This window comes from Lygodium microphyllum, chromosome 16 (assembly GCF_053477565.2).
Source record: "Lygodium microphyllum isolate KBCC chromosome 16, Lygodium_microphyllum_v1.1.10, whole genome shotgun sequence".
Taxonomy (NCBI): Eukaryota; Viridiplantae; Streptophyta; class Polypodiopsida; order Schizaeales; family Lygodiaceae; genus Lygodium; species Lygodium microphyllum.
Window position 1 is genome coordinate 139,244,441 of NC_141150.1, and position 72,089 is coordinate 139,316,529.

The window sequence follows — 72,089 nt, forward strand, 5'->3', positions numbered from 1 at the left end:
ATCATCCTCTTGCCACCTCCATGACGCCATCGGGTCTCGCTAGGGGGTCACACCCACTAAGTTCCTTCCTAGTCATAGAAACAACCTTTACCCAAACTTCTCGAAGCAATTTGAGAAACATGGACAATACCCTTTTTGCATGCATGAAAGCTGGAGAGTTGTACGAAGCAGCCATTATCCATGACTCTAGAAACCCTGCCATGGTACAAAGCAAAAAGCTCTATCTCTTTAGGGGCACCCTTAAAGCCTCGATCTCCTCTCTCTCCAACTCATAATTTTTGTCATGGTTCCTATAATGATCTTTAGCAGCCCTATCATAACTGTCATGGTGGTCATGTTTCTAATAATTCCATTTGGTATTCCTATCCCCGTCCCTGTCCCTGTCCCTGTCCCTGTCCCTGTCCTTGTCTCTACCCCTGCCATGGAAGGGAAAGAATGGTGCTATCAATACCAAAGCATTGGCACTACCCCTATCTAGTTACTGACAACAATAGGATAACAACACTGCAATGATCGTTTTGAGTAACTCCTCTCCTGGATTAATTTTGCAGCCACCAGATCATGCTGCCTAGAAGCAAAGTCATCACCTCTTTGAGAATAAAATGACAGCCACCAAGTCACCTCTTTGGGAAATGGGTGTCATGACAAGGGAGTCTAAACCAAGCTTGGGATTGTAGACATTCTGTTTTGCAAATCCTGGGTCAACTACACAACAAATGCCATCAATTGTCAACAAGGCTTCAACAATGTTGATGGCTACTACCACTTTCCTTGTTGCCGGAGGAGCTGGCTCAAAAATTCCTTTCTGCAACTCACTGGGGAGGGCACTATAGACAAGGAGAATGATTAGCTCAGGAACGTCTGGGCCCATCCCTTTCATCCTTTCATATGGAATCTGGCAGGCTCTGTCAATCTCTTCCTGGCCAGATAAGAACAACAATATATCCCCATCTGGTTCAGTCAAATGAATCTGCAGGACTGTTGTAGCTGAAAAATTAACCTGAAAACTTTTCAGCATCCAGTGTTGCTGATGTAACAATTAGATGCAAGTCAGGTTGCCGACTAACCGACCATTTTAATAGCCCAAACAAGACATCAGTATGTATCATCCTTTCATGTGCCTCATCAAGCATGATCACAAAATAAGCTAAAAGATTTTCATCAACAAATACCTCTCTAAAGAGCATACCATCTGTCATGTACTCTATTACTGTCTCAAGTCCTATACAATCGTCAAACCTGATGGCATATCCTACCTCCTCCCCTAGTTTGCAACCAAACTCTTCAGCTACTCTCTTGGCAACTGACATTGCTGCAACTCTTTGAGGTTGGGTGCACCCAATTTTTCCTCTAGTTGTGTACCTTGCTTCCGCAAGGTACTGCATGACCTGTGTTGTCTTACCTGAACCTCTCTCCTCAGTCTCTGCTAGCATTTGATTGTCGTGAACTACTTTGATCAGTTCATCCTTTAACTTATATATGGGGAGACTCTGTCTCTGTTCTTGAATTGAAAGCTTTGATCTCTGACCAAAAGTGGGTGCCTTTCCAAACACATCCTTCTTCCACTCAAGGATATCGTAGGTAGAAAGGCCAACACCACAAAGCTCCTGTACCAAACACCTCTCCCCTGACTCTGGCATTGGATCCACCCAAGGTCAATTCAAATCTTTGGGGATGGAGTCCAGCATAGTCCTCTGTTGTTGCTCTCGAAGCTCTCTTCTCTCTTTTGCCAAGGCAGAGTGAGTCATCACAGCCCTTTGCAAAGAGCCATTTGGGATTTTCACAATCTTTTACAAGGGCCACATCAATAGAGTACCGGGTTTGTCCTCTCAAGAATGCGGGCTCATCCTCATTCAGCCGTATCTGAAGTTCCTCTTCAGCACCTTCATCTTGATAAAGCAAGCCGCCACCATCTCGGTCACAGTTAGGATAATCCCTCACATCCAAAACCCCAGGTGCGATGAGCTGTTTAGCCTCCCATCTCACATGCAGCTGATTGGGTCCTTGATATGGCATTGAACACTTGTATTTTGTATTTTGCTGTAAGTTTATTGGTTGGGCTCATGAATGACCAATGATGAAGCCGTTTGCTTGAAGAGTTATAAGGGAGGCTTTATCATCATCTCAGTGAAACGGAATGCAAAGACTAAACGTAAAGAGCCAAGTTTTGTTGAAGACTCTTCCATTATGTACATAGTTGAGCTAATTTTCTTGTGTTATGGCCGAGTTAGTTTTGTGAGAGTGTGCAATGGAAGAAAGAACACGAATACAGAGATAAAGAGAGAGAGAGAGAGAGAGAGAGAGAGAGAGAGAGAGAGAGAGAGAGAGAGAGAGCAAAAAATAAAGAAACAAATGTTGCACTGGAGATGAATACAATGATGTGGACTAGTTCCTGCACAGAACCCAAAGCGTCAGTGAGGGTACCAAATCGGGCTGAGATGAATGGCAACATCAATGTCTGAGAGGAGACAGAGACTGGGGTACTAAAATCTACAAGAAGTTTGTGGGAATAAGGAGAGGGGCTACTATATATAGCCCACATTAGCAAAAATTGACCAAAAGTGGCCTCAAAAAACAAGCCACTTTTGGCTTATGTGGGCTATATATATATATATATATATATATAGTAGCCGCCGGCCTCCAAAAACAAACCAACTGTCCAAAAAGTGGCCGCCAATATGACACCACCCCCAAAATAGCATGCCTCTGTAAAAATGACCAGGCAGCCTCAGTAAGAGCTCATCTTGAACAGCCGGAAGAGGAAGACCCAACCCTGCACAGTCCATGGAAAGAGCAACTTAAGTACAACAAGGGGTATAGCTCCAGTACTAGGGTCTACTATAACTTATATCTTGTTTTGATACTATCTATTGATGTAACAACTCTTGAGCTAGTATTTTGTAATAAACTTAGAATTAATTAGGTCTGCACAATTGTATTTAATTAGAATACGTAGCGGAATCATAGTGGGTCCTAACCGACAGGTCTTAGAACTTAAAACTAGTTGTTCTCGAGATGAGGACATCTCGATTTCTCTAAGGGGGAGTGGATGTAATGTACCTATCTTAGCACCTTAAAGGTCAAAAAAGAAAATTGATAAAATTAATAAAAAATGTTACATATTATATTACAAGAACCATCAGAGCTCCTTGTCTTCTTTGGGTAGAGCAAGGAGAATAGACATATGTATGGATGGAAGGAGAAGGAGAAACTTTAAAGGAAAAGGAAGAACAAGAATAAGGAAGAGGAAGATGAAGAGAAAGAGGTGGTGGGGGTGAGCTTGAGGCTTGAGCAACAGGTGCCCAAGGTTTGAAGCTTGAGGAGGAAAGCTTGAAGGTTGAGGGTGGAGATTGAGGTACAAGCGGGGCTGCTTTTATAGAGCCCCAGCCAAAAGAAAAGGGCTGGCCAGTAATTGTTGTCGCCTTGATAAAATGCAAACAACAATGCAGCCACCTTGCCCCAAAAGATGCCACGTGATCAAAATGCAAGCTCCACGCTGCCTCTAGATAATGCCGCCTAGGAAAGGCGCAAGGTGGGGACACTCCATATATGGCCATCTAAGCTCCAAAAGATTGTGTTTGCAGCAAATGCAAGTAGTGCTAGATGGTTGGGGTTCTCCTCTGATAAGACGTGCTCTCAGTTAGGCAATGCTACCATGTGAGAGTTCGCAACGCAAGAAAAAATACGAATACAGAAAGAGAAAGAAACAAGAAAGAAAGTTATATTAACATCTTCGAAAGGCCAAATCGGCCTATGAGACCAAAAAGATTTTTACATCTAGGGAGTTTGGGGATTTCCCAAGTCTCAATAAAGCTATCATCTAATGCTATGATAGGCTAAGTGGAAGAAAAACCAAAAAGGAGCACATAGCTAATAGGTACGAAAGTGATATACATGCCAGATACAGTTTGGAACCGCTCATGGAGCGTGATCATCCCAGAATATTTCTCACGAGTCTATCTAACATGGAGAGACTAAAGCGGTGGGGTATGGTCCCCTGGTGGCATTGTAGTATCCTTTGTATCCGCAACATGTGCCTCCTACAAGGGCGGGGGCCAGCTGGACGTGGGCGACGGATTCTACGTCTTGTGATGGCTATGTCAAGGGTGGGCCCCGGTGGTGGGGGAGGCTAGGTGGGCTGGTGGGGCCTCTATGGTGGAGAGGATAGTCGGTGCTTGGCAGAACTCTGTGATTGTGCGTTGGTGGGCGGCTCCTTGTCTCCGCTCCGAGGTCTGTAGGAGGTGATCTTTGTAGCGTTGTAGCTCCAGTAGGAAAAGCCCGCTGATTCTGGAAGTCCATCACCTTGGAAAGTGACCCAAATCCCTCTCTGAACAGGCAGTGGAATCGCCCTCTGATCTCATAGTACACGAGACATCTGCATATGTAGTGTTTCTCTATCTATGGTTCAAGCTGGCAGAGCTGGCAAATCCTGTCTTTTGGGGGGATGGGGTTTGTACTATACCTGCCTGTCTCGATCCGCAGCTAGTGTGAGGATGTGTGGATCTATCCAATGGTGCATCGTACCCCATGAGATATGTGTGCATCCATGTAGCTTAGGCAAATAATGAACCCGAATGAGGATATGCAAATAATGAACCCAAATGGGGAACCCGAATGTGTGCATCCCAGAGTCACTGCAGGAAGGTCACTATCTGGAAGAGAGCCTCTGTTACTATGGGCGGTGCCCCCATCTCTGCTCTAATGATCTCATGTGGCACGAAGGGCTTACTCTGAATCATATGTGATATCATAAGAACCAAGGGTCGCTCCATCTGCTCCCATCCCTTATAGACGGCCTCCCCCTTGGGCAATGGTTGGTCCTGTGTGCTCCTCCTTGTGTGGTAGAGACTCGATCCCCATATGGGAACCCCATACAAAAGTACTAGCATGACCAAGGTGTTGAAGAGCCATAGCTTCCGATGCTCCTGGAGCTGTATGCGGGCACACTGGCTCTCCATTGACCCTAGGACTGCATAGCCTCGTGTTAGTCTATCTTCTGTTGCTTTCCTCAGAGTAAAGCTCGGCCCTAAGAATGTTATCCCCAAATAGGCGTATCTCTGGACCACTTCTATTGTTTCTACGCCATATGTGAAAGGGGGTACTGATCGCCGGATCCATTGAGTAGAGGTGTTAAATATCATGACCTTGGTTTTCCCCAGGTTCGCTATAAGGTCCTTGTCGTGACAAAAGGCCTGTAGTGCATCCAGATGGCATTATAATACCTCGGGGGTACTGGAGATGAGGACTATGTGGTCTGCATATAATGTTAGAATATCAAGCTCTCTCATGTGTGTTTGACCGACATGAGCTGGACACAGCTAGTCTAGCTATCTTAGTCAGGTACATTAAATAAGTCGGTGCTACTCCTGGTGTGAATGGTCTTATGACCTTAGGTTGTACTTTCACTATACAGTGTTGAATGAATGATGAAGTGTGTGAGAGGAAGCATGCTGCTTCACTCTGGTTATGATATCTTTCTGTCTCCATGAATTTGAACATGGTATCAGAGCCATGAATCGGCAAAGACTGTGTGCCTGGGAGTGTGGCATTGGACTTTCAGGAGCTGAAGTCAGAGGAAAGGAGTCAACTGTCATCTGCAGTGGTGAAGAGATCTGTCCTGTGGCCGTGACAACCATAGCTGGAAGCATGAAGGACTTCTTTCTAGTCTTTGTCTAGAAAGGCTTCTCAAGTAAGGTTAGTGGTAAGTCTTGAAGCCTATGCAAATGAGTATCAACACTAAATACCAGCAGTCGTTTAAAACAAACGTGGCCTGGAAGAAAGCGCAGCATGACAGGGTTACGTCTGATGGAAGAAACGTGGATTTGGGGCAGCATTACTGTGCTAAATGAAGACCATCAAGCACTTTATGAATGCTAGTTATGTACTTGAAACAACATGGTTGGCTGAAGCAACATAGGTAGCTGAAGAAAAACGAAATTTCAAAGCTGCTGAACACGTGGTCTGCTGGAATGCGCCTGTCCTTCAGGAGTGGAACGACTGCAGAGGCAACATACTTAACCATTTGAGCCTTCTAGAGGGGATAATAATCAAGCATGAGAGCTTGATTTGAGTGAGCTTTAATGACCAGCCCTACTGCAGATGTAAAAACGAGTTGCTGACAGGTTGCGCCTGGTTCTTGATGCCCAAAATGGGGCTGCATTGACTACTGAAGTGGACAGATTTAATTCAGCACATACTTGGCATCTTGTGTGCTTGCTTGGGGGTCTCCAAATGCTCATTTGGTCATCTACAAGCTGAACTGTTTGTCTGGGCTGCACTTATCAACAGGCTGCCATTGTTGGCTGGGATTTAAGATGCAAAGCATGTGTCAAGTGGATTACAGGCTGGATGCATACCAAGGAAGGTTCTTACCTTGCTATTGCCCCTGTGGGAGCTCATGTGTGAGCTGACATACAGTTGCATAGGTCTGAATAGATCGGGTTGAACAGTCATTGAAAGTACAGGGACATTTTACACTTGTATGGTCTGAGATTTGGATGCTATTTGGCATGTACACTGAGCTTGAATGTAGCATGTGATGCTTGGCAGAAGACATGTCATTTTTCTTGGTAAATTTGGAGATTTTGGTGGCCTAATCTGAGAGTTTGTGACAGGCTGAAAACTGTCAAAAATTGCAGACATAAAGCACTCATTAGTTACTCTAGTTCTTACAAGAACTAGTTGATTTCATTAGCCATACAGGTACTTGAAGGCTTGGTTTGTGACTGACAAATGCTTGCGCATTGGAGACTGAAGTGATGCAAATGTCTTATGTTTCATTGGGACTGAAATGAATCCCTGTTGCCAGTGCATTGGCTATCTGGAACCTGGAATGTATTTACAACATTTGTATCTGTTGGTTATGTACTGTTGTGTGTTTTTATGCCTATGTATGGTTTGACACATGTACTAGCAGCCATCTATGAAGGTTTGGGACATGTATGACATGTATATTACTCAGTTTTGGGGTTGAAATCACTGCTGGTCACTCCCAGAATTACAGTTTTCAGACTGCATGTCTGTACCCTGGCAGTGAGGTTGAAAGAGTTTCAACTGAAGTAACTACATTGCATTTGTCTTGACTGTTTTGCTTACAGTGTATCCCACTTGTTGTGGACTATTCTTGGGCTGCTAAAGGGTCGAAATACCCTGTTTTTTTTCTACAATTAATTGCAGAAAATTGTCACATACAGTTGCGGGCTGAAGTTTGTCAAGTTGACTTACTGGTTTGCAGGTAGTCGGGCAGTGTCTATAAAATGGCAAATGCTGATAGAACGGACAACATAACCCAGATTGTGGGAGAGAAGCTTGATAGCAATAGCAACAATTATGCAATATGGAAGTTCCGCATGGAGAACTTTCTGATAGGCAAAGGCTACTGGGAGCTTGTCACTGGAGCTGAAGCTGAACCCAGGTTGCCTACTACAAAAGAAAGACCTGCAACACAAGAACAGCTGCGAGCTCATCGACTCTGGACAGAGAGAGCACGCAGGGTTTTGCATTGGCTGTCCTTGTGTATATCAGATGCCATGGTTATGCAGATTATGAATTGTCGCTCTCCAAAAGATGCATGGAACATCTTGGTCAGGTATTATGGCACTACTACAAGTGCAAGGAAGATCCAATTAAAGCAAAAGTTTAATAATATGGAGAGAAAGAACAGATCCATTCAGGAGTATGTAACTGAGATAAAGACTATTGCGGATCAGCTGGCATCTGTTGGTTCACAGGTTGAAGATGAAGATATGGTTGCAGTGACCTTAAATGGTTTAGGTCCTGAGTACAAGTCCTTTGACACTTCAGTGTCTGTGCGGGCTGAAATGCCTGACTTTAATGAGCTGGTTGCATTATTGATTCATGAAGAGGTGAAGCTTGGCTTAGCTACAGGATCAAGCGGTTCAAAGAATAAGGATGCAGTTTTTTACTCGAATCAGCGCGGTCGTGGCAGGGGTTATGGATCTGGCAAAGGAGGCCAGCAGAATGCATCCTATGGCAATCAAAATCAGCAGCCATCAAATGCAAGAGGTTGTGGAAATTTTCGAGGCAGGGGGAGATCTAACTCCCGTGGTGGCAGAGGCTCATGGCAGCAGCAGCGTCAATCAGACAATCCAAACAAAGACAAGGATTGTCATTATTGCGGCAAGTATGGGCATATTGCAAAGGATTGCTGGAAGAAGCACGGGAATCAGAAGGGTAAACAGCATGGACACTATGCTAGGTCCAGTCAGGCAGATGATTCTGGTGATCGATTGCTTGCCATGCAATATGTCAAAGATAAGATTGCTGAAAAATCATCTGATGATGCAGTGTGGTACATTGACTCAGGGGCATCAAATCACATGACCCCTCACGGTGATTGGTTCACAGATATGGTGGCTGAAAATCATGGCTATGTATGCACAGGTGATGACACGCAGCATAGCATTGAGCATAAAGGCAAAGTGCCTCTTGTGGTTCATGATGGCAGGAAGAAAAATCTGCATGATGTCTTGCATGTCCCTTCAATTACGAAAAACTTATTGTCTGTTGGTCAGATGACGGAGCAGAACTTGCAGGTTAGATTCAATAAGCATGGCTGCTTTATTGAAGAGTTTGGCAATGGCTGCAAGTTGATAGCTCATGGTCACAGGCACGGCAGAATGTTTACTCTTGATGCTTCTTTGCCAGAGCTGAATTCAGCTATGTTTGCCCATGGTTCTGGCACTGTTAGGGATTTGAAAATCTGGCACAAGAGAGTGGGGATTTGAACCAGATGCTTCTTTCTATGGGAGGTTCCAGATACTATGTATCTTTCATTGACGACTACAGTCGCTATACCTGGCTTTACATATTGAAAACAAAAGATGAGGTCTTTGCTGTTTTTCAGCAGTTCAAAGCATAGGTTGAGAAGGAATTTGAATGCTACATCTCTTGCTTGCGATCCGACAGTGGTGGGGAGTATGTATCAAATGAATTTGCTGATTTCTTGGCTGAAAATGGCATTCGTAGGCAGCTCACCTGCAGCTACACTCCGCAGCATACTATAACCTTGGTTTTCCCTAGATTCACGGTGAGGTCTTTGTCTTGGCAGAAGGCTTGTAGTGCATCCACTACCATGGGTGCTACATTTTCACGAGAGTGGTACAGTGTGTGGAATCTGGCAGGCTTTCATGCACGCAAAAAGGGTACTGTCCATGTTTCTCAAATTGCTTCGAGAATGATAGCTAATGCAAGACATGTGGTCAAACGAGATCAAGAAGTTTGGGTAAAGGTTGTTTCTATGACTAGGAAGGAACTTAGTGGGTGTGACCCCCTAGCGAGACCCGATGGCGTCATGGAGGTGGCAAGAGGATGATGGTGGAGTATGGCAGGGCGGGGGGCTGACGCACGCGATAGGGCCGAGGGGAGATGCCGGGCGGGGCCGAGGGCCGAGGGCAAGGGCCCAGGGCTGAAGGCAGGGGCCGAGGAAGATGGCAAGGCTGAGGGCCGAAGGGAGGGGCCGAGGGCTGAGGACACGGGGGCTGAAGGGCAGGGGCCGAGGGCCGAGGCTGACGAGACCAAGGGCCGAAAGGGAGGGCCGAGGGCCGAGAGGTGACGGGTCAATGCGTGTGGAGCAAGGCCAACGGTGACGGGTCGGAGGGGAAACGAATCGGCACGCGTCCCATGGCCGACCTGATCTACTGACTTGTCCGACCTGATCTGCCATGTGGCAGCTGACGTGGCACTGATGACGTGGTTGCTGACGTGGCACCTGCACAATCGCCTGCTGACGTGGCAACACATCTGCTTCGCACACTTTAACACTCTCGAATGGCTACCTGGCTGGAAAATACATATGTACACAGCCTGAATGAGGAAAATGCATGTCCAGGGGATGATCTCTAACAATAACCCAAGTGTCTACTGATCAAGTATTTCATCTAGATCCAAGAACCGTGTCATTTGGACACATACTTCTCAAGTTATGGCCAAAGGAGTGGTTATGGGACACTTGGATAGCAAGCTTGACAGGGAATTATTTGATGACCTTGTGCAAATGCGGAAAGGGATTGAACAATGCTCTCTTAAGGTTGACAAGTTTGTTGCTGAGGCTACTTCACTTTTTGAGAAGTTTTCTCTTACAACTTCCCATGATCCCAATTCAACATGGCAAGCGGATCAGCAAGTTCCAATGCAAACTCCTACTTATGGGCATCACAATTGGGACTCATCTTTTTATGGTTATCAACATGAAGACTATCATGGGCAGCTTGTGCAAGTGGACATGGACAGTCATCTTTTACAGTGCTGAGCTACCGAAGTACTTCATCAAGAGCTTGCTCACCACCATCCATGCTGTCCTCCTCCCAAAGAAAGCCAGCAAGGATGAGCTCTCAAGTATAATAATAACAGAGGAAGATAATAATGGTTCTTCTCGACGCTCATTAAAATGGATGAGCTCTCCAAAGAGATGGGAGGCCTTTTCAAGTAACAGAGTAGATGGGATGCAACTTTTACTAGCTTTTATATTTGGTGACATCTTAGCTATCTAAACTTTAGTGCAAGTTGATAAGAAACATAGAAAGTTAGGAACACAAGACATATATAATCAAAATAACAATAATACATTGCGAAAAATTCTATTATATTGTGATTTTAAAAAATATTTGGAATATCTGACTAGCTTTAATTTAAAAAAACCCATAGAAGTTTTAATTATCAAAGGTGGCCCCATAATCTCACATAAACATCCACTAAAAATAAGCAAAATAAAGAGAATATGTAATATGTATGTGCAATGTAATATATTATGTAATATGTATGCGCAATGTGCATATGCCATGCAGTCTTGTAGATTATATTGAATATTCTACCTATATACACCCATATGAACCTTTTTTTTAAAGGTATAGGTACATCATACATGCATACATATGTGTACATCAGGGAGGGGGAGAGCGAGACCTTGTCCATTGTCGAGACTTGGCGTGCTGCGCAGATGAAGTACCACAGGCTCGAAAAGGTCACCATGGTGAGACCTTTTTTGACGTGGCAGGCAAACTACAGTTCAACTAGGAGAGGCCCGATAACGGTGGGAAAATTCTGTGTTTCACCATTTCACAGTTCAACTGAGACACGTGGCACAAGCAAAGGATGCCTATTACAGAACAGACATGGAAAAAGAGATGCAATGGAGATGAGACGAGCTTACCTCATCGACGCCAGATTGGAAAATGGTGCACCCTTTCTAACTGTGCAGTTAAACTGGCTTCGCCTGCTTGGTACGTCATGTGCATGTGTAGAGGGTATGACGATGTTCACCACGAACAGCTCGTTTTTGGACTGTTACTCTTTTGGGCGCTTCTTTGTGGTCAAACCTCTTTCCCATTTTGGTCAAAGATATCTGAAATGATGTCACTGGGCCTGCGGCACCTCTCCATGTCACAGTGCAAGAAGTGTTACATCTCACTATGTTTTGAACCAGCTCTTGTTGCTGCTATTCAATTCTTAGGATAGCTCAAGAGTCCCTTGCAAGTGATCTCTTAGGCACTTTAGTCCACTCACCAAGCTAAAGATGGGTCATTTAGTATCTTTGAGTTTGCGAGGTTGCACATAGGTGCAAGATCTAGAGAGAGAGAGAGAGAGAGAGAGAGAGAGAGAGAGAGAGAGAGAGAGAGAGAGAGAACTATGGGAAATAAGATTGTTAACTCATTGGCTCTTTTATATATTTGTGTGGCATGCTAGGTTGTTTTGCTATTGGGTATTTGAGAAGAAGCCCTAGATTCAACATCATTTGGTTAGGCACCTCTTTCATGATATGCCCTTCCTTCCTTTTTTCTTAAAACTGCTGCAAATATCATAATAATTTGGGTACTACCCACGCAATGGTAAACCCCCCCGCCCACGCTCCCCCCCCCATAACGAGTCTATCATTTGTGTGTTTTGTCTTGGATTTTTAGCCCTATGATGTAAGATCATGGATGTATTTTACCTTGAGGTCTATGCCCTTGGGGTGTTTTAATAGAAAATGATAATCTTCTATGGTAAAAAAAACGGTCGCGTGCTTCTTCACAAAAAATACACATCTTGCATGCAAAGCAATGATGGCATCAACATTCCCTACAATATTCACAAAAGAGGGATAAAATATTTCCATCTACATTGTGCCAGACGTATGTGTGTGTGGGTATGCTACTCCCATTACAAATCCATAGACCGATACACACTACCATGCCAATGAAACACACTCCCACACATTTGTTCAAACTCCCATAGTAAATATCCCCATACTCTTTGCACGTGTACCTCACTTTTACATTACATTCCACTCTAAAACATACATGGACCACATGGATACCCTTGCTAAGTAGTCTTATCTCAAAACCATCTTCCATCATATATCCAAATTTTGAGCATAACTTTTTAGATATCTTGCATAATTTAAGCAACCTTTATTCCTAGCTCAAACACTCAAGCAAATTTGAGCTAGGCTCAAGTCAAGAATCCAAGCTTACATGGTTGTAAAACCAAAAAAATGGAGAGATTGCGATTTTGTGGCCATATTAAAAGTTACAATGGATAGATGGATGCACCTACTTTCGTTTAGTTGAAGGATTTCTTCAATTTCATCAACCTTGGGAGCATCTTCCATAGTAGGTCCAGCAAACTTTCCCACAAAAGGGCATTGCAAACTAGCACGAAACACATTACGTATCCTTCGATGGGTTCTTGGAAAGGAGTGGGGGAGGGGGTGTGCCATGTCGTGGGGTGGTGTGGGGTTTTTTAGGGTTGGGTGGAGCGGGCTTTTTGGGAAGGGAGAGAGGGTGTGTGCCATGTCATGGGGGAGTGGGTTTTTTGGGGTTGGGTGGAGCGAGGTCTTTGGGAAGAGAGGGAGAGGTGTGCCATGTCGTGGGAGAGCGAGGTTTTTTGGGGTCGAGCGAAGCGGAGTTTTTTGAGAGGGGGAAGGGAGATGACATGCCATGTTGTGGTGGGAGAGCGGGGTTTTTTGGGGTTGGATGCAATGGGGTTTTTTGAGGAGGGGGTGTGCCATATCATGGGGTGTTGAGGGGTTTTTTGGGATTAGGTGGAGCAGGATTTGGGAAGGGAGAGAGGGTGTATGTCCTCTCTTCACAAAAAGGTTAAACTCGTTTGTTAACCTTATTTTTCCTATCCCTTTCCTATTGCTTTTCCTCAATCACATTTGGATCATATGTGCTGCATCTACCCCACCAATTGGTGAACTACCTCCATTGACCTCAATGAAGAATTGTACATCCTTGGTCTTCTTATTTCCAACCATGATAAAGCTATGCAAGTGTAGGTGAAGGAGAGTAATCATATCTTTTTTGAACTTGCTAAAAGAAGGCATGCTTGATATTCCTATACATAATATCAACCTTCTCATCTGGTTTCATAATGGCATATATCAACCCATTTATGTGTGTCTCTAATGATCCAGACAGCTTCATCCCTTTCCCACCAAAGACAAGCCTTATCCATAGATCTAACAACCTAATAAGTTTACCTTTTGAAAGCTGGAGTCTTTCTTGAGTCACTAAAGTGGCCCTCAGTGTCTTCTCTTGAGTCTGAATTTCTGAAAGCGAGGTACCTCTCTCTCTCTCTCTCTCTCTCTCTCTCTCTCTGTCTCTCTCTCTGTGAATCTGAAAACGAGGCGCTCTACATCCGGGTGGTAGGGTGGAAGGAGGGAGACCAGCCCCCTGGCAGACGCCAAGAAGATTTGTGAAAATATGGGAGTAGATGACCCCAAAATAGTGGAGAATGCATGGCGCGTAGGGAAAGACCTCACCAAGGGACGGCCTCTCATCCTCAAATTCGCCAACCTGGACTCCCGACGAGCCTTCCTCTCTAGGAGGATATCTCAAAAAGGGGAAAAGGTCTATTTGGAGGATGACCTCACACCCGCACAGGTGGCACACCGTAGGGAATGCATGCCACAGATTCTAGAAGCCCGCAAAGCAGGTAAATGGGCAGTATACAGAGATGGTCGGGTCATCATCACAGATAAACACCAATGACGGGGCGCGGCCTATGAGACACACCTGAAGTTTGCAGTGCGGAACTGCAATGGAGCCATGAAGACAGATGCAGGGCTCTTCCAAGAGACCTTCACCGGCAAGGATATCATTCTACACACAAAGACCCACCAGAGCCCGGGCACTTACTTACCGGAGGTAAGGGGATATAGATGGGAGACGGCATGCCGCCCCAAAGCCCGGTCACGAGGATACTAAGTGCAATAAAAGAGTTAAGTCTAAGAATATGAGGATGTCATACACTACTCTAGCCTGGGGATTGTCATGCTGACTGGAGACTTCAATGCCCGCACAGCACAGAGACAGACTCCCTTCTTCGAGAGCGAAGACCACATGTATAGAGAGATAGCACCAGAGGAGATAGGGCTCAACCGAGCATCATAGGACACAGCTGAATCCATCGAATACGGCGACCACATACTAACACTAGGGGGGGCACACAGACTAGCTATCCTCAACGTCCTGGACAGATGGCCCAGATCGGACGCCCTCACATGCTTCCCACATAAGCATGCATCTAACTGCAATGGACGAGGGGCATCATGAGCACCTACACAGAAACTGGGAGCAAGCACGGTGGACTATATACTTGGGCCCCCGTCCCTCATCACTGGCATCCAGTCCTTTAGAATATCACCCCGCCCACTCGCAGTGGCCGCCAACCATGCCTATCTACAGTTTGACATTGCATGCAGATATGACCCAACACCCCCAGTGGGAACCCACCAAGATTTTCCAAATACCACTTTACCATACTAACTGTAAGTGCCTACTCTGACCATCTGTATTGGATCCTGCAGGAAATGGCCCCCTAGGCACCCCTAGAGCAGGTCATAGCACAGCTTGCAGGAACACACTCCACACCTCAGCTGCCATGTACTTCCGACATTGGTGCTGCCTGTTCCCACTTTGACATTGGTGCTGCCATCATTTCCAGCCTGATCTGGTGCCCTCACTGACGCTCTGGGCTGCGTGCAGGTACTGATCAGTCCACAGCTTTGTATTCAGCATTCATTTCAGTCAGTGCAGTATTTCTTCCTACTCAATTAGCTCAACATAGCATAGATGTTAGCTTCACTGGGACTTATGAAATCTCCCAGATATTTTGTATGCAACATTTTGGTCTCATAGGCCAACTTGGCCTGTTGTAGACGTTAATATAACTCTCTCTCTCTCTCTCTCTCTCTCTCTCTCGCTCTCTCTTCTGGAAGCCCGCAAAGCGGGAAAATGGGCAGTATACAGAGATGGTCGTGTCATCATCACAGATAAGCGCCAATGACGGGGCGGGGCCTATGAGACCCACCTGAGGTTCGTAGTATGGAACTACAACGAAGCTATGAAAACAGATGCAGGCCTATTCCAAGAGACCTTCACCGGCAAGGACATCATCCTCTACACAGAAACCCACCAAAGCCCAGGTACCTACTTACCAAACGTGAGGGGATATAGGTGGGAGACGGCATGCCGCCCTAGAGCCCGAACAAAAGGAGGAACCCGAGGGTCGGGAGGGGTGGCCGTGCTGTACCGGGAGGAGCTACAACCCATGGTGCAAGTGTTGCGGAAAGATGAGGAAGCCCAGTTCATGTGGATTCGGATACACATAGACCGCCCTCGAGACATATACATGGCAGTGTGCTACTTCCCACCAGCACACTCCCCATACGCATCACCGAAGGGCGAGTCACCATACCTACCGCTGTATGAGGACATCATGCACTACTCCAGCCTGGGGGATGTCATGCTGGCCAAGACTTTAACGCACGTACAGCACAAAGACAGACTCCCTTCTTCGAGAGCGAGGACCACATGTACAAAGAGATAGCACCAGAGGAGATAGGACTCAATCGGGCATCACAGGACACAGCTGAATGCACAGAATATGGTGAACACCTACTGGCATTAGGGGGGGCACACGGACTAGCCATCCCCAACGGTCTTGACAGATGGCCCGGGTCGGACGCCCTCACATGCTTCCCACACAAGCACGCGGCCAATTGCATCGGGCGGGGGGCACATGGAGCACCAACACAGAAACTGGGAGCAAGCACAGTGGATTATATACTCGGGCCCCTATCACTTATCCCTGACATCCAGTCCTTGAGGATATCACCCCGCCCACTTGCAGTGGCTGCCGACCATGCCTACCTGCAATTTGACATAACATGTAGGTATGACCTAACCACCGCGAGCAACCCCCAAAGATTCCCCAGGTACCACTTTACCAGGCTAACTGCGAGCGCCTACTCCGACCACCTCTATTGGAGCCTACAGGAAATGGACCCCCACGCACCCCTGGAGGAGGTCACAACACAGCCTGCGGGCACACTACACACCTCGGCTATCGAACACTTCCCCTACACATCCCCCCATTCCACCCCTCCGAACAAGAATGTCCCACAGAATAGCTGGTACGATGCAGAGTGCAGGGAAACTTGGCTTCGTCTTCAACAGGACGAAGCACGGGGAGTACACACACACAAACAGGCACGCTGGATCTTCCGTCGTCTAGTGCGACGTCAGTAACTAGACAGGGGTAGTGCCAACGCTTTGGTGTTGATAGCAGCATTCTCTCCCTTCTATGGCAGGGGTAGAGACAAGGACAGGGACAGGGACAGGGACAAGGACGGGGATAGGAATACCAAATGGAATGATTAGAAACATGACCACCATGACAGTTATGATAGGGCTGCTAAAGATCATTATAGGAACCATGACAAAAATGATGAGTTGGAGAGAGAGGAGATCGAGGCTTTAAGGGTGCCCCTAAAGAGGTAGAGCTTTTTGCTTTGTACCATGGCAAGGTTTCTAGAGTCATGGATAATGGCTACTTCGTACAACTCTCCGACTTTCAACACGCAAAAAGGGTATTGTCCATGTTTCTCAAATTGCTTCGAGAATGATAGCTGATGCAAGAGATGTGGTCAAACGAGATCAAGAAGTTTGGGTAAAGGTTGTTTCTATGACTAGGAAGGAACTTAGTGGGTGTGACCCCCTAGCGAGACCCGATGGAGTCATGGAGGTGGCAAGAGGATGATGGTGGAGTATGGCAGGGCTGGGAGCTAGCGCACGCGACAGGGCTGAGGGGAGATGTCGGGCAGGGCCGAGGGCCGAGCGCAAGGGCCCAGGGCTGAAGGCAGGGGCCGAGGAAGATGGGAGGGCCGAGGGTCCAGGGCCGAGAGGTCGCGGGGCTCGGACGGGCCGAGAGGTGACGGGTCAACGCCTGTGGAGCGGGGCCGACGGTGACGGGTCGGAGGGGAAACGAATCGGCACGTGGACGCGTGAGGCAGGAGATGTGAAGGGCGTAGGCGCGACTCGGGTCAACGCCGACGGGCCGGCAAGCAAGACCTGCGGGGGACCGATAGACGTGACCTGTAGGGGAGGAAGGGCGCAACCTGCAGGGGATGGTGTGACCTAGCGGGAGACCTGGCGTGGTGGGCATCACCTGGCGATGGTGGGCATGACCGGCTATACCCAACGTGACCTACGAGACCTGGCGATGGTGATGGCGTGACCTACCTGGTGATAGCGCGAGAAAGAAATAAAGAAAGAAAGTTATATTAACGTCTTCAACAGGCCAAATTGGCCTATGAGACCAAAATGTTACATACAAAATGTCTGGGGGATTCCAAAATTCCCAGTGAAGCTAATATTTATGCTATGTTGAACTAAATTGAGTAAGTACAAAATGATATCTAGACTGGTTACAATCTAGAGGTACTCCCAGTGCGTTGTGGAACTGCGCCTGGAGTGTTCATCCGAGGATGTCCCTCATGGGTCGGTCTAACATGGAGAGACTAAAACGGCGGGGCAGGGCCCTCCGATGGCGGCGGAGTATCCCTTGTATCTTTGACATGTGTCTCTTGCAGGGACGGGGGCCGGCGGGGTGTGGGCGCCTGGCTTTGCCTCTTGCTGTGGCTATTTCTAAGGTGGTCCCCCGGGGTCGGGAGGCCGGTTGGGCTGGCGGGGGCTCGATGGCGGGGAGGGTAGCTGGTATTTGGTAGAATTCATTGAGTGTGCGTTGGTTGGTGGCTCCTTGTCTTTGCTCCGTGGTTCGTAGGAGGTGGTCTCTGTGGCATCGTATTTCTAGTAGAAAGAGCCCCAGGCATCTCTGGTCCTTGAATTCCATCACCTTGGAGAGTGGTCCGAATCCTTCGTTGAATAGGCAGTGGAAGCGCCCCCGGATTTCTAGTACACTGGGCATCTACAGATATAGGGTTCCTCTATCTCTGGCTCGATATGGCAGAGCTGACAAATTCGGTCTTCTGGGGGGAGGGGGTTGGCCCCGTATCTACCCGTTTTGACCTGGAGTTGGTGTGTGTGTGTGTGTGTGTGTGTGTGTGAGAGAGAGAGAGAGAGAGAGAGAGAGAGAGAGAGAGAGAGAGAGAATAGAACAAGAAGACCTGTTGTATGAAGTATGCTGAATACAAAGGAATGCAAATATGTACACGGACGCAGTGCATATGTCTGGGTATCTCCACCTCAATGATGTCACTTGCTGTCCACCTCGAAGTCTATGTTACATGAGAATAACAAAGAATCACTTTCAAGAATCCTCTCTTGCTCGTAGATACACCTCCCAAGAGGTATATGTAATATGAAGAGAGACGAGATACACTATAGTAACCTCTCAAGGCTCAATACTATCACTATCACTTCGGTCTTCACTTTGAGTCTTCAAAAGCTACTTTCTTTGCTTCTTCAAACTCTTTTGAGCTGATATTATTCCATTTTCAAGATTAGAGAACACCCCCAATCCATCAAATAGAACACTCAAAGGAGCATACAGAAGATAACAAAAGATCCACAGAAGCTCAACATGAAGTACCAAAAACTAATCATCTCAATCCAAGCCATAAAAAACCATCCAACTCACTCCCAAACATTCTCCAAACCACTAATTCACAATCATAACTTCTCAAAAGTAAAGCTAAAACAGCCCCATCAAAACCAAACAAACACACCACAAAACCAAATAGCACATCATAATTCAATGAAAAACCATCATGAGCTTCTCAGACCTACTCAACCCATTCCAACATACTCCAAAACATTTCCAAACTATCCAAAAACCAATGAATCAACCAGAATATTAAACAAAAATCACCTAAAATCCAACAAAAATATATATAAATACAATCATTTTAGCACTCAACAAAAGCTCTACTTCTCTACTTTGTCATGACTCCTACTCCTTCTAAGGTGAAACGTATTCCAAACAAATGAAATAATAATTGAACATATAGGACCTTGAAAAATAAAATCTAAAAATTATAAATGGATGACAATGAGATATTATTTTTAAAAATAGAAAAAGAAACCATGATAAAAAATACATCATTGAAGAAAGTAAGTCCCCACCTTTCATTTCAGGCATACTACATCTATAATAGATAACATACATGAAATTGTGTAAAAGGTGCAATAAAAATGCAAAATTACCTAAGAATAAAGGGCTCCCAAACTTTCTACAAAGGGATGCAAGTTCAAATCTTCAAGTGGCTTTACTCCACTTCAAGGATGATCAACTAGGATTTGTAGGTAATCTTAACTTTATGGGTGTCCTACACACTTCCAAGCTACATGTTGTAGTCCATCGCCTATAAGTTTAACAATTGATAATGATTGAGGATTTCATGCAAGATGTCACAATGGATAGATTTGCTTCTCACTCAGCATTAAAGGAGTCATGACTACACTTCTGTTAGTGTGTGGTTTAACAAAAACACACAATCTTCTTTAGAGATTGCATAACTACAAGTTCCAATTGTTGGCGATTGTTGGTGGTTAGAAGTTCTAGTTTTCTTATTTATGATAGCTCCTCCTCACAATAAGGTGACATGTATTCCAAATTAGTTTAACTCATAGATTATTTTGAATGATATGTGCTTTGGCTTTGGAATGATAATTACACATTTAGAGCTTTGAAAAATAAAACCTAAAGATGATGCGCAAATGATCTCTCATTTTAAAAGTAGAAAACACAACTACAATTTTAATAATCTAATGTTTATAAGATAAAAATACATCACACAACAACCTGAATCGCCATTTTTTATTACATGTGTACTATGGACATGAAATTTTATAAATGGTTAAGTGTGTTGAGGTTGTAATGAAAATGTAAAATAATATGAGAAGATAGAGCTCTCAACTTACTATAGAGGGATGCAAGTTCAAATCTTCAAGTGGCAATCTCTCTCTCTCTCTCTCTCTCTCTCTCTCTCTCTCTCTCTCTCTCTCTCTCTCTCTCTCTCTCTCTCTCTCGTGTGCATGGTGACATACATACAAACACATGGGCTAGAAGTCCATACCGTATATTGTTAACTCTATATACAACATATACTTGGGGACATTCTATATATATTACAACAAAAGGTGATCAATAACCAAAGCAATGACGATCGAACAAAAATAGAAGTATGAGTCATAATGGTATGCTTTTTCTCTACTTAGTTATTCATCATCTCAAAATTTTAACCTGAATAAAATAAACTTGAATAGATAAGGATAACTAGAGTAGAGTGAATATATGAATATAAATATGTATTTATACAATGTCAACATGTAGAAAATACAATGTACATATTCTAAAAGAAAGTTGTATGCATACAATATCAACAAAAGTTGTTGAGGGGGGCTAGCTATTGTCATCATCATTGTCGCCATTACCATGTTGCAGTGTACGATTATTACAAGGTGGCTCTGCTGTGAGGATGCAACACAAGCTCATCGTCTATCCACCTACCGTACTCCTCCTCCCTAGCAACCACCTCTAGATCTCTCTTACCTGAATCTCATGCATTAATAAGATTGAAGTTTGATTACTCGATTATTAAAAAGTACTTAAGAAATCATTCTAGCTTGAAAATATATCTAAACATTACAAATGATACTCACAAAAGGGTGTGTTGATGGAAGTGTCCAACACTACAAGGTTCTCTATCCTCAATATTTGGTCATCTAGATCTCTACTAGAGTGGGGTACAATTGGAGTCTCTGCTCTATACAAGAATAGATCCAAAGTTTTTTTTTTTCATTTTGTCCAGTCTATATGCAGTATCTCTATTCTGTGAGAACTTAATAAGCATATACTTACAAGAGTGGCTATGAAGCCATGAAGTTAGCTCCCTAATGTTGAATGTCTTTTACCATGCCCTTGATGTAGATTAATGATTAGTGCATCCTTATCTTTAGTCTTATAGTTCTTGAATAGTTATTGACTTGCTATTTCAATATCCTTGCCTTGAGCATACCACTGATCACCTACTTTTCTTGCATTCACTTGATAAAACATGAGAGCACATGGAGTTAAGTTCAAGAGTTGAGATTTTGGAAAATAAAAAATTAACCTCAGCTTTTTGTCCCTTATTGGTATAGCAGTTTGTTAGCCTAGTGGTTAATTATTGCTCCCTCCCCACACAAAAGATATTGCAATGTTTCCTAGCATTATAGGGATACTGATCTTGTGGCATGCATGACTTTTTAAGAAAATATTTTAATATCTTCTACCATATACAACAATTATAATGATGCGCATTAGGAGAAATATGGACTCTCTTTTTTGCCCCTTAAGGGGTTTCTCTCACCTCTCTCTCTCTAAAAAGAGATTCCAAAATAATATTATAAAAAGAGATCTTCTACAATCAAGCAAATCTCGTTTTTGTGTTCTCAATAGATTTCACCTATTATTTTATTCCCAAACTGCACAATAAGGTCACTTTTTCTCAAAATCCTCATAAGTAAAAAAATACAATTCTATTTTTTCTAAAAACGTAGCCAATCATTCTTTAATGCCCTCATGACTTTTCAATCATTCTCATTCTCGCTTCTTAAAAGGGCGGAAGTTAAAAAACGATATAAAATGACGTACACATCATATTTTAAGATTATTTTTTACCCAGAGACACCTTTTTGACTCGAGAGTTTCCTTGTAAATTTTCATCTTTTTTGGACAAGTATATACCTATTTCTGGGCATTTTTTCATTCCCTCAGAAAGCTCTAGTTTTGTCCCAAATTTTGTGCATTCTTCTCTTTCCCTCTAGAATATGGTTTCTCGCATACGAGTTCTTCTGAAGCAGCATTGAGGAGTAGTTTTGATACCATTTGTTGAAATCAAATAATCTCTATCTACAACACACTCTACCCTGCTACAAGCCATCGTCCTCTTCAGAAATATGCAGTAAGAAATCTCCGTCTTCAACAATCTATACTACAAGCAATCCAGTGATAATGGAGGTATCTTTATTTTTTTAATCTTTGTGATGTTATTATTCTTCACAGTTGTTGTTCAGTCCTTAAGCATCAATTCATAGAGAGAGAGAGGGGGGGGACAGAGAGAGAGAGAGGAGGGGAGAAGGGGGGGACAGAGAGGACTGTGTGAGATGAACAAAGAAAATAAGTGATAGAGTGACAGATAGTAAATTAGGGCAGAAGATAAGATGATGTTATTGTTTTCCACTAGCCAAGCTTTAGTATGAATGTGTTTAGGGTTTCCTTGATAAATTTTTATAGAGAGAGAGAGAGAGAGAGAGAGAGAGAGAGAATATTTTGGATAGAACAGAAGATAAGATTTGATGCTAATTAGAGGTAGATTAAAAGCCAAGATTACAGGCTGATTAGGGGTTGATTAGGGTCTATCAAGACTGAAAGCAAGAGAAAGAGACAAGAACCAACTGGGTTTTAAAAAAAACACAGATATAGTGAATCAAAGGGGTGTATTTCTACGATTGTTGATCCACGTGGAACTTGAGTGTTAGCCAATTGACAGAAAGCAACCCGATTATTTATCGAATGTACAAATATCAGCCGAATGGTATCCACCTCTATTTGCTCTTTAAAGAAATGAAAGGGACATCCACATACTTGTCCCTAGATAACACGATGGCATTAGCAACTAGTACCATGGCAGTCTAGTTATCGATGTGAATAACAATCGATAAATCCATGGAAAATTATATGTCTACTAGGAAGGAACTTGCGAAGATAGATTGCTCAATATAGCATCAAATCTTCGCTCTAAAGTCAACCACAAACTCTGGCCTCTTGCTAATGCAAGAGAAGAGACACCGTGCCATGATATGGCACACCCCCCCTTCCCAAAAACCCCTCTCCCATACCGTGCCATGTCGTATGAGAGTGGGTTTCTTGGGGTTGGGTGGAGTGGGGTTTTTGAGAAAAGGGAGTTGGGAGGAGAGAGGGATGTGTATGTGTGTGTGCCATGTCGTGGCGGAGTGGAGGTTGGGTGTACGGGTTGTCTCGCGGTTTTTGGAAGAGACGGTGTGTGTGCCATATCGTGGGGGAGTGGGTTTTTTTGGGGTTTGACAAAGCGGGGCTTTTTGAGGAGGAGCGAGGGGAACGACGTGCCATGTTGTGGTGGGGGAGCGGGGTTCTTGAGAAGAAGGGCGGGGAAGGGGGTGTGCCATATCGTGGGGGAGTGTGGGGTTTTTTGGGGTTGGGTGGAGCGGGGTTTGTGGGAAGGAAGAGAGGGTGTGTGCATGTCATAGGAGAGTGGAGTTTTTGGGGTTAGGTAGAGCGGGGTCTTTGGAAAGAGGGGAGATGTGCCATGTTGTGGGAGAGCAAGTTCTTTTAGGGTGGCAAAGCGGGGTTTTTTGAGGAGGGGGGATGACGTGCCATGTTGTGGTGGGAGAGTAGGGGTTTTTGGGATTGGATGGAACGGGGCTTTTGGGAAGGAGGGGGAAAGGGTGTGCCATGTCGTGGGTCATTGTGGAGTTTTTTGGGATTGGGTGGAGTAGGGTTTTTGGGAAGGGAGAGAGGGTGTGTGCCATGTCATGGGGAGTGGGTTTTTTGGGGTTGGGTGGAGCGAGATTTTTTAAAAATAAGAGTTGGGGGAGAGAGGGTGTGTGTGATATCGTGGCGGAGAGGTTGTTGGAGGTTGGGTGTAGGGGTTGTGTTGCGATTTTTGGAAGAGGATGTGTATGCCATATCGTGGGGGAGTGGGGTTTTTTGGGGTTGGGCGAAGCGAGGTTTTTTGAAAGGTGGTTGGGGGGGAAACAGCGTGCCATGTTGTGGTGGGGGAGTGGGGTTTTTTCTGGTTGGGTGGAGCGGGATTTTTGGGAAGGAGGAGGGGGTGGTGTGCCATATTGTGGTACGGTGTGGGGTCGGGTGAGCTTGGTTTTTGACCCTGGTGGTAGGAAGGATATGAACATTTGGGGGATGAAATTGAGATGAAAGATGAGGATGAAAGCTCTAAACCTACAGATGATTGAGACTCTACCACATAACGAAGGATGTGTAGGTTCGGTAGGGGTGGATGTTAGAGGATTATGCATCTACAAAGTGAAATGACATGAAGAGGGGCCTCTTAGTGACCTACAGGATCTATCTTTGTCCAACTATATAGCAAGTATTTCATGTATTTGACTAGGTACATTGTTTGGAGTCAAAAGAGAGATAAGTTGTGTAAGTTTTCAAGCTTGGTAAGTATTTGAATTAGATGACATGGATTAGTGACTTAGATAGTCACTAAGTGACTAGTGGAGAGGACTTGTGATGGAGCTAGATGAGAGTGAGAGTTGTGAAGACCAAAGGAGCTGCCTGCATGAAAATCAACGCTGTCAGAAGACGATTGTTGATCCACGTGGAACTTGAGTGTTAGCCAATTGACTGAAAGCAACCTGATTATTTGTCGAATGTACAAATATCAGTCGAATGGTATCCATCTCTATTTGCTCTTTAAAGAAATGAAAGGGACATCCACATACTTTTCCCTAGATAACACGATGGCATTAGCAACTAGTACAATGGCAGTCTAGTTATCGATGTGAATAACAATCGATAAATCCATGGAAAATTATATGTCTACTAGGAAGGAACCTGCGAAGATAGATTGCTCAATATAGCATCAAATCTTCGCTCTAAAGTCAACCACAAACTCCGGCCTCTTGCTAATGCAAGAGAAGAGACACCGTGCCATGATATGGCACACCCCCCTCCTTCCCAAAAACCCCACTCCCATACCACAATATGGCACGTCATCCCCCACCTCTTCAAAGGACTTCGCTTTTTCCATACCCAAAAAACCCCACTCCCCCACAATATGGCACACACACCCTTTCTCAAAAACCAGGGCACAACCCCTACACCCAACCTCCACTCCGCCATGACATCATATATACACGCACATACACACATATCCCTCTCTCCCTCTAACTCTCGTTTCTCAAAAATCTCGCTCCACCTAACCCTAGAAAACCCTAGTCCACCATGACATGGCACACGCACTCTCTCTCTTTCCAAAAACCCCGCTCCACTCAATCCCAAAAAACCCCACAAAACCCCACGACATTGCACACCCTCCCCTTCTCCTTTCCAAAAACCTCACTCCATCTGACCCCAAAAAACCCACACTCCCACCACAACATAGCATGTCGTCCCCCTCTCAAAAAACCCCGCTTGGCCTAACCCCAAAAAACCTTGCTCTCCCACAACATGGCACACCTCCCCTCGTCTTTCCAAACACCCGGATCCAACCAATCCCAAAAAACCAACTCCCCCATGACATGGCACATACCCTCTCCCCCTTCCCAAAAACCCCGCTTCAACCAACCCTAAAAAGCCCGATACTGCAACATGGTATGTCATCCCTAAAAAACCCCACTCTCTCACCACAACATGGCATGTCATACCGCCTCTCAAAAAATCCCGTTTCGCCCACCCCAAAAAAACCCCTCTCTCCCATGACATGGCACACTTTCCCCCGTCTTCCCAAAGATCCCGCTCCACCCAACCGCAAGAAACCCACTTCTCTACGACATGGCACACACCCTCAATCTTTTGCTAACCTCATTGATGACCTAATAACACATAAAGTAGATTCACCTAACATTCTCTCATGAGTGTAAATGCATCTCCCTTTTTCCACCAAACAGAGGGGCATTCACATGAGCCTAGTTGAAAAGCCTATTTCTAACAGGTGGAGCAGGGTTCTTGGGGAAGTTGTGCCATGTCGTGGGAGAGTGGGTTTCTTTGGGGTTGGGTGAAGCAAGGTTTTTGAGAAAAGAGAGTTGGGAGGAGAGAGGGATGTGTGTATGTGCCATGTCGTGGCGGAGTGGAGGTTAGGTGTAGGGTTGTGCCATGGTTTTTGGGAGAGAGGGTGCGTGCGCTACATCTTGGGGCAGTGGGGTTTTTAGGAGTTGGGTGAAGTGGGGTTTTTTGAAGGGGAGAGGTGGGATGACGTGACATGTAGTGGTCGGGGAGTGGGGTTTCTTGTGGTTGGGTGGAGCGGGGTTTTTGGAAAGGAGGGGGGATGGTGTGCCATGTCATGTCGTGATGTAGGGCTTTTGGCGTTTGGGTGAAGCGGGGTTTTTGGGAAGAGGGAGGAGGTGTGCCATGTCGTGGGAGAGTGGGTTTTTTTGGGATTGGGTGGAGCGGGGTTTTTGAGAAAAGAGAGTTGGGAGGAGAGAGAGATATGTGTATGTGTGCACTCCATGTCGTGGCAGAGTGGAGGTTGGGTGTAGGGGTTGTGCCGCGGATTTTGGAAGAGAGGGCATGTGGGGGAGTGGGGATTTTTGGGGTTGGGCGAAGCGGGGTTTTTTGAGGAAGGATGGGGGGGCATGGGGGGGACTTGAACAGCCTATTTCTAAGAGGGTGGAGCAGGGTTCTTAGGGAAGTTGTGCCATGTCGTGAGAGAGTGGGTTTTTTTGGGGTTGGGTGGAGCGGGGTTTTTGAGAAAAGAGAGTTGGGAGGAGAGAGGGATGTGTGTATATGCCATGTTGTGGTGGAGTGGAGGTTGGGTGTAGGGGTTGTGCCATGGTTTTTGGGAGAGAGGGTGCGTGTGCTATATCTTGGGGAAGTGCGTTTGTTTGGGATTGGGCCAAGCGGGGTTTTTGGAAGGGGGGAGGGGGGCTGACGAGCCATGTTGTGGTGGGAGAGTGTGGTTTCTTGTGGTTAGGTGCAGCGGGGTTTTTGAGAAGAAGGGCGGATGGTGTGCCATGTCATGGTGCGATATGTAGGGTTTTTTGGGGTTGGGTAAAGCGGGGTTTTGGGAAGAGGCGGGAGGTGTGCCATGTCCTGGGAGAGTGGGGTTTTTTGGGATTGGGTGAAGCGGGTTTTTTGAGAAAAGAGAGTTGGGAGGAGAGAGGGATGTGTGTGTGTGTGTGTGTGCCATATCATGGTGGATTGGAGGTTGGGTGTAGGGGTTGTGCCGCATTTTTTGGGAGAGAGGGTATGTGTGTCATATCGTGGGTGGATGCAACGGTGTTTTTGAGGAGGGGGTATGCCATATCGTGGGGTGTTGTGGGGTTTTTTGGGATTGGGTGGAGCGGGGTTTGAGAAGGGAGAGAGGGTCTGTCCATTGGCTCCCACCTCTCTAGTTCACTCGTTATGCTCTAAGACAAGCAGTGAAATCTCCTCCCGTAAAGAAGTGTCTCTTGGGTCTGCAATGTCAGAAAGCTATTATAGGAGACATCGTACCTAGGAGAGGGTAGTTGAGTCAAGAGAATCACGGCCATATCCTCTAAAGATATCATCCTCTCAAGGGATATAAGAAGGTGATTAGTGTCAAATGGGTCTTCAAGACCAAGTACCATAGTGATGACTCATTCCTTCAGGAAAAGTTAGGATATCGGCGCTCCAAGGCCGATCTGCAACTTTATGTGTACACCTCCAAGGGTGGTCATGTGTTGCTTGTTCTTTATGTTAATGATTTGATTGTTACAGGTGACCATGCACAAAAGGTTGAAGAGACAAAGGCAGTCTTACATCAAAAGTTCGAGATGACGGATTTGGGACTTCTCCATTTCTTTTTGGACCCCGAGATTTATCAAACTCAGAGGGGGATTTTCCTTTCTCAGCTCCTAGCAGTATGTATAAGAGCTCTTGGTGACTTTTGAGATGGAGGGTTGGAGGTCCATTTCTACTCCTATGGATCCGAACTGGAAGGCCACTTCTCACATTGATTCTCCTTTAGCAGATGTTACCCGCTACTGCAGCAACTAATTGGATCGTTGATTTGGCTCCTCAACACTTGGGTTGATCTAACACATACGGTCTCTCCCAAAAACCACGGCACAACCCCTACACCCAACCTCCACTCCGCTATGATATGACACACATACACACATCTCTCTCTCCTCCCAACTCTCTTTTCTCAAAAAACTCACTCCACCCAATCCCAAAAAAACCCACTCTCCCACGACATGGCACACCTCCCCCCTCTTCCCAAAAACCCCACTTCACCCAACCCCATAAAACCCTACATATCACGCCATAACATGGCACACCATCCCCCCTCCTTCCCCAAAACCCCGCTCCACCTAACCACAATAAACCCCAATCCCCTACCACAACATGGTATATCAACCCCCCTCCCCCATTCAAAAAACCCTGCTTTGCCCAATCTCAAAAAAACCCACTGCCCCAAGATATAGCACACTCACCCTCTCTCCCAAAAACCATGGCACAACCCCTACACCCAACCTCCACTCCACCACAACATGGCATATATACACATCCCTCTCTCCTCCCAACTCTCTTTTCTCAAAAACCGCGCTCCATCCAACCCCAAAAAAACCCACTCTCCCACGACATGGCACAACTTCCCTAAGAACCCCGCTCCATCCTGTTAGAAATAGGCTTTTCAACTAGGCTTATGTGAATGCCCCTGTGTTTGGTGGAGAAAGGGAGATGTATTTACACCCATGAGAGAATGTTAGGTGAACCTACTTTATGTGTTGTGAGGTCTTCAATGAGGTTAGCAAAAGATTCTTGTATTAGTCTATATAAGAGGCTCATTCTCTTTATAACAACACACATTGGATCAATATGATTATCATTCTTCTACTTTTCATTTAGCTTGTGTCCATCTTTCTTTCTTTTCTCTCCACACATACACATTTCCTTCATCCACACACCATGAGCACACTTTGTTATCATCTGCCATACCCAAAAAACCCCAATCCCCCACAATATGGCACACACACCCTTTCTCAAAAACTAGGGCACAACCCCTACACCCAACCTCCACTCCGCCATGACATCATATACACACACACACACATATCCCTCTCTCCCTCTAACTCTCGTTTCTCAAGAATCTCGCTCCACCTAACCCTAGAAAACCCTAGTCCACCATTACATGGCACACACTCTCTCTCTCTTTCAAAAAACCTCGCTCCACTCAATCCCAAAAAACCCCAAAAAACCCCACGACATTGCACACCCTCCCCTTCTCCTTTACAAAAACCTCACTCCATCCGACCCCAAAAAACCCACACTCCCACCACAACATAGCATGTCATCCCCCCTCTCAAAAAACCCCGCTTGGCCTAACCCCAAAAAACCTTGCTCTCCCACAACATGGCACACCTCCCCTCGTCTTTTCAAAGACCCGGCCCTCAACACTTGGGTTGATCTAACACATACCGTCTCTCCCAAAAACCACGGCACAACCCCTACACCCAACCTCCACTCTGCTATGATATGGCACACATACACACATCTCTCTCTCCTCCCAACTCTCTTTTCTCAAAAAACTCACTCCACCCAATCCCAAAAAAACCCACTCTCCCACGACATGGCACACCTCCCGCCTCTTCCCAAAAACCCCACTTCACCCAACCCAAAAAAGCCCTACATATCACATCATAACATGGCACATCATCCCCCCTCCTTCCCTAAAACCCCGCTCCACCTAACCACAATAAACCCCAATCCCCCACCACAACATGGTATGTCAACCCCCCTCCCCCGTTCAAAAAACTGTGCTTTGCCCAATCCCAAAAAAACCCACTGCCCCAAGATATAGCACACGCACCCTCTCTCCCAAAAACCATGGCACAACCCCTACACCCAACCTCCACTCCACCACAACATGGCATATGTACACATCCCTCTCTCCTCCCAACTCTCTTTTCTCAAAAACCGTGCTCCACCCAACCCCAAAAAAACCCACTCTCCCATGACATTGCACAACTTCCCTAAGAACCGTGCTCCATCCTGTTAGAAATAGGCTTTTCAACTAGGCTCATGTGAATGCCCCTGTGTTTGGTGGAGAAAGGGAGATGTATTTACACCCATGAGAGAATGTTAAGTGAACCTACTTTATGTGTTGTGAGGTCATCAATGAGGTTAGCAAAAGATTCTTGTATCAGCCTATATAAGATGCTCATTCTCTTTATAACAGGACACATTAGATCAATATGATTATTATTCTTCTACTTTTCATTTAGCTTGTGTCCATCTTTCTTTCTTTTCTCTCCAGACATACACATTTCTTTCATCCACACACCATGAGCACACTTTGTTATCATCCGCCATACCCAAAAAACCCCACTCCCCCACAATATGGCACACACACCCTTTCTCAAAGACCAGGGCCCAACCTCCACTCCGCCATGACATCATATATACACACACACACATATCCCTCTCTCCCTCTAACTCTCGTTTCTCAAAAATCTCGCTCCACCTAACCCTAGAAAACCCTAGTCCACCATGACATGGCACACACACTCTCTCTCTTTCCAAAAACCCCGCTCCACTCAATCCCAAAAAACCCCACAAAACCCCACGACATTGCACACCCTCCCCTTCTCCTTTCCAAAAACCTCACTCCATCCAATCCCAAAAAACCCACACTCCCACCACAACATAGCATGTCGTCCCCCCTCTCAAAAAACCCCGCTTGGCCTAACCCCAAAAAACCTTGCTCTCCCACAACATGGCACACCTCCCCTCGTCTTTCCAAAGACCTGGCTCCAACCAATCCCAAAAAACCAACTCCCCCATGACATGGCACATACCCTCTCCCCCTTCCCAAAAACCCGCTTCAACCAACCCTAAAAAGCCCGATACTGCAACATGGTACGTCATCCCTAAAAAACCCCACTCTCTCACCACAACATGGCATGTCATACCGCCTCTCAAAAAATCCCGCTTCACCCACCCCAAAAAATACCCCGTCTCTCCCATGACATGGCACACCTCCCCCTGTCTTCCTAAAGATCCCACTCCACCCAACCGCAAGAAACCCACTTCTCTATGACATGGCACACACCCTCAATCTCTTGCTAACCTCATTGATGACCTCACAACACATAAAGTAGATTCACCTAACATTATCTCATGAATGTAAATGCATCTCCCTTTTTCCACCAAACAGAGGGGCACTCACATGAGCCTAGTTGAAAAGCCTATTTCTAACAGGGTGGAGCAGGGTTCTTGGGGAAGTTGTGTCATGTCGTGGGAGAGTGGGTTTCTTTGGGGTCGGGTGGAGCAAGGTTTTTGAGAAAAGAGAGTTGGGAGGAGAGAGGGATGTGTGTATGTGCCATGTCATGGCGGAGTGGAGGCTAGGTGTAGGGTTGTGCCATGGTTTTTGGGAGAGAGGGTGCGTGTGCTATATCTTGGGGCAGTGGGGTTTTTAGGAGTTGGGTGAAGTGGGGTTTTTTGAAGGGGAGAGGTGGGATGACGTGACATGTAGTGGTGGGGGAGTGGGGTTTCTTGTGGTTGGATGGAGCGGGGTTTTTGGAAAGGAGGGGGGATGGTGTGCCATGTCATGGCGCGATGTAGGGCTTTTGCCGTTGGGTGAAGCGGGGTTTTTGGGAAGAGGGAGGAGGTGTGCCATGTCGTGGGAGAGTGGGTTTTTTTGGGATTGGGTGGAGCGGGGTTTTTGAGAAAAGAGAGTTGGGAGGAGAGAGGGATGTGTGTGTGTGCGCCATGTCGTGGCAGAGTGGAGGAGAGTTGGGAGGAGAGAGGGATGTGTGTATGTGCCATGTCGTGGCGGAGTGGAGGTTAGGTGTAGGGTTGTGCCGTGGTTTTTGGGAGAGAGGGTGCATGTGCTACATCTTGGGGCAGTGGGGTTTTTAGGAGTTGGGTGAAGTGGGGTCCTTTGAAGGGGAGAGGTGGGATGACGTGACATGTAGTGGTGGGGGAGTGGGGTTTCTTGTGGTTGGGTGGAGCGGGGTTTTTGGAAAGGAGGGGGGATGGTGTGCCATGTCATGGCGCGATGTAGGGCTTTTGGCATTGGGTGAAGCGGGGTTTTTGGAAAGAGGGAGGAGGTGTGCCATGTCGTGGGAGAGTGGCTTTTTTTGAGATTGGGTGGAGCGGGGTTTTTGAGAAAAGAGAGTTGGGAGGAGAGAGAGATGTGTGTGTGTGTGTGGGCCATGTCGTGGCAGAGTGGAGGTTGGGTGTAGGGGTTGTGCCGCGGATTTTGGGAGAGAAGGCATGTGGGTGAGTGGGGATTTTTGGGGTTGGGCGAAGCAGGGTTTTTTGAGGAAGGACGGGGAGGCATGGGGGGGGACTTGAACAGCCTATTTCTAATAGGGTGGAGCGGGGTTCTTAGGGAAGTTGTGCCATGTCGTGAGAGAGTGGGTTTTTTTGGGGTTGGGTGGAGCGGGGTTTTTGAGAAAAGAGAGTTGGGAGGAGAGAGGGATGTGTGTATATGCCATGTTGTGGTGGAGTGGAGGTTGGGTGTAGGGGTTGTGCCATGGTTTTTGGGAGAGAGGGTGCGTGTGCTATATCTTGGGGAAGTGCGTTTTTTTGGGATTGGGCCAAGCGGGGTTTTTGGAAGGGGGGAGGGGGGATGACGAGCCATGTTGTGGTGGGAGAGTGTGATTTCTTGTGGTTAGGTGCAGCGGGGATTTTTAGAAGGAGGGCGGATGGTGTGCCATGTCATGGTGTGATATGTAGGGTTTTTTGGGGTTGGGTAAAGCGGGGTTTTGGGAAGAGGCGGGAGGTGTGCCATGTCTTGGGAGAGTGGGGTTTTTTGGGATTGGGTGAAGCGGGTTTTTTGAGAAAAGAGAGTTGGGAGGAGAGAGGGATGTGTGTGTGTGTGTGTGTGTGTGTGTGTGCCATATCATGGTGGATTGGAGGTTGGGTGTAGGGGTTGTGCCGCATTTTTTGGGAGAGAGGGTATGTGTGTCATATCGTGGGTGGATGCAACGGTGTTTTTGAGGAGGGGGGTATGCCATATCGTGGGGTGTTGTGGGGTTTTTTGGGATTGGGTGGAGCGGGGTTTGAGAAGGGAGAGAGGGTGTGTCCATTGGCTCCCACCTCTCTAGTTCACTCATTATGCTCTAAGACAAGTAGTGAAATCTCCTCCCATAAAGAAGTGTCTCTTGGGTCTGCAATGTCAGAAAGCTATTATAGGAGACATCGTACCTAGGAGAGGGTAGTTGAGTCAAGAGAATCATGGCCATATCCTCTAAAGATATCATCCTCTCAAGGGATATAAGAAGGTGATTAGTGTCAAATGGGTCTTCAAGACCAAGTACCATAGTGATGACTCATTCCTTCAGGAAAAGTTAGGACATCGACGCTCCAAGGCCGATCTGCAACTTTATGTGTACACCTCCAAGGGTGGTCGTGTGTTGCTTGTTCTTTATGTTAATGATTTGATTGTTACAGGTGACCATGCACAGAAGGTTGAAGAGACAAAGGCATCCTTACATCAAAAGTTCGAGATGACGGATTTAGGACTTCTCCATTTCTTTTTGGACCACCAGATTTATCAAACTCAGAGGGGGATTTTCCTTTCCCAGCTCCTAGCAGTATGTATAAGAGCTCTTGGTGACTTTTGAGATGGAGGGTTGCAGGTCCATTTCTACTCCTATGGATCCGAACTGGAAGGCCACTTCTCACATAGATTCTCCTTTAGCAGATGCTACCCGCTACTGCAGCAACTAATTGGATCGTTGATTTGGCTCCTCAACACTTGGGTTGATCTAACACATACCGTCTCTCCCAAAAACCACGGCACAACCCCTACACCCAACCTCCACTCCGCTATGATATGGCACACATACACACATCTCTCTCTCCTCCCAACTCTCTTTTCTCAAAAAACTCACTCCACCCAATCCCAAAAAAACCCACTCTCCCACGACATGGCACACCTCCCGCCTCTTCTCCAAAACCCCACTTTACCCAACCCCAAAAAACCCTACATATCACGCCATAACATGGCACACCATCCCCCCTCCTTCCCCAAAACCCCGCTCCACCTAACCACAATAAACCCCAATCCCCCACCACAACATGGTATGTCAACCCCCCTCCCCCGTTCAAAAAACCCTGCTTTGCCCAATCCCAAAAAAACCCACTGCCCCAAGATATAGCACACGCACCCTCTCTCCCAAAAACCATGGCACAACCCCTACACCCAACCTCCACTCCACCACAACATGTTAATATAGCTAAAAAGTCGAAAAGCTTTGTTTATAAGCTTATAATGCATAAGGCTTTTTGACGTAGCTTCAACGTCGTTCTGCTGACCTGCAATGCGCAGTAAACGAGTATGTCTGTGTGACAATCGCGCAGAAAAAAAAACACACTGCGAGGTGACGTCGATCATGGCCGTCCAGAACGGTGGCATTCATTGCTTTTCTTTTATTTAAGCTTCTTTAAGAAGCTTGTAGAAGCTTCTTCTCTTTGTACACTTAACCAGATTCACACTCTCCTTATGAACTAGCTTCGGTTAGCTCATGTTCTCGTGCACTTAGTCCATCTATCTTCGGGATTTTGGATTTATCTTGCATTCTTTGGCTCGGCTCGCATCACGGCTCCAATCATGACTAGGATAGTTTGCTCTAGTACACGGAATTGAATATTAATGCATACATGGACGCGCAATGTCCGGGCTTCTTCATCTTGGGTTTTATACACACGCAAAGACACGCATTCACACGAAATCCTCACACTAAATACACGCAGCTCGAGTACTACTCGAGATTACAAAAAATTAAGATGAAGCACACAGCAAACATATCAATCACACACACAAAAGAACTTAAAATTTGTAGTGGTTCGTCGAGGATTTCCATGCATGGCCGCGAAGCGCCATGACAGCGGGGTTTTTGGGAAGAGGGGGAGAGGTGTGCCATGTCGTGGGAGAGTGGGGTTTTTTGGGGTTGGGTGGAGCTGGGTTTTTGAGAAAAGAGAGTTGGCAGGGGAGAGGGATGTATGTGTTCGTGTGCCATGTCGTAGCAGAGTGGAGGTTGTGTGTAGTCTTTTGGGGTTGGATGAAGCAGGGTTCTTGGGAAGGAGGGTGAGAGGGGGTGTGCCATGTCATGGGGCGGTGTGGGATTTTTTTGGGTTGGGAGGAGTGAGGTTTTTGAGAAGGGAGAGATGGTGTGTGCCATGTCATGGGGGAGTGGGTTTTTTGGGCTTGGGTGGAGCAGGGTATTTGGGAAGAGGGTGGGATGTGTGCCATATCGTGGGAGAGTGAGGTTTCTTGGGATCGGGCGAAGCGGAGTTTTTTGAGAGGGGGGACGACGTGCCCTGTTGTGGTGGGAGAGTGGGGTTTTTTGGTGTTGGATGGAGCGAGGTTTTTGGGAAGGAGGGGGGTGTGCCATGTCGTAGTTCGTTGTGGGGTTTTTTGAAGGGGAGGGACGATGTGCCATGTTGTGGTGCGGGAGTGGAGTTTTTTGGGGTTGGGTTGAGTGGGGTTTTTGGGAAGGAAGGGGGGTGGTGTGCCGTATCGTGGTGCCATGTGGGGTTTTTTGGGTTTGGGTGGAGCAGGGTTCTTGGGAAGAGGGGGGGAGGTGTGCCATGTCTTGGGAGAGTGGGTTTTTTGGCGTTGGGTGGAGCGAGATTTTGGAGAAAAGAGAGTTGGGAGGAGAGAGGGATTTGCGTCCTGTGTGCAACGTCGTGGCAGAGTGGAGGTCGAGTGTAAGGGTTATGCTGCAGTTATTGGGAGAGAGGGTGTGCGTGCCATATCTTTGGGAGTCGGGTTTTTTGGGTTTGGGCGAAGCGGGGTTTTTTGAAAGGGGGGGACCATGTGCCTTGTTGTGGTAGGGGAGATTGGTCTTTTGGGGTTGGATGGAGTAGGGTTCTTGGGAAGGGAGGGGATGGGGTGTGCCATGTCGTGGGGTGGTGTGGGGCTTTTTGGGGTTTTGTGGACTGAGGTTTTTGAAAAGAGAGAGAGGGTGTGTGCCATGTCATGGGGGAATCGGTTTTTTGGGGTTGGGTGGAGCGGAGTTTTCAAAGGGTTGGGTGGAGCGAGGTTTTTGAAAAAAGAGAGTTAGGGGGACAGAGGGGTATGTGTGTGTGTGCATGATGCCGTGGTAGAGTGGAGATTAGGTGTAGGGGTTGTGCGGCGGTTTTTGGGAGAGGGTGTGTGTGCCATATCGTGGGGGAGTGGGGTTTTTTGGGGTTGGGCGAAGTAGGGTTTTTTGAAGGGGGAACGACGTGCCATGTTGTGGTGGGGGAGTGGGGGTATTTTGGGGCTAGGTGCAGCGGGGTTGTCGGGAAGGAGGGGGGTGGTGTGTCATGTCGTGGTGCAGTATGGGGTTTTTTGGGGTTGGGTGGAGCAGGGTTCTTGGGAAGAGGGGGGAGGTGTGCCATGTCGTGGGAAAGTGGGTTTTTTTCGAGTTGGGTGGAGCGGGCTTTTTGAGAAAAGAGAGTTGGGAGGAGAGAGGGATATGTGTGTGTGTGTGCCATGTCATGGCGGAGTGGAGGTTAGGTGTAGGGTTTTGCGGTTTTTTGAAGAGAGGGCGCATATGCCATATCGTGGGGGAGTGGGGTTTTTTGGTGTTGGGCGAAGCGGGGTTTTTTGAAGGGGGGAGGGGACGACGATATGCCATGTTGTGGTGGGGGGATTGGAAGAGGGGGGAGGTGTGCCATGTTGTAGAAGAGTGCCTTTTTTTGGGGTTTGGTGGAGCGGGGTTTTTTAGAAAAGAGTGTTGGGAGAAGAGAGGGATGTGTGTGTGTGTGTGTGTGCCATGTCGTGGCACTGTGGAGGTTGGGTGTAGGGGTTGTGTCGTGATTTTTGGGAGAGAGAGTGTGTGTGCCATATCATGCCGGAGTGGGGTTTTTTGGGGATGGGAAAAGCGGGGTTTTTTAAGGGGGGTGGGGGGCGACATGCCATGTTGTATTGGGGGAGCGGGGGGGAGGGGCTGTGCTACGTCATGGGGTGGTGTGGGGTTTTTTGGGGCTAGGTAGATTGAGGTTTTGGGGAAGGAGGGGAGGGTTGTGTGCCATGTCATGACACGGTGTGAGGTTTTTTGGGGTTGGGTGGAGTGGGGTTCTTAGGAAGAAAGGGGAGGTATACTATGTCATGGGAGAGTGGGTTTTTTTAGGGATGGGTGGAGCGGGGTTTTTGAGAAAAGAGAGTTGGGAGGAGATATGGATGCATGTGTGTGTATGCCATGTCGAGGGGGGGCGGAGGTTGGGTGTAGGGGTTATGCCGTTGTTTTTGAAAGAGAGGGTATGTGTGCCATATCGTGGAAAAGGGGGGTTTTTTGGGGTTGGGCGAAGTGTGGTTTTTTGAAGGGGCGGGGGAAACAATGTGTCATATTGTGGTGGGGGAGTAGGGTTTTTTGGGGTTGGATAAAGCGGGGTTCTTGGGAAGGGGGGGAGGGGGTGTGCCATATCGTGGGGCGGTGTGGGATTTTTTGGGATTTGGTGGAGCAGGGTTTTTGGGAAGGGAGAGAGGCTGTGTACCATGTGGTGGTGGAGTGGGTTTTTTGGGGTTGGGTGGAGCGAGGTCTTTGGGAATAGGGGGGAGGTGTGCCATGTCATGTGAGAGCAGGGTTTTTGGGGTCGGGCGAAGCGAGGTGTTTTTTGAAGGCGTGAGGCGGGGACGATGTACTATGTTGTGGTGGGGGAGTGGGGTTTTTTGTGGTTCAGTGGAGCGGGGTTTTTGGAAAGGAGGAGAGTGGTGTGACATGCCGTGTTGTAACGTGGGGTTTTTTGGGGTTCGGTGGAGCGGGGTTTTTGGGAAGGGGAGGAGGTGTGCCATGTCGTGGGAGAGTGGGTTTTTTGGTGTTGTGCCATAGTTTTTAGAAGAGAGAGAGTGTGTGTGCCATATCATGGGGGAGGGGTTTTTTGGGGTTGGGCGAAGTGGGATTTTTTGAAGGGGCCACCAGGGGGGGGCAATGACGTGCCATGTTGTGGTGGGGGATCGGGGTCTTTTGGGGTTGGATGGAGCGGGGTTCTTAGGAAGGAGGGGTTGAGGGGGTGTGCTAGAATGGCAAGCGGCTTCCTGAAGATAGGTGTTCATTTGGCTACAGCTCCCAATCCCAAGGTTATCGCTTCAAGTCTGAGACAACTGGGGCTTCAAGAATGACAGAAACACAGATTGGGGCATAGCATAAATGCAGATTGGGCCTTCAAGACGAAATGCATACTCAATGCAATTAAACCACAACAAAAACAAACTCAAAATTACAGAGAAACTTTAAGAGGCTTCGTTCAAAATTAAAACACAGAGAGAGGGACGAGAGAGAGAGAGGTTACAGCTACCTTGTTTTCAGACTGTCGTAGGCAAAAATCCTATCAATCTCGTCAAATACAGCCTACAAAAGTACCTCGTTTTCAGATTCACAGAGAGAGAGAGAGAGAGAGAGAGAGAGAAAGAGAGAGGTACCTCGCTTTCAGAAATTCAGACTCAAGAGAAGACACTGAGGGCCACTTTAGTGACTCAAGAAAGACTCCAGCTTTCAAAAGGTAAACTTATTAGGTTGTTAGATCTATGGATAAGGCTTGTCTTTGGTGGGAAAGGGACGAAGCTGTCTGGATCATTAGAGGCACACATAAATGGGTTGATATATGCCATTATGAAACCAGATGAGAAGGTTGATATTATGTAAGGAATATCAAGCATGCCTTCTTTTACCGAGTTCAAAAAAGATATGATTACTCTCCTTCACCTACACTTGCATAGCTTTATCATGGTTGGAAATAAGAAGACCAAGGATGTACAATTCTTCGTTGAGGTCAATGGAGGTAGTTCACCAATTGGTGGGGTAGATGCAGCACATATGATCCAAATGTGATTGAGGAAAAGCAATAGGAAAGGGATAGGAAAAATAAGGTTAACAAACGAGTTTAACCTTTTTGTGAAGAGAGGACATACACCCTCTCTCCCTTCCCAAATCCCGCTCCACCTAATCCCAAAAAACCCCTCAACGCCCCATGATATGGCACAACCCCCCTCCTCAAAAAACCCCATTCCATCCAACCCCAAAAAACCCCGCTCTCCCACCACAACATGGCATGTCATCTCCCTTCCCCCTCTCAAAAAACACCGCTTCGCTCGACCCCAAAAAACCTCGCTCTCCCACGACATGGCACACCTCTCCCTCTCTTCCCAAAGACCTCGCTCCACCCAACCCCAAAAAACCCACTCCCCCATTACATGGCACACACCCTCTCTCCCTTCCCAAAAAGCCCGCTCCACCCAACCCTAAAAAACTCCACACCACCCCACGACATGGCACACCCCCTCCCCCACTCCTTTCCAAGAACCCATCGAAGGATACGTAATGTGTTTCGTGCTAGTTTGCAATGCCCTTTTGTGGGAAAGTTTGCTGGACCTACTATGGAAGATGCTCCCAAGGTTGATGAAATTGAAGAAATCCTTCAACTAAAGGAAAGTAGGTGCATCCATCTATCCATTGTAACTTTTAATATGGCCACAAAATCGCAATCTCTCCATTTTTTTGGTTTTACAACCATGTAAGCTTGGATTCTTGACTTGAGCCTAGCTCAAATTTGCTGAAGTGTTTGAGCTACGAATAAAGGTTGCTTAAATTATGCAAGATATCTAAAAAGTTATGCTCAAAATTTGGATATATGATGGAAGATGGTTTTGAGGTAAGACTACTTAGCAAGGGTATCCCTGTGGTCCATGTATGTTTTAGAGTGGAATGTAATGTAAAAGTGAGGTACACGTGCAAAGAGTATGGGGATATTTACTATGGGAGTTTGAACAAATGTGTGGGAGTGTGTTTCATTGGCATGGTAGTGTGTATCGGTCTATGGATTTGTAATGGGAGTAGCATACCCACACACACATACGTCTGGCACAATGTAGATGGAAATATTTTATCCCTCTTTTGTGAATATTGTAGGGAATGTTGATGCCATCATTGCTTTGCATGCAAGATGTGTATTTTTTGTGAAGAAGCACGCGACCGTTTTTTTTACCACAGAAGATTATCATTTTCTATTAAAACACCCCAAGGGCATAGACCTCAAGGTAAAATACATCCATGAGCTTACATCATAGGGCTAAAAATCCAAGACAAAACACACAAATAACCCCGGGCTTGAAGCTCTGAAGGGGTTATCTACATACAATGATAGACTCATTATAGCGGGGAGGGTGGGCGGGGGGGTTTACCATTGCGTGGGTAGTACCCAAATTATTATGATATTTGCAGCAGTTTTAAGAAAAAAGGAAGGAAGGGCATATCATGAAAGAGGTGCCTAACCAAATGAAGTTGAATCTAGGGCTTCTTCTCAAATACCCAATAGCAAAACAACCTAGCATGCCACACAGATATATAAAAGAGCCAATGAGTTAACAATCTTATTTCCCATAGTTCGCTCTCTCTCTCTCTCTCTCTCTCTCTCTCTCTCTCTCTCTCTCTCTCTCTCTCTCTCTCTCTCTCTCTCTCTCTCTCTCTCTCTCTCTCTCTCTCTCTCTCTAGATCTTGCACCTATGTGCAACCTCGCAAACTCAAAGATACTAAATGACCCATCTTTAGCTTGGTGAGTGGACTAAAGTGCCTAAGAGATCAATTGCAAGGGACTCTTGAGCTATCCTAAGAATTGACTAGCAACAACAAGAGCTGGTTCAAAACATAATGAGATATTACACTTCTTGCACCGTGACATGGAGAGGTGCCGCGGGCCCAGTGACATCATTTCAGATATCTTTGACCAAAATGGGAAAGAGGTTTGACCACAGAGAAGCGCCCAAAAGAGTAACAGTCCAAAAACGAGCTGTTCGTGGTGAACATCGTCATACCCTCTGCACATGCACATGACGTACCAGGCAGGCGAAGCCAGTTCAACTGCACAGTTAGAAAGGGTGCACCATTTTCCAATCTGGCGCACATGAGGTAAGCTCGTCTCATCTCCATTGTATCTCTTTTTCCATGTCTGTTCTGTAATAGGCATCCTTTGCTTGTGCCACGTGTCTCTGTTGAACTGTGAAATGGTGAAACACAGAATTTCCCCACCGTTATCGGGCCTCTCCTAGTTGAACTGTAGTTTGCCTGCCACGTCAAAAAAGGTCTCACCATGGTGACCTTTTCGAGCCTGTGGTACTTCATCTGCCCGGCACGCCAAGTCTCGACAATGGACAAGGTCTCGCTCTCCCCCTCCCTGATGTACACATATGTATGCATGTATGATATACCTATACCTTTAAAAAAAAGGTTCATATGGGTGTATATAGGTAGAATATTCAATATAATCTACAAGATTGCATGGCATATGCACATTGCACATACATATTACATAATATATTACATTGCACATACATATTACATATTCTCTTTATTTTGCTTATTTTCAGTGGATGTTTATGTGAGATTATGGGGCCACCTTTGATAATTTAAACTTCTATGGGTTTTTTAAAATTAAAGCTAGTTAGATATTCCAAATATTTTTTAAAATCACAATATAATAGAAGTTCGAATTTTTCGCAATGTATTATTGTTATTTTGATTATATATGTCTTTTGTTCCTAACTTTCTATGTTTCTTATCAACTTGCACTAAAGTTTAGATAGCTAAGATGTCACCAAATATAAAAGCTAGTAAAAGTTGCATCCCATCTACTCTGTTACTTGAAAAGGCCTCCCATCTCTTTGGAGAGCTCATCCATTTTAATGAGCGTCGAGAAGAACCATTATCATCTTCCTCTGTTATTATTATACTTGAGAGCTCATCCTTGCTGGCTTTCTTTGGGAGGAGGACAGCATGGATGGTGGTAAGCAAGCTCTTGATGAAGTACTCCGGTAGCTCAGCACTGTAAAAGATGACTGTCCATGTCCACTTGCACAAGCTGCCCATGATAGTCTTCATGTTGATAACCATAAAAAGATGAGTCCCAATTGTGATGCCCATAAGTAGGAGTTTGCATTGGAACTTGCTGATCCGCTTGCCATGTTGAATTGGGATCATGGGAAGTTGTAAGAGAAAACTTCTCAAAAAGCGAAGTAGCCTCAGCAACAAACTTGTCAACCTTAAGAGAGCATTGTTCAATCCCTTTCTGCATTTGCACAAGATCATCAAATAATTCCTTGTCAAGCTTGCTGTCCAAGTGTCCCATAACCACTCCTTTGGCCATAACTTGAGAAGTATGTGTCCAAATGACACGGTTCTTGGATCTAGATGAAATACTTGATCACTAGACACTTGGGTTATTGTTAGAGATCATCCCCTGGACATGCATTTTCCTCATTCAGGCTGTGTACATATGTATTTTCCAGCCAGGCAGCCATTCGAGAGTGTTAAAGTGTGCGAAGTAGATGTGTTGCCACGTCAGCAAGCGACTATGTAGGTGCCATGTCAGCAGCCACGTCATTAGTGCCACGTCAGCTGCCATGTGGCAGATCAGGTCGGATAGGTCAGCAGATCAGGTCGGCCATGGGACGCGTGCCGATTCGTTTCCCCTCCGACCCATCACCGTTGACCCTGCTCCACACACATTGACCCGTCACCTCTCGGCCCGTCCGAGTCCCGCGACCTCTCGGCCCTCGGCCCTCCCTTTCGGCCCTTGGTCTTGTCAGCCTCAGCCCTCGGCCCCTGCCCTTCGGCCCCCGTGTTCTCAGCCCTCGGCCCTTGCCTTCGGCCCTCGGCCTTGCCATCTTCCTCGGCCCCTGCCTTCAGCCCTGGGCCCTTGCCCTCGGCCCTCGGCCCCGCCCAGCATCTCCCCTCGGCCCTATCGCGTGCGTCAGCCCCCCGCCCTGCCATACTCCACCATCATCCTCTTGCCACCTCCATGACACCATCGGGTCTCGCTAGGGGGTCACACCCACTAAGTTCCTTCCTAGTCATAGAAACAACCTTTACCCAAACTTCTTGATCCCGTTTGACCACATGTCTTGCATCAGCTATCATTCTCGAAGCAATTTGAGAAACATGGACAATACCCTTTTTGTGTGCATGAAAGTTGGAGAGTTGTACGAAGCAGCCATTATCCATGACTCTAGAAACCCTGCCATGATACAAAGCAAAAAGCTCTACCTCTTTAGGGGCACCCTTAAAGCCTCGATCTCCTCTCTCTCCAACTCATAATTTTTGTCATGGTTCCTATAATGATCTTTAGCAGCCCTATCATAACTGTCATGGTGGTCATGTTTCTAATCATTCCATTTGGTATTCCTATCCCCGTCCTTGTCCCTGTCCCTGTCCCTGTCCTTGTCTCTACCCCTGCCATGGAAGGGAAAGAATGCTGCTATCAACACCAAAGCGTTGGCACTACCCCTGTCTAGTTACTGACAACAATAGGATAACAACACTGCAATGATCGTTTTGAGTAACTCCTCTCCTAGATTAATTCTGCAGCCACCAGATCATGCTACCTAGAAGCAAAGTCATCACCTCTTTGAGAATAAAATGACAGCCACCAAGTCACCTCTTTGGGAAATGGGTGTCATGACAAGGGAGTCTAAACCAAGCTTGGGATTGTAGACATTCTGTTTTGCAAATCCTGGGTCAAATACACAACAAAACCCCCCCTTCGCCTAACCTCAAAAAACTATAGTCTCCCACGACAAGGCAAATCATCACATATTGAGAATTATGGTGATTCTAAGTATGATCGACTTCTTCCCTATAGTTTTTTTAAAAAACCCACAAAAAGAAAAAGAAAATACCACAAATAAAATAAGGGGTTTCGAAATCTTCATAATACTCGGTCCAAAAACTAGACTATTATTTATATCAAATGATAAGAGTCTCAAGAGCTACAAGCTCAGTCTCTTGCTTGTAAGAACATTAAAAGTTTTTTAGAATAGACACAATACATCCAAATGTCTTATTTAGACATAGTTCAACCGACATATGTCATTGTAGACGTAAAAGCTTCCTTCGGGTATCGGTAGCAATAGGTAAAAGCTTCCTTAGGGTATCGGTAGCATACTCTTTTCTTACTCCAAGAAAAAAATTACAAAAAGATTTTACTAGTTCCCATGAGAGAGGGTACAAGTAGAAAAAAACACTTAATAAAAACATAGCTAGAACTTGAAATAAGCTAAGCTACAAAACTTAAAAATGAGCTTGTAGCCAAATGTCAACAGCACTTGAACTCCCATAAGAAGTATCTTGCCAAAGACAAGTTGCATGGTATCATTATATTATAACAAGCCACATCACATAAACATACTTGCTTATAAACCCGCAACCCATAATCTTCATAAAAGCGCACAATTTCAAGCAACCAAGCATCCTCTTCTCCTCCTCTTCCAAAAACAAATTAGCACAAGATTTCAATAGTTGCCCATAAGAGAGGGTACAAGTACAGAAAATAAAAGGCCAACTGATCTTGTATAGTTTCTTCAAAGTTGAAAGACAGGATCAAGCCAACAACCGTAAGGTTTTGAGAAGGTATCTAGATAACTTCAATTTGAGTATGGTTCAACTATTATTGTCAAAGCCTCTCATTGGTTGGTCTTTTGCCACGGAACTTAAGTCTATCTTCAAAGTACTTTAGCTCACTTCCTCATATTTTCACAATAGTTCCAATCCAACATAGATTGATTAGAGAACACAACGTAAAATGCATCTATCCCTACAAAATGCACCTAAAATGGGGGTGGTCACTTTCGTAAAAACACAAGGTTGCCTGGAGTTGTCGCTCAACTAGCTGAGCTAAAACACTTAAAAGTGAGCCAGCAACCAAATGCCAACAGCGCTCCAACTCCTATGAGAAGCATCTTACAAAAACACAAGTTGTATGGTGTCCTTACATTATGACAAGCCACATTACATGATCATAATTGCTTGTAAGCCAATAGCCCATAATTCCAAGTAGCCAAGCATCCTCTTCGCCTGCTACAAAAATAAATTAGCTCATTATTTCCAAAATTGCCCATAAGAGAGGATAAAAGTAGTTAAAAACACTTAATATCATGGCTACTTTGGAGTGGGACACCTTGGGGTAGTATGGGCTGAGTAATCACATTGCAGTCCCTCTGAGTTCTGATTTTGGGCTTGAGAGGGGAGTGTTCAACCAAAATAGGCACATTATAAAAATTAACCTTCATTAGCAATTTATTATAGACTTAAATCTCAACTTTTTCAACCTTTATTAAAAATTACCAAAGTGTTTATGTGCCATAAGCGAAAAACTTAAATCTGTGCCTCGAAGCTTAGTGGGTATATTGAACGTTGGATAATCCTTAAAGATACATTATGGCTTCTGATACTTGATGGGTATGATGATGTTCTTGGTACTTTATGGATTTAATATCGACATGAAAGGTTTAGTTTGATGAGTTTTTGCCTCAAGTGAATTTCTGTGGTTGATAGATTATGATGTCTTATTGAGTGGTGGTCTTAGGATCGGTTCATTGAATTGCAGTGTCCTTATGTTTCTTTGATGGTGGTTGTAAGAAGTATTGAGCTAGCTAGAATTCGCACCAGCTAAGTTTAAGCACCAAACCCCTACCCCTATCTGGCGCTCAAACAAGCTCCACATGCTTGAAACGAGAAGATAGACTCGTTTCTCCAACTAAGATTGAGATATTGGCATTCCACGACCAATCCATAGCTTTATATCCACACTTCAAATGGGGCACGAGCCTTGTTTATTGTCCTCTATGTGAATGATTTGATCTTGATAGGTGACCTTGCCCAAATGGTCAAGCAAACGAAGGCAACACTTCATGAGAAGTTTAAGATGAGGACATGGGACTTCACTTTTTCTTAGATCATGAGATCTATCATACTCTAATGGGGATCTTCTATGTGAATGATTTGATCTTAATATGTGACCATGCCCAAATGGTCAAGCAAACGAAGGCAGCACTTCATGAGAAGTTTAAGATGAGGACATGGGACTTCACTTTTTCTTAGATCATGAGATCTATCATACTCTAATGGGGATCTTCATCTCCTAGCAGTGCTATGTGCAAGCGCTCTTGACTACGTTTGAGATGGAAGGATGCAAGTCCATATGAACTCCTCTAGATCTAAACTAGAAGGCCACAACCCATGTTAATTCACCTTTAGCGGATGCTACCTCTCACATGCAGCTGATTGGGTCCTTGATATGGCATTGAACACTTGTATTTTGTATTTTGCTGTAAGTTTATTGGTTGGGCTCATGAATGACCAACGATGAAGCCGTTTGCTTGAAGAGTTATAGGGGAGGCTTTATCATCATCTCAGTGAAACGGAATGCAAAGACTAAACATAAAGACCCAAGTTTTGTTGAAGACTCTTCCATTATGTACATAGCTGAGCTAATTTTCTTGTGTTATGGCCGAGTTAGTTTTGTGAGAGTGCGCAATGGAAGAAAGAACACGAATACAGAGATAAAAAGAGAGAGAGAGAGAGAGCAGAAAATAAAGAAACAAATGTTGCACTGGAGATGAATACAATGATGTGGACTAGTTCCTGCACACAACCCAAAGCGTCAGTGAGGGTACCAAATCGGGCTGAGATGAATGGCAGCATCAATGTCGGAGAGGAGACAAAGACTGGGGTACTAAAATCTACAAGAAGTTTGTGGGAATAAGGAGAGGGGCTACTATATATAGCCCACATTAGCAAAAATTGACCAAAAGTGGCCTCAAAAAACAAGCCACTTTTGGCTTATGTGGGCTATATATATATATATATATATAGTAGCCACCGGCCTCCAAAAACAAACCAACTGTCCCAAAAGTGGCCGCCAATATGACACCACCCCCAAAATAGCATGCCTCTGTAAAAATGACCAGGCAGCCTCAGTAAGAGCTCATCTTGAACAGCCGGAAGAGGAAGACCCAACCCTGCACAGTCCATGGAAAGAGCAACTTAAGTACAACAAGGGGTATAGCTCCAGTACTAGGGTCTACTATAACTTATATCTTGTTTTGATACTATCTATTGATGTAACAACTCTTGAGCTAGTATTTTGTAATAAACTTAGAATTAATTAGGTCTGCACAATTGTATTTAATTAGAATACGTAGCAGAAGCATAGTGGGTCCTAACCCACAGGTCTTAGAACTTAAAACTAGTTTTTCTCGAGATGAGGACATCTCGATTTCTCTAAGGGGGAGTGGATGTAATGTACCTATCTTAGCACCTTAAAGGTCAAAAAAGAAAATTGATAAAATTAATAAAAAATGTTACATATTATATTACAAGAACCATCAGAGCTCCTCGTCTTCTTTGGGTAGAGCAAGGAGAATAGACATATGTATGGATGGAAGGAGAAGGAGAAGGAGAAACTTTAAAGGAAAAGGAAGAACAAGAATAAGGAAGAGGAATACGAAGAGAAAGAGGTGGTGGGGGTGAGCTTGAGGCTTGAGCAACAGGTGCCCAAGGTTTGAAGCTTGAGGAGGAAAGCTTGAAGGTTGAGGGTGGAGATTGAGGTACAAGCGGGGCTGCTTTTATAGAGCCCCAGCCAAAAGAAAAGGGCTGGCCAGTAATTGTTGTCACCTTGATAAAATGCAAACACCAATGCAGCCACCTTGCCCAAAAAGATGCCACCTGATCAAAATGCAAGCTCCACGCTGCCTCTAGATAATGCCGCCTAGGAAAGGCTCAAGGTGGGGACACTCCATATATGGCCATCTAAGCTCCAAAAGATTGTGTTTGCAGCAAATGCAAGTAGTGCTAGATGGTTGGGGTTCTCCTCTGATAAGACGTGCTCTCAGTTAGGCAATGCTACCATGTGAGAGTTCGCAACGCAAGAAAAAATACGAATACAAAAAGAGAAAGAAACAAGAAAGAAAGCTATATTAACATCTTCGAAAGGCCAAATCAGCCTATGAGACCAAAAAGATTTTTACATCCAGGGAGTTTGGGGATTTCCCAAGTCTCAATAAAGCTATCATCTAATGCTATGATAGGCTAAGTGGAAGAAAAACCAAAAAGGAGCACATAGCTAATAGGTACGAAAGTGATATACATGCCAGATACAGTGTGGAACCGCTCATGGAGCGTGATCATCCCAGAATATTTCTCACGAGTCTATCTAACATGGAGAGACTAAAGCGGTGGGGTATGGTCCCCTGGTGGCATTGTAGTATCCTTTGTATCCGCAACATGTGCCTCCTACAAGGGCGGGGGCCAGCTGGACGTGGGCGACGGATTCTACGTCTTGTGATGGCTATATCAAGGGTGGGCCCCGGTGGCGGGGGAGGCTAGGTGGGCTGGTGGGGCCTCTATGGTGGAGAGGATAGTCGGTGCTTGGTAGAACTCTGTGATTGTGCGTTGGTGGGCGGCTCCTTGTCTCCGCTCCGAGGTCTGTAGGAGGTGATCTCTGTAGCGTTGTAGCTCCAGTAGGAAAAGCCCGCTGATCCTAGAAGTCCATCACCTTGGAAAGTGACCCAAATCCCTCTCTGAACAGGCAGTGGAATCGCCCTCTGATCTCATAGTACACGAGACATCTGCATATGTAGTGTTTCTCTGTCTATGGTTCAAGCTGGCAGAGCTGGCAAATCCTGTCTTCTGGGGGGAGGGGGTTTGTACTATACTTGCCTGTCTTGATCTGCAGCTAGTGTGAGGATGTGTGGATCTGTCCAATGGTGCATCGTACTCCATGAGATATGTATGTATCCATGTAGCTTAGGCGAATAATGAACCCGAATGAGGATATGCGAATAATGAACCCGAATGGGGAACCCGAATGTGTGCATCCCAGAGTCAGTGCAGGGTCACTATCTGGAAGAGAGCCTCTGCTACTATGGGCGGTGCCCCCATCTCTGCTCTGATGATCTCATGTGGCACGAAGGGCTTACTCTGGATCATATGTGATATCATAAGAACCAAGGGTCGCTCCATCTGCTCCCATCCCTTATAGATGGCCTCCCCCTTGGGCAATGGTTGGTCCTGTGTGCTCCTCCTTGTGTGGTAGAGACTCAATCCCCATATGGGAACCCCATACAAAAGTACTAGCATGACCAAGGTGTCGAAGAGCCATAGCTTCCGATGCTCCTGGAGCTGTATGCGGGCACACTGGCTCTCCATTGACCCTAGGGCTGCATAGCCTCGTGTTAGTCTATCTTCTGTTGCTTTCCTCAGAGTAAAGCTCGGCCCTAAGAATGTTATCCCCAAATAGGCGTATCTCTGGACCACTTCTATTGTTTCTACGCCATATGTGAAAGGGGGTACTGATCACCGGATCCATTGGGTAGAGGTGTTAAATATCATGACCTTGGTTTTCCCCAGGTTCGCTATAAGGTCATTGTCATGACAAAAGGCCTGTAGTGCATCCAGATGGCACTATAATACCTCGGGGGTACTGGAGATGAGGACTATGTGGTCTGCATATAATGTTAGAATATCAAGCTCTCTCATGTGTGTTTGACCGACATGAGCTGGACACAGCTAGTCTAGCTATCTTAGTCAGGTACATTAAATAAGTCGGTGCTACTCCTGGTGTGAATGGTCTTATGACCTTAGGTTGTACTTTCACTATACAGTGTTGAATGAATGATGAAGTGTGTGAGAGGAAGCATGCTACTTCACTCTGGTTATGATATCTTTCTGTCTCCATGAATTTGAACATGGTATCAGAGCCATGAATCGGCAAAGACTGTGTGCCTGGGAGTGTGGCATTGGATTTTCAGGAGCTGAAGTCAGAGGGAAGGAGTCAACTGTCATCTGCAGTGGTGAAGAGATCTGTCCTGTGGCCTTGACAACCATAGCTGGAAGCATGAAGGACTTCTTTCTGGTCTTTGTCTAGAAAGGCTTCTCAAGTAAGGTTAGTGGTAAGTCTTGAAGCCTATGCAAATGAGTATCAACACTAAAAACCAGCAGTCGTTTAAAACAAACGTGGCCTGGAAGAAAGCGCAGCATGACAGGGTTGTGTCTGATGGAAGAAACGTGGATTTGGGGCAGCATTACTGTGCTAAATGAAGACCATCAAGCACTTTATGAATGCTAGTTATGTACTTGAAACAACATGGTTGGCTGAAGCAACATAGGTAGCTGAAGAAAAACGAAATTTCAGAGCTGCTGAACACGTGGTCTGCTGGAATGCGCCTGTCCTTCAGGAGTGGAACGACTGCAGAAGCAACATACTTAACCATTTGAGCCTTCTAGAGGGGATAATAATCAAGCATTAGAGCTTGATTTGAGTGAGCTTTAATGACCAGCCCTACTGCAGATGTAAAAACAAGTTGCTGACAGGTTGCGCCTGGTTCTTGATGCCCAAAATGGGGCTGCATTGACTACTGAAGTGGACAGATTTAATTCAGCACATACTTGGCATCTTGTGTGCTTGCTTGGGGGTCTCCAAATGCTCATTTGGTCATCTACAAGCTGAACTGTTTGTCTGGGCTACACTTATCAACAGGCTGCCATTGTTGGCTGGGATTTAAGATGCAAAGCACGTGTCAAGTGGAATACAGGCTGGATGCATACCAAGGAAGGTTCTTACCTTGCTATTGCCCCTGTGGGAGCTCATGTGTGAGCTGACATACAATTGCATAGGTCTGAATAGATCGGGCTGAACAGTCATTGAAAGTACAGGGACATTTTACACTTGTATGGTCTGAGATTTGGATGCTATTTGGCATGTACACTGAGCTTGAATGTAGCATGTGATGCTTGGCAGAAGACATGTCATTTTTCTTGGTAAATTTGGAGCTTTTGGTGGCCTGATCTGAGAGTTTGTGACAGGCTGAAAACTGTCAAAAATTGCAGACATAAAGCACTCATTAGTTACTCTAGTTCTTACAAGAACTAGTTGAGTTCATTAGCCATACAGGTACTTGAAGGCTTGGTTTGTGACTGACAAATGCTTGCGCATTGGAGACTGAAGTGATGCGAATGTCTTATGGCTCATTGGGACTGAAATGAATCCCTGTTGCCAGTGCATTGGCTATCTGGAACCTGGAATGTATTTACAACATTCGTATCTGCTGGTTATGTACTGTTGTGTGTTTTTATGCCTATGTATGGCTTGACACATGTACTAGCAGCCATCTATGAAGGTTTGGGACATGTATGACATGTATATTACTCAGTTTTGGGGTTGAAATCACTGCTGGTCACTCCCAGAATTACAGTTTTCAGACTGCATGTCTGTATCCTGGCAGTGAGGTTGGAAGAGTTTCAACTGAAGTAACTACATTGCATTTGTCTTGACTGTTTTGCTTACAGTGTATCCCACTTGTTGTGGACTGTTCTGGGGTTGCTAGAGGGTCGAAATACCCTGTTTTTTTTCCGCAATTAATTGCAAAAAATTGTCACATACAGTTGCGGGCTGAAGTTTGTCAAGTTGACTTACTGGTTTGCAGGTAGTCAGGCAGTGTCTATAAAATGGCAAATGCTGATAGAACGGACAACATAACCCAGATTGTGGGAGAGAAGCTTGATAGCAATAGCAACAATTATGCAATATGGAAGTTCCGCATGGAGAACTTTCTGATATGCAAAGGCTACTGGGAGCTTGTCACTGGAGCTGAAGCTGAACCCAGGTTGCCTACTACAGAAGAAAGACCTGCAACACAAGAACAGCTGCGAACTCATCGACTCTGGACAGAGAGAGCACGCAGGGTTTTGCACTGGCTGTCCTTGTGTATATCAGATGCCATGGTTATGTAGATTATGAATTGTCACTCTCCAAAAGATGCATGGAACATCTTGGTCAGGTATTATGGCACTACTACAAGTGCAAGGAAGATCCAGTTAAAGCAAAAGTTTAATAATATGGATAGAAAGAACAGATCCATTCAGGAGTATGTAACTGAGATAAAGACTATTGCGGATCAACTGGCATCTGTTGGTTCACAGGTTGAAGATGAAGATATGGTTGCAGTGACCTTGAATGGTTTAGGTCTTGAGTACAAGTCCTTTGACACTTCAGTGTCTGTGCGGGCTGAAATGCCTGACTTTAATGAGCTGGTTGCATTATTGATTCATGAAGAGGTGAAGCTTGGCTTAGCTACAGGATCAAGCGGTTCAAAGAATAAGGATGCATTTTTTTACTCGAATCAGCGCGGCCGTGGCAGCCGTGGCAGGGGTTATGGATCTGGTAGAGGAGGCCAACAGAATGCATCCTATGGCAATCAAAATCAGCAACCATCAAATGCAAGAGGTCTGGAAATTTTCAAGGCAGGGGGAGATCTAACTCCCATTGGCAGAGGCTCATGGCAGCAGCAGCATCAGTCAGACAATCCAAACAAAGACAAGGATTGTCATTACTGCGGCAAGTATGGGCATATTGCAAAGGACTGCTGGAAGAAGCACGGGAATCAGAAGGGTAAACAGCATGGACACTATACTACGTCCAGTCAGGCAGATGATTCTGGTGATCGACTTTTTGCCATGCAATATGTCAAAGATAAGATTGCTGAAAAATCATCTGATGATGCAGTGTGGTACATTGACTCAAGGGCGTCAAATCACATGACCCCTCACGGTGATTGGTTCACAGATATGGTGGCTGAAAAGCATGGCTATGTATGCACAGGTGATGACATGCAGCATAGCATTGAGCATAAAGGCAAAGTCCCTCTTGTGGTTCATGATGGCAGGAAGAAAAATCTGCATGATGTCTTGCATGTCCCTTCAATTACGAAAAACTTATTGTCTATTGGTTAGATGACGGAGCAGAGCTTGCAGGTTAGATTCAATAAGCGTGGCTACTTTATTGAAGAGTTTGGCAATGGCTGCAAGTTGATAGCTCGTGGTCACAGGCACGACAGAATGTTTACTCTTGATGCTTCTTTGCCAGAGCCGAATTCAGCTATGTTTGCCCATGGTTCTGGCACTGTTAGGGATTTGGAAATCTAGCACAAGAGAGTGGGGCATGTCAATTTGCAAAGGCTGCAAACTATGCAGAAGAAACAGCTGGTCACAGGTTTACCCAAATTCCAATATTCAGATATTGGTCATGTATGCGAGGCTTGCCAGTTTGGTAAGCAGTCTCGATTGCCGTTTGTCAGGCATGTAAGGTAGAGTACACGTCCATTGCAGTTAGTGCACTCTGATGTTTGGGGGCCAGCTCATAATGCCTCTATGGGAGGTTCCAGATACTATGTATCTTTCATTGACACAACATGGCACGCCGTCCCCCTGCTTCACCCAACCCCAAAAAACCCCACTCCCCCATGATATGGCACACGCACCCTCTCTCCCAAAAACCGCAGCACAACCCCTACACCCAACCTCCACTCCGCCATGACATGGCACACACACACACATACATCCCTCTCCCCTCCCAACTCTCTTTTCTCAAAAGCCCCATTCCTCCCAACCCCAAAAAAACCCACTCTCCCATGACATGGCCTCTTTGGAGCTTTCTACTGTGGATGAGAGGGATTTACCTTCCCTTGGTGAGGGGGAGTCCCTTTCCCAAACAAGTGGATTACAGGTATCTAAGGCTTCTCAATCTCCTTCCCAATAGGATGAACCGATCACCATTCCTCAATGGTACCAGTGGCTCATGCAGGAGTCAGGTGTTACCCACTTTCTTGCTATCCCTTCAGGCGCACATAGATCAACAACCACAGGATACAATTGTCTTGCCTGGACCTGTTTCCCCAATCACCACTAGCACCTGATTGTCCTGAGCTGCTTTGATAAGCTCATCCTTTAACTTATATATGGGAAGACTCTGTCTCTGTTCCTAACCATAAGTGGGTGCCTTTCCAAACGCATCCTTCTTTCACTCAGGCATATCGTAGGTAGAAAGACCAACACCACGAAGCTGCTGTGCCAAATGCCTCTCCCCCGTCTTTGGCATTGGATCCTCCCAAGGTCAATTCAAATCTTTGGGGATGGAGTCCAGCATAGTCCTTTGTTGCTGTTCTTGAAATTCTCTTCTCTCTTTTGCCCATACAAACTGAATCATTACAACCCTTTGCAAAGAGCCATCTGGATTTTTCACAATCTTTACAAGGGACACATCAATAGAGTATCGAGTTTGTCCTCTCAAGAATGCAGGCTCATTCTCATTCAACTCTATCTCAAGTTCCTCTTCAGCACCTTCATCTTGATAAAGCAAGCCGCCACCATCTGGGTCATAGTTGGGATAATCCCTCACATCCAAAACCCTAGATGTAATGAGCTATTTAGCCTCCCATCTCCTTGGAGAGCTCATCCTTTTTAATAGGCATCGAGAAGAACCGTTATCATCTCCCATCGTTATCATTATACTTGAGAGGCCTTTCCTAGTAGAAGGAAGCTTATTGGAACTAGAAGGATTTGCCTCTTCATCCAAACTGCTACTTTTTATGGGAAGGAGATCTTGCCCTATTTTCTAGTCTACATCCCTCATGGAAAAGCTAAGTTTGTTCCCAGTCATAGAAACAACCTTTACCCCAACTTCTTGATCTCATTTGACCACATCTCTTGCATCAATTATCATTCTCAAAGCAACATGGAAAGATAAGTTTGTCCCCAGTTATAGAAACAACCTTTACCCAAACTTCTTGATCTCATTTGACCACATCTCTTGCATCAACTATCATTTTCAAAGCAACTTAAGAAACATAGAGAAAACCCTTTGTGCTCATGAAAGCCAGATAGTTGTATAAATCATCCATTATCCATGAGCATATCATAGGTAAAAAGGCCAACACTACGAAGCTCATGTGCCAAATGCCTCTCCCCCGCCTTTGGCATTGGATCGTCCCAAGATCAATTCAAATCTTTGGGGATGGAGTCCAGCATAGTCCTTTGTTGCTGTTCTTGAAATTCTCTTCTCTCTTTTGCCCATACAAACTGAATCATTACAACCCTTTGCAAAGAGCCATCTGGATTTTTCACAATCTTTACAAGGGACACATCAATAGAGTATCGAGTTTGTCCTCTCAAGAATGTAGGCTCATTCTCATTCATCTCTATCTCAAGTTCCTCTTCAGTACCTTCATCTCGATAAAGCAAGCCGCCACCATCTGGGTCATAGTTGGGATAATCCCTCACATCCAAAACCCAAGATGCAATGAGCTATTTAGCCTCCCATCTCCTTGGAGAGCTCATCCTTTTTAATAGGCATCGAGAAGAACCGTTATCATCTCCCATCGTTATCATTATACTTGAGAGGCCTTTCCTAGTAGAAGGATGCTTATTGGAACTAGAAGGATTTGCCTCTTCATTCAAACTGCTACTTTTTATGGGAAGGAGATCTTGCCCTATTTTCTAGTCTACATCCCTCATGGAAAAGCTAAGTTTGTTCCCAGTCATAGAAACAACTTTTACCCCAACTTCTTGATCTCATTTGACCGCATCTCTTGCATCAATTATCATTCTCAAAGCAACATGGAAAGATAAGTTTGTCCCCAGTTATAGAAACTACCTTTACCCAAACTTCTTGATCTCATTTGACCACATCTCTTGCATCAACTATCATTCTCAAAGCAACTTAAGAAACATGGAGAAAATCCTTTGCGCTCATGAAAGCCAGATAGTTGTATAAAGCATCCATTATCCATGACCCTAGAAATGTACATAGCAAAAAGCGCTACCTCTTGAGGGGCACCCTTAAAGCCTCGATCTCCTCTCTCTCCATTCTTCCAGATTCTGTCTCACCGTCCCGATCCTCAGGTTTCTATAATGATCTTCAACAGCCCTATCATAATTGTCACGGTGGTCATGTTTCTGATCATTCCATTCAGTATCCTTGTCTCCAACTCTATCCTTGTCCCTGTACATCCGTGTCCTTGTCCTTGTCTTTGCTTGTGTGTGTCCTTGTCCCTATCTCTATCACTGTCCCTATGTCTATCACTGTCCTTGTCCATGTGCCTATCACTCTCCCTGTCCCTGGGCCTTGGCCCTCCTGCCATGATAATCCCCATCTTCATGCCTGTTGCCCTCACTCTTTGGCTTGATCAGACTCTGTAAGGGTAACCCTGGCTTGTGTTCAAACTAGTACGACAGAGCAACCATATCGCAAACAAGGATTTAGAAGGTCCTCTATGAGTAGTTATATCAGTTTATGTTGGGTGTAAAGTCTCTTCGTCTCTGTGTATAAAGTTATACGGGTGTGAACACACCCTTATTGTACCCTAACATATAAATACATTATTTAATCTTTGTGTACCATCACAATCTGGTACACATATCTCTGCGTTCACTCTCTCTCACTCTCAACATTGCTGCTCACACTTCTCTCTCGCACTTCCATTGCGCACTCTCTCCCCTTCAAATTGGTATCAGAGTTGCGGCTAAGGTGTGCGCGCTTCTCGAAGTCTGTGGGGTCAGCTCCAACTCGTCTGCGCGAAGAAACATCAGTCTTTGTAGTCTGTTTTGATAAGGTGAGTACAGGTGATAGCTCACGTGATCAAGTGGCAGTCAATTTTGACCAGCGGGACTCGAGGAGATTGGCTCTTAGATCTTTGTTCCAAGGATATAATCACGGTTGATGATATCTCTTTGGTGCTTATTTGTGGTGCTGACTGTGTTGCTACATCATCCATTGAGCTCTGTATAGGAGGTTCTATGTGTTCTAGACTCGGGCTTCCATGTTCTCTTGTCCACACCTTCTGTGGCATGACATGACATGCCTCTTGTGATCAACACCATGTCAACCCCTCCCCATGATGCAATGTGATGCTTCCCTCGGTGTGATCCACATTGCATTGTGTTGTCTCCCTTGACCTTGCCATTAGACGATGACACGACACTCCCCCCACCATGGTACCCCTCCCCTTACACCATGGCACGAGATCCCCAAATCATGGTGTGTTATCCCATCTTGCAACCAAGCCTTGAAGTACTTGTGGTCAACTTTGTAACTACGTGTTGTCACGCTGCAAGTGCAAGTGAACAACCCCACAAAGTCCATGTTGTCACATTGTGGTGACAACCCGTATAGGGGGTCTTGGACCTCGTGGTACCTTACAAAAAACAAACTCGTGATCAATTTTGCTGGTCAGAACGAGCCCGCCAACTTGCAGGAGTCATGGCCTCTCTCTCCATCAAATCAACCTAGGATGCCTGCTCTAAGTTTGCTCTATCAGAGGGTGAGTCTATGGCCATCACATCGAGATGTTGTGAGGCTCTGCCCAACTATCAAAAGTCTTGAACCTAGGCTACCTCAAATTTTAGGAAGCGGCTTATTCTGCTCCTGCTCATCCGTGCTTGTCCTGTTCATTCTTGCGTATCCTGCTCTTCTGTCATGGACCCGCCTGCTTCTACTTCTGATGCTGTCGCCGCCACTGCCGTTATAGAGTTTTCCTCTACGAAAATTATTATGATGGAGTTGTGCCTAACTAAGGCAGCAGTCGCTTACCTGACAGATGGGGATGTACTTGAAAAAGTGAGACAGGCGCTGGACGAGTTACCGTCGATCATGCTGATCGACAATCTTACAGACGCTCATGTCGCGCTTAGGAATTTCTTCCCGGCATGGAGCGAGAAGGACATCACGCGGGTTGCATCAGTTACATACAAAGCACGAGGTGAGACAGCTTCTTTTCTTTTTGATTATCCATGGTGTTTGGCTGTTTACTTGTTTGTTGAGAGACAGCTTCTTTATTTTTATGGGAAAGTAGCTCAGTCCTAATAGTAATGTAGAGTGTAGGGAATAATGCACATGAAGAATACTGGGTTTAAGGAATGTGGAGTGTAGGGAATACTGCACATAAAGAATACTGGGCTGATGGGGAATAATGGTTGTTTGCTAGATGTCAATTTGAAAAAGACGAGTTTGTTTATGACAAAAGTATGTTTCCTCCCATTCTGAGGCCTAGTATTCTTTATGTGCAGGGACACATGTCAATGTTAATTCCACCACCTTTGAGAAAGGGCAATGTGCTGTAGGCTCTCCTCGTGATGCAACTCTTCCAATGCCTGTAGACTCTGCAAAGGCAGAAGTAATTTGGAACAGACATGAATGGGATGAGTGTGTGCAGGAGTTCAATTTGAAGAGATTAGTAGAAATCGCCCATTATGATGGTTGCAAGTTTGACATGCTTATGGCTGAACATGGAGCTATGCTTAGCCTAAGGGATTTTCCTCCTTCCCCCTTGGCTATAGGTGGCATTATCAAGTTGCATACAGATATTGACAATGTGGAGTGCATTGGTCAGCTGATTAACGAGGGGGAGCTGCATCTTAGAGAATGTGGGCCTGAAAAACAATCTATTGCCCTTGGTATCACAGACTTGACGAAAATAAGATGGTTTCACCTAAAAATAGATGACTTTCCTGCTATTTCTCAGAGTGTTACAATTGCAGATGCCAGACAAAGTATCTGTGATTATCTGCATGCTAAACCTGCTATGTTAGGTATAAACATGGCGCTGAATATATTTCATCTGCCATTTTCTTGGAAGGTGTTGAAGCACTTGGGTTCTGGCTTGACGAGCCATGTCTATCTTGTTGAAGGATCAGGCAGCAGATTTGCAGTTAAAGCCCCACGATTATTTTTTGATCTCAGTCAAGATATTCAATATCTTGAACTCTTGAGGGGGGTTGATGGGGTACCTGTCATTCAACAAAAGATCCATAGAATGATAGTTCTAAAACCTATTTGTGCATCCTTTTCAGTTGAAACTTTCTTTGAATGTGGAACTTTGGAATTGGCTGATTTAATCGAAACTATTCGCTGTGCCCATGAGAGGGGAATTGTGAACAGAGATTTACGTATAGAAAATATTATGATTGGAGAGAGTCTGTACAATACCGGGAAGATTAGATTCTTCATTTTGGACTGGGGTTTTGCTGCCAAAACTGGTTTGGCCACTGGCTTCTCTGGCATTGTTATTACAACATCAGATAAGGTTCTGGGCCAATTGTGCCATGGGTTCTCACAGGTGACTGTCTCTGTGAATGATGACTTGGTTTCCCTCGTGCGTTGTCTCTTTTTGATCTTCAATTGCAAGGCAATTTCTGTTTTACACACGTTAAAGGAGAAGCCTAAAAAGATCATACATTTCTGGCAGCAGCACTTAGAAAAGAGCTCTTTCTGGAGAAAGGCATAGGGTGATGCTCTCCAACTGCAGTATGATGGTCTCAAGGAATTATTTCAGACATCCACGCAAGAAGATTTGATAGAAGTATGATTGTATGAATGCCCATGGTTGTACCATGCTAGGCAGTAGGCTGGTTGTAATGTTTACCCTCTGGGCTGTCCTCTGAACTTTCAAAGATTCAAGCCCCCGCTGCTTGAATGTTACAGTGAGGTGAGCAGCAGGCTTGTCAAGAGGTGTTTTGTGGTCTTCGTGACCCAAGTGGTAAGGTCCCGGCAATGGCATTCTGCTATGAGCCAACTGGTAAAGTAACCACAATGGCATTTTGCTAGCAGCAATGCTTATACAGCAAGTAAAAGACACTACTATGCAATACACGTTTAGTTTTGTGAGAACAGTTCTGTTTTCATTTGGTAATGATGATTTTGCTGCTTTAAGCACAGCGAAGTTGGTTGAATAATGTTAGTGTGTTGAACTTGATTCTTTTGTCTACTATGTTGAATTTGATAACAGCATTAAGTTGAGGCTAGTCTGCGAGTTTAAATTTCACCTTCAAGTTATTAATTTGAGTTTGTAGATTTTCAAACAGAAGACCCAATATGCATAATTTAGGCCAAACTAGTACTTGTATTAAGTGTATGTTGTTTGTCTACTAAACGCTATGTCTACTTAAGTCAGATTTTGCTAGCATATGGAGTTGGCTCTCTCTCCCTGCCGCCTTCTTCATCAATAAGCGATGGGCAGTGGTTATATAGTTGGAAGGGGCTTTTGAGTTATGACATTACTAGGCTAGAGTGGATTCACCCTGATTAGCTAAAGAGGTATTTGGAGATAATTTAATTGATTGGATCCTAATAATGACGACACATTAATATTGATTAATTATACGAGCAACATGAATAAATCCTCTTGGTGCAATGGAACACTATTTGCTCTTTCCATTTGCAGCCAGAATTTGTCTTGTCATTTGGGATGCTTTATGATTGAGGCTCACAGGTAGGTGATGATCGTACATGACACAAATATTTGCTAACAATATAAATAGGCAAAAATGCCTAAAACTAGTCGACCAAACTTGGCAAGTGCATTTAATGCAGTTTGACTAGGCCAAGACCTGCCTCTGCCAATGTGAACGTAGCCCAGATATTTGCATGCGATGCTCTTGTCCATGTGGACAAGTAGAAGAGACTAAGAAAACTCCACTCCAAGGTGAGGAAGCTTATCTTCATGGGCTATAGTAGGACCATGTAAGGTTATGAGCTCTACGATCCAAAGACATGAAAGATGGAGGAGGTAAGTAGGACCATGAAAGGTTATGGGCTCTACGATCAGAAGAGATGAAAGATCGAGGTAGGCCAAGGATGTGATCTTTGATGAGGCTTTGGTTTGCATTTTATGTCTCAAGATTTAGTAAGGTCTATGGGGCAAGAAATAGGCCTACAGGTGGCCAAACCAAAGTCTATCAAGATCTCATGAATGTAGCACTACTTGTGACTATGAAATGAAAATCCCTTCAAGTATCTGATACACCTCAAGACCCAAGAATTAGTGAAGAATTCTTAATCTCTCATATCAAATTCATTGCTCAGAAGATCACAAGTCCTCTGTATCTCTTGCACATGACTTCTTGCCTAGTGAGGATTAGATCATCCACATAGAGGATGAGTAGAACCACCTACTGATCCACAACCTGAAAGTAAAGGTTTGGATCAAAATGTGACCTTCTGAAACCATGGTGAAGAAAGAACTGATTGATCCATTGGTAGGGGTCCTTGCTTCAGGCCATACAAAGCCTTCTGCAAGTGGTAGCTATCATCCTCACGACTTACAAACAATACAAAAACCTAGGGGTTGCTCCACATAAATCTCCTATTCTATAATACTGTCGAGAAAGGCAGACTTCACATCCATATAACAAATAGGCCAATGGTTGGGTGGTGAGCTACAAGTGCTAGAACCATTTGGATCATAGACATACGTGCAGTCGGAGCAAAAGTCTCCGCATAATCCAATGATCCGAAGAGATGAAAGATCGAGGTAAGCGAGGGATATAATCTTTGATGAGGCTTCGGCCTGCATCTTATGTCTTAAGAGTTAGTAGGGAAATGAAATAGCTCCTAATATCGTTTGACTCAGACTAAGGCTCAAACTCAAGAGATGATGGTAAACCCGAGGTTTTTTCCACCCATGAATAGGGCCATGCCGATTGCAATTATGTGTATTGAGCCGCTTCATTGTAGAGAAGGAGAGAGCTGCATTCTTCTCTACAGCCAGCCAAAAGGGTGCCAATGAAAAGATTGCTAGTAGAAATTATCACTAGTGGAAAGAATGTTAGTGGAAATGGTCCCAATTGATACATTGCTAGAAGAAAAGTTGCCTATGCAAAGATTGCTAGTATGAATCATTGCTAATGGAATAGACATGGCACATCCCCTCCCCCCTTCTTCAGGAGAACCTCGCTCCATCCAATCTCAAAAGACCCCACCCCCTCACAACATGGCATGTCATCCCCCCGTCCCCCCTAAAAAAACCCTTCGCCCAACCCCAAAAAACCGCACTTCCCCACGAGATAGTACACATACCCTCTCTTCCAAAAACCACGGTACAATCCCTATACCCACCCTCCACTTCGCCATGAAATCCCACAATCACATACACATCCCTCTCTCCTCCCAACTCTCTTTTATAAAAAAACCCCACTCAAAAAACTACAGTCTCCCACGATATGGCACAAACACCCTCTCTCCCAAAAACCGCAACACAACCTCTACAATCAACCTTCACTTCACCACAACATGGCACACACACAAACACATCCCTCTCTCCTCCAACACTCTTTTCTCAAAAACCCCACTCCACTCTACCCAAAAAAAAACCCCACTCTCCGACGACATGGCACATCCCCCCTCTTTCCAAGAATCCCGCTCCACACAACTCCAAAAAAACCCACACCGTGCCATGATATGGCACACCCCCCTCCTTCCCAAAAAGCCCACTCCACTCAACCCCAAAAAACCTCACTCCCATACTACAATATGGCATGTCTTCCCCCACCTCTTCAAAAAACTTTGCTTTTTCCAAACCCAAAAAACCCCACTCCCCCAGAATATGGCACACACACCCTTTCTCAAAAACCAGGGCACAACCCCTACACCCAACCTCCACTCTGCCATGACATCATATACACACACACATATATCCCTCTCTCCCTCTAACTCTCGTTTCTCAAAAATCTCGCTTTACCTAACCCTAGAAAACCCTAGTTCACCATGACATGGCACACACACACTCTCTCTTTCCAAAAACCCCGCTCCACTCAATCCCAAAAAACCCCAAAAAACCCCACAACATGGCACACCCTCCCCTTCTTCTTCCCAAAAACCTCACTCCATCCGACCCCCAAAAAACCCCGCTCTCCCACCATAACATAGCATGTCGTCCCCCCTCTCAAAAAACCCCGCTTGACCTAACCCCAAAAAACATTTGTCTCCCACAACATGGCACACCTCCCCTCATCTTTCCAAAGACTCGGCTCCAAGCAATCCCAAAAAACCAGCTCGCCCATGACATGGCACATACCAAACCCTCTCTCCCTTCCCAAAAACCCCGCTTCAACCAACCCTAAAAAACCCGATATTGCAACATGGTACGTCATCCCTAAAAAACCCCGATTTCTAACCACAACATGGCATGTCATACCGCCTCTCCAAAAATCCCGCTTCGCCCGTCCCAAAAAAACCTGTGTCTCCCATGACATGGCACACCTCCCCCCGTCTTCCCAAAGATCCCGCTCCACCCAACCCTAAGAAATCCACTTCTCTACGACATGGCACACACCCTCAATCTTTTGCTAGCCTCATTGATGACCTCACAACACATAAAGTAGGTTCACCCTAACATTCTCTCATGAGTGTAAATACATCTCCCTTTTTCCACCAAACAGAGGGGCATTCACATGAGCCTAGTTGAAAAGCCTATTTCTAACAGGGTGGAGCGGGGTTCTTGGGGAGGTTGTGCCATGTCATGGGAGAGTGGGTTTTTTTGGGGTTGGGTCCTTGCTCGGAAGATCGGAAGATCTATGTATCTCTTGCATATAACTTCTTGCCTAGTGAGGATTAGATCACCCACATAGAGGATGAGTAGAACCACCTACTGATTCACAACCTGAAAGTAAAGGTTTGGATCATAATGTGACCTTCTGAGACCATGGCGAAGAAAGAACTGATTGATCCATTGGTAGCAAGTACAGGGTGCTTGCTTCAGGCCATACAAAGCCTTCTGCAAGTGATAGCTATCATCCTCACGACTTACAAACAACAAGAAAACCTAGGGGTTGCTCCACATAAATCTCCTCCTCTAGAATACTGTCGAGAAAGACAGACTTCACATCCATCTAAAAAAGAGGCCAATGGTTGGGTGGTGAGCTACAAGTGCTAGAACCGTTTGGATCATAGACATACGTGCAGTCGGAGCAAAAGTCTCCGCATAATCCAATGATCCGAAGAGATGAAAGATCGAGGTAAGCGAGAGATATAATCTTTGATGAGGCTTCGGCCTGCATTTTATGTCTTAAGAGTTAGTCGGGGAATGAAAGAGCTCCTAATAACGTTTGACTCAGACTAAGGCTCAAACTCAAGAGATGACGGTAAACCCGAGGTTTTTTCCACCTATGAATAGGGCCATGCTGACTGCAATTATGTGTATTGAGCCGCTTCATTGTAGAGAAGGAGAGAGCTGTATTCTTCTCTACATCCAGCCAAAAGGGTGCCAATGAAAAGGTTGCTAGTACAAATTATCACTAGTGGAAATAATGTTAGTGGAAATGGTCGCATTTAATACATTGCTAGCAGAAAAGTTGCCTGTGCAAAGATTCCCAGTGAGAATATTGGCTAATGGAATAGACATGGCACATCCCCTCCCCCCTCCTTCTGGAGAACCCCGCTCCATCCAATCTCAAAAGACCCCACCCCCCCACAACATGGCATGTCATCCCCCCCTCCATCCTTGTCCCCCCTCAGAAAACCCCACTTCACCCAATCCCAAAAAACCACACTTTCCCACGAGATGGTACACATACCCTCTCTTCCAAAAACCGCGGTACAATCCCTATACCCAACCTCCACTTCGCCATGAAATCACACAATCACATATACATCCCTCTCTCCTCCCAACTCTCTTTTATAGAAAACCCCACTCCACCCAACTCCAAAAAAGCCCACTCTCCCACAACAATGTACACCTCTCTCCCTCTTCCCAAAAACCCTGCTTCACCCAACCCCAAAAAACCCCGCACACACCACCCCCCTCCTTCCCCAAAACCTTGCTCCACCCAATCACATAAAACCCCACTCCCCAACCACAACATGGCACATCGTCCCCCCTCCGCTCTTCAAAAAATCTCGCTTTACCCAACCCCAAAAAAACCCACCCCCCTATTATATGGCACACGCACCCTCACCACTCACGGTAAGGCGTCACATGGAAGGACGCACCTGAATCCAATAACCAGCAATGTGCATACATACTAGGTGTCTCAGTCAAGTGTGAAGCATAAGAAGAACTAGCTGCAAGTAGAAAATCATCACCACCATCGGAATTCTCGGTCTGTGTGACATTAATCTCCTGAATCTTGACGCTGGACTTCACAGGTACTATTCTGCAATCAGAGGACTTCTCCTGCACTTTGTCTTTTCCCTTATCTTTGCGCTTCTCATTGCGCAACTCATGACACTGTGGTCTAATATGGCCCTTTTTTCCACAATGATGACATATGACATTTGCATTGCGCCCACGCGACTTACTACGCGACTTGCCACAAGATTTAGACCGACCCTTCTGTGAGTCACGGCCACGGCCATTACCACGGTCATTTCTGTCATTCCTGCCTCTAACTGTCAAAGCATGACTACCACGAGAAGCATCCAAGTTTTTGCGATTGACCTCTTCTTGAAGAAGAGCACTCTCAACATCAACCAATTTTAGAGTAGCACTAGAGGCACATAGAGCAGTACGGAATACATCCCATGACTCATTCAGAGTCCCAAGCAAGAAAAGAGGAGTCACATCCTCTCCAAAGGTAATATCCTGCGAAGTCAAATTCTTCAAGATGGCATGAAATTGGCTCAAGTAAGCAGACATGGTGGCATTATCCTTCATGCGCAAATCCATAAGCTGCTTTAGCCAGTACATCTGACTCGCCGGACTCTTCTTATCATAAAGATTCTTGATCTTATTCCATAACTCCCATGCACTCTGTGCGTCCTCAAATACATTATAATGTACCTGCTCAGTGAGAGATAAAACAATCGTGGACTTGCATAGCTCATCTAGCTCAACCCATTCGTCATTGTTCATGGTTGCAGGCTGCTGCCCGCTCAACCGAAGTGGCTTAATCTGAGATTTCTGCACCAAGACTTGCCATATTTGACTCTTCCAGTAAGAGTAGTTGGTACCATCCAACTTCCTGATGTTAAAGATGGCACTATCATGCGAAGATGACGCCATAATGCAGGCTGGAAATGCACAGACAGTGTAAAACTGCTTGCTGTTTTACTGCAAAAACTGCCCAAAAATCACCAAAATGAGGTCCAAATGGCGAGCAAAGTGTGCCAAAAGTTGCTACCCACTTAGTATTAGGTGCGGTACACCAAATCAGGATATTTCAGCATGAAAATGACTGCTCAGTCCACCAATAAATGCTTGCTGTAATAAATTGCAGGTATGCAACAAAGAGAGCAAACTGTCCCAAAACTGGATCCAATGTCAACTAGACAATGCTAGGTCCAAAGCCGGCATGAAACGGACAATGCAAAGCCAAATGACAGTGAAAAGAACATGAGCTCAACACCGAGACATGTCAAAATAGCATCTGCCAGTAAGAGGCACACCCCCAGATTTACCTTGGAAAATATGGCTATAAGCCTTTGTAAAAATCATAGGTAGCTGGATTTAGAGGCACCTATAAATAGGGTAGCCTGGGCCAAAGTTAGAGACTTATGACATTATGGAATATTGAAACTTTGGTTTGTTTCTCTTTCTTGTTTCTTGTTCTTCTTGTCCATTCTAGGCTAATGGTAGATTAGCTATGTCTTCATGCAATTTTCATGGTTTCTAGGCTAGTTAGGTTAGAAAAGATCTAGGCTAGGAACTCCTTCTTTACACTCTCGGTGTGCGTGCATCCCGGATTTGCTGCTAGATATCATCGTTTGCCTTGTTCTTTCCCTTGTTCCTTGCCATGGTAAAGTGCAGTCCCGTTTGTTTGGGTCCCACTCTTTTCCTCTCTATTCATAGTTTGAGAGCCTTTGGTAGTGGATTCATCCTGCTGTCATAATACTTGATATTCATGGAGTTCATCCACTCCTTAATGCCATCAAGTGATGCAGAAGGGATTGCATCAATCCTAAGAACGTCGCGCTTAAAATCCTTAAAGACAATGGTCATATCAAAGGCTTTTTGGCCTAGACCAACTCTTTCCAAGTTGACTATCTCAATATCATTTACAGTGATCACCAAAAGGGCTACTTTATGAGTTCAACCAAACTGTTAACAGTCGCAACAATAAAAGTTGAAGCTTTGTGAGGCACCCCATGGAATCCAAGCTTCCAGCAAGCAAAAATGCCTCTAATGATCCAGACAGCTTCTGCCCTTTCCCACCAAAGACAGGTCTTATCTATAGATTTGACAACTTAATATGTTTACCTTTTGAAAGTTGGAGTCTTTCTTGAGTCATTAAAGTGGCCCTCTCAATCTTCTCTGATTCCCTTTGTGTAGCGGCCATGTTGTGGTGGAGGAGCGGGGTTTTTTGGGGTTGGATGGAGCGGGGTTCTTGGGAAGAAGGGGGGGGAAGGGGTGTGCCATATCGTGGGGCGGTGTGGGGTTTTTTGGGGTTGGGTGGAGCAGGCTTTTTGGGAAGGGAGAGAGGGTGTGTGCCATCTCGTAGGGGAGTGGGTTTTTTGGGGTTGGGTAGAGTGAGGTCTTTGGGAAGAGGGGGGGAGGTGTGACATGTCGGGGGAGAGCAAGGTTTTTAGGGATCGAGCGAAACGGGGTTTTTTGAGAGGGGGGAGGGAGACAACGTGCCATGTTGTGGTGGGAGAGCGGGGTTTTGTGGGGTTGGATGCAACGGGGTTTTTGAGGAGGGGGGTATGCCATATCGTGTGGTGTTGTGGGGTTTTTTGGGATTGGGTAGAGCGGGTTTTGAGAAGGGAGAGAGGGTGTGTGCCCTCTCTTCACAAAAAGGTTAAACTCATTTGTTAATCTTATTTTTTCGATCCCTTTTCTGCTGCGTTTTCTCAATTACATTTGGATCATATGTGCTGTGTCTTCTCCCACCAAACTGGTGAACTACCTCCATTAAGCTCAACAAAGAAATGTACATACTTGGTCTTCTTGTTTCTGTGTGCCTCTAATGATCCAGACAACTTCCGCCCTTTCCCACCAAAGACAGGCCTTATCCATAGATCTAACAACCTAATAGGTTTACCTTTTGAAAGATGGAGCCTTTCTTGGGTCACTAAAGTGGCCCTTTGAGTCTTCTCTAATTCCCTTTGTGCAGTGGCCATGTTGTGGTGGGGAAGCGGGGTTTTTTGGGGTTGGATGGAGCAGGGTTGTTGGGATTTTTAGGGTTGTTGGTCTTCTTGTTTCCAACCATGATGGTCTGGGGATTTTTAAGGTTGAGTGGAGCCGGGATCTTGGAAAGGAGGGGGGATGTGCCATGTCGTGGGAGAGTGGGTTTTTTTGGGGTAGGGTGGAGTAGGGTTTTCGAGAAAAGGGAGTTGGGAGGAGAGAGGGATGAGTGTGCATGTGTACCATGTCGTGGCAGAGTGGAGGTTGGGTGTAGGGGTTATGCCACGGTTTTCGGGAGAGAGGGTGTAATGTTCTCGTCTTACTCAAATTGAGGCTCTCAGGTAGGGGATGATCGTGCATGATACAAATCTTTTCTAATAATATAAATAGGCAATAATGCCTAAAACTGGCCGACCAACCTTGACAACTGTATTTAATGCAGTCTGACTAGGCCAAGACCTGCCCCTCCCAATGTGAACATGGCCCAAATCTAGTACAAATTTTCATCTTTGCATGCGATGCTCTTGTCCATGTGGACTAGTAGAAGAGACAAAGCAAACTCCACTCCAAGTTGAGGAAGCTTATCTTCATGGGCTATAGTAGGACCACAAAATTTTATGAGCTATACGACCCAAAGACACGAAAGATCGAGGAGGTAAGCAGGACCACGAAAGGTTAGACCCCACTCCACCCAACCCCAAGAAACCCACTCCTCCACAACATGGCACACACCCTCTCTCCCTTCCCAAAAACCCCATTCCATCCAACCCCAAAGAACCCCACTCCGCCCAACCCCAAAAAACCCCACATTGCGCCACGACATGGCACACCACCCCCCTCCCTCCCAAAAACCCCGCTTCACCTAACCCCAAAAAACCTCAGTCCCCTATCACAACATGGCACGTCGTTCCCCCCTTTTAAAAAACCTTGCTTCGCACAACCCCCCAAAACTTACCTTACTCCTCCATGATATGGCACACATACCCTCTCCTAAAAACCGCGGTGGAATCGCTACACCCAACCTCCACTCTACAAAGTCACCACACAATTACACACACAACCCTCTCTTCCCTTAACACTCTTTTAAAATCCCCGCTCCACCCAACCCCAAAAAATCCGATCCCCCATGACATGGCACAGGCTCTCTCTCCCTTTCCAAAAACCTTTCACCACCCAACCACAAAAAACCCCACACTGCCCCACGACATGGCACACCCTCTCCCCCCCCTTCCCAAGAATCTCGCTCCATCCAACCCCAAAAGACCTCGCTTTCCCACCACCATATGGCACATTGTCCCACCCGCCCTCGCTAAAAAAACCTGCTTCGCCCAACCCCAAAAAACCCCACTCCCCCATGATATGGCACACGCACCCTCTATCCCAAAAACCGTGGCACAACCCCTATACCCAACCTCTACTCCACCACAACATGGCATATATACACATCCCTCTCTCCTCCCAACTCTCTTTTCTCAAAAACCGCGCTCCACCCAACCCCAAAAAAACCCACTCTCCCATGACATGGCACAACTTCCCTAAGAACCCCGCTCCATCCTGTTATAAATAGGCTTTTCAACTAGGCTCATGTGAATGCCCTTGTGTTTGGTGGAGAAAGGGAGATGTATTTACACCCATGAGAGAATGTTAGGTGAACCTACTTTATGTGTTGTGAGGTCATCAATGAGGTTAGCAAAAGATTCTTGTATCAGCCTATATAAGAGGCTCATTCTCTTTATAACAAGACACATTAGATCAATATGATTATCATTCTTCTACTTTTCATTTAGCTTGTGTCCATCTTTCTTTCTTTTCTCTCCAGACATACACATTTCTTTCATCCACACACCATGAGCACACTTTGTTATCATCCGCCATAGCCATGTTGTCGAGCTCAACTTGTGTGGATACCTAAAAGTATAACATGGTATCAGAGCACACGCTCTTGGATCTAGTAAATTAGCCTCCCTCATTCTATCATTTGCAAGATTATACAGTAGTTAAGAATCATTAGGTCCAGTATCGTTTTTTCCTCATTACCATCATCTACTTATTTTGAGGTTGGGTGTAGGGGTTGTGCTGCCGATTTTGGGAGAGGGTGTGTGTGCCATATCGTGGGGGAGTGGGGTTTTTGGGGTTGGGTGAAGCAGGATTTTTTGAAGTTGGGACGACGTGCCATGTTGTGGTATGGGAGTGGGGTTTTTGGGGATTGGGTGGAGCGGGGCTTTTTGGGAACGAGGGGGGCAGTGTGCCATGTCGTGGCGTAGTGTGAGGTTTTTTGTGTTTGGGTGGAGCGGGGTTCTTGGGAAGAGGGGGGAAGGTGTGCATATCCTCCTAGGAGAGTGGGTTTTTTTACATAGAAAGAAGCGGTGTTTTTTAGAAAAGAGAGTTGGGAGGAGACATGGATGTGTGTGTGTGTGTGTGTGTGTGTGTGTGTGTGTGTGTGTGTGTGTGTGTGTGTGTGTGTGTGTGTGTGCACACCATGTCGTGGCGGAGTGGAGGTTGGGTATAGAGGTTGTGCTGCGGTTTTTGGGAGAGAGGGTGTGTGTGCCACATTGTGGGGGAGTGGGGTTTTTTGGGGTTGGGCGAAGCAGGTTTTTTTAGCGGGGGCGGGTGGGACAATGTGCCATATGGTGGTGGGAAAGCGAGGTCTTTTGGGGTTGGATGGAGCAAGATTCTTGGGAAGGGGGGGGAGAGGGTGTGCCATGTTGTGGGGCAGTGTGGGGTTTTTTGTGGTTGGGTGGTGAAAGGTTTTTGGAAAGGGAGAGAGAGCCTGTGCCATGTCATGGGGGATCGGATTTTTTGGGGTTGGGTGGAGCGGGGATTTTAAAAGAGTGTTAAGGGAAGAGAGGGTTGTGTGTGTAATTGTGTGGTGCCTTTGCAGAGTGGAGGTTGGGTGTAGCGATTCCACCGCGGTTTTTAGGAGAGGGTGTGTGTGCCATATCGTGGAGGAGTAAGATAAGTTTTGGGGGGTTGTGTGAAGCAAGGTTTTTTGAAACAGGGGAACGACGTGCCATGTTGTGATAGGGGACTGAGGTTTTTTGGGGTTAGGTGAAGCGGGGTTTTTGGGAGGGAGGGGGATGGTGTGCCATGTCGTGGCGCAATGTGGGGTTTTTTGGGGTTGGGCGGAGTGGGGTTCTTGGGGGTTGGATGGAACGGGGTTTTTGGGAAGGGAGAGAGGGTGTGTGCCATGTTGTGGAGGAGTGGGTTTCTTGGGGTTGGGTGGAGTGGGGTCTAACCTTTCGTGGTCCTGCTTACCTCCTCGATCTTTCATGTCTTTGGGTCGTATAGCTCATAAAATTTTGTGGTCCTACTATAGCCCATGAAGATAAGCTTCCTCAACTTGGAGTGGAGTTTGCTTTGTCTCTTCTGCTTGTCCACATGGACAAGAGCATCGCATGTAAAGATGAAAATTTGTGCTAGAGCTTACAGGAGAGTTTTTTTGCACACAATTGCCATAGTTTCTCAAAGCAACTTAAGGCAAAGCGCTGATAAGCAAAGTTAGAATGTTTGAAGAGACGAAACAGTGAGATCATTGGCTGATTGAAAACTGGTTTGTTGTAGCAACGACTGGAGTTTATAGTGGTGAGGCTTGCTCATTATCTTGAGAAGGAATCACTACTAATAATCCACCTTGTAATCCCTAATTCATTGCTGGACATCCCAATCTAAGCACTGCTGTTAAAAGGGAGAAAGAAATACTACAAGGGGAACCAACCTTTGGGGCAAATCTATCTCTTGGTTCTTGGGTAGGAGCATTCTAGCTCCCATGGCTAAACTTTTGTTCTTTGTTGATTTGTTCACATGTGTAATGCTGAAGTAAAGTTTACTGCCTTATAGTTAATTCTATTGGCTGGTTGCATGGTTCTGCTGCCGAGACATCACCATCTTCCCTAAGGGGTGAGCTTGTGGTCATCTCAAGGTGCATACACATCTTCTTAGGTGCTGAAATCACTAACCAGGAGAGAAAAATCGGAAATCAGCACGACGTCACACTAGCATCATGATGATAGTGATGGGGATTCACTATCTTCAGTATATATCCTTGGAATCTCATCTAAAGTAATGGAAAGTCTTCTAACCCAGCTTGCAGCATGAATAAATCTGAAAATGGATGAAGATATTGTATTGGTGTTTTACTAAAAAGTTTACCTCCAAATTATGATAATGTTTCAACCACTTTAATCAACATGCCAAACCCTAAATTGGTTGACATTAAAGCCTATTTGTTAGAAGAAGAAAAGAAGATTAAAGGCAAAGAAGAAATTGCAAAAGATGAACAACTGTTGTATGTCAATAACAGGAACAAAGGCAAAAAGGACCAGCTATTTTGTGACTTCTGCAAAAGGACCGGACACACTCAGAAGTTCTGCCATGCCAGAAAGCTGTAAAAGAAGAAGAAGATCATGGAGTAAAGGAAGAAGAAGAAGAAGAAGAAGAAGAAGAAGAAGAAGAAGAAGAAGAAGAAGAAGAAGAAGAAGAAGAAGAAGAAGAAGACCGTCAGGAGTAGAAGGACAAGCCACACCAGTCCTTCTATTCTCACTACTCTAATAGACTTTTTTGAAGCCTTGTATATCCTTGCCCTAATGCTTCTATTAGTATTTTTAGAATATTATGTGGAGCAAGAGCAATGCCAAAGTACTCAAACTTGCTAAGTAAATAGTTGTCTCTGCTCCTGTGTCTTGAGCTCACCTTTATAAACTTAGATAAGCATTTTTTATTGTTTGTTTGAAAATGTACAAAA

The 72,089-nt window shown here is 45.5% G+C and overlaps 1 pseudogene; it reads right to left on the bottom strand.

The window, feature by feature from the left end:
- Positions 1-583: 583 nt before the first annotated feature.
- On the bottom strand, positions 584-42,051 carry LOC148023497 (putative pre-mRNA-splicing factor ATP-dependent RNA helicase DEAH5 pseudogene; annotated as a pseudogene).
- Positions 42,052-72,089: the final 30,038 nt, after the last annotated feature.